General features: G+C 43.0%; 1 protein-coding gene across 1 annotated transcript; it reads right to left on the bottom strand.

The window, feature by feature from the left end:
- Window positions 1–52,373: 52,373 nt before the first annotated feature.
- Window positions 52,374–68,038, bottom strand: SCD (stearoyl-CoA desaturase). Its single transcript, XM_025917959.2, has 6 exons — window positions 67,649–68,038; window positions 66,849–67,131; window positions 62,813–62,943; window positions 61,155–61,360; window positions 59,450–59,682; window positions 52,374–56,456 (listed from the first exon to the last, which is right to left on the bottom strand). Exons 1-6 carry the CDS (start codon window positions 67,673–67,675, stop codon window positions 56,257–56,259), a joined length of 1,080 nt encoding a protein of 359 aa, XP_025773744.1. The 5' UTR covers window positions 67,676–68,038; the 3' UTR covers window positions 52,374–56,256.
- Between the last annotated feature and the right edge of the window lie 4,051 nt (window positions 68,039–72,089).

Below are 72,089 nucleotides of genomic sequence, written 5' to 3'. Positions count from 1 at the left end.
GATTGGAATTTATCAGATCTGTACATCAATTTGGGGAGAACTGGCATCTTCCCAACGCTGAGTCTTCTAGTCCACGACTGTGATAAAGCCCTCCATTTATTCGGGTCTTCTATAATGTTTTCAGTGAAGTCTTACAATATTTTCCATCAAGGTCATAGATGCATTTTGTTAGATTTATTCCTAAGTACTTCATATTTTTATGCTGTTGTAAGTGAAATCATTTTTTAAAGTTTCATTTTCTAACTGATGTTGTTGATATATAACAATTAAGCTAACTTTTATGCATTGGCTTTGTATTGAGAAACATTATTCACCTACTTCTCATGCTTTGTGGTATATATATATTTGCCTTTCCTATGTTGACCCATCTATATGATCTGCAAATAGTGACTTTTTCTTCCATTGGTTCCTTTTTCTTGTTTTTCTGTGTCAGCTAAGTCCTCTAGTCCACTGTTGAATAGAAGCAATGGTAATGGTAGGGGCGCCTGGGTGGTGCAGTCGGTTAAGTGTCCGACTTCAGCCAGGTCACGATCTCGTGGTCCGTGAGTTCGAGCCCCGCGTCGGGCTCTGGGCTGATGGCTCAGAGCCTGGAGCCTGTTTCCGATTCTGTGTCTCCCTCTCTCTCTGCCCCTCCCCCGTTCATGCTCTGTCTCTCTCTGTCCCAAAAATAAATAAACGTTGAAAAAAAAAAAAAAAAAAGAAGCAATGGTAATGGCAACCTTTTTCTTGTTCATGAACTTATAGGGGATAATTTGAATGTTTCACCATGAAATAAGATATTCAGCATGGTGTTGTGATAACCAGTCCCCAAGATCGCCCCCAAATGGTCTTTGTCTAATGATATTCACACTTCAACCCTGAATAGGGCTGGCCTGTGTCATAGGGTACTGAGGAAATGACAGTTTAACTTCTGAGACTAGGTTATAATAGATAGTGTTGTTTTCCTTTGCTCGTTTTTGGAAGCCAGATGCTGTGTTGGGAGCATTCTTAGGCAGTGCTATGGGAGGGTCAATGTGGCAGAGTGGTCTCCTGCGAGCATCTAGCACCAATTTGCCAACTCTGTGAGTAAGCCCCTTTGGAAGAGGCTTCTCCAGCTCCTGTCCTGCTTTCAGATGACTGCAGCTGGCCAATATTCTTAGTGTTTCTTATGAAACCCTAAACTAGAACCACCCAGCTAAGCTCCTCCAAATTTCTGACCTGCAGAAAGTGTGTGAGAACATAAGTGTTTATTATTGTGTTAAGTCATTAAGCTTTGGGGTAATTTGTCAGGCAGTGATGGATAAATGATATAGGGAGTTTTTGTAGAGGCTTTATCAAATAAAGGAAGTTCCCATTTATTCCTAGTTTTATAATTTTTTTTGATTATGCATTTTCTCCTATAGATTTTATCCATCTAGTGAATAAACACGCTTTCTTTAATATGAAAATACATGAATTATATTGGTTGCTTTCCTTTTTCTTCTCTTTTTGTTAATGTTTTATTTAAATTCCAGTTAGTTAACATAGAGTGTCATATTAGTTTCAGGTGTACAACACAGTGATTCAACACTTACATATAATGCCTGGTGCTCATCATGACAAGTGTATTCCTTAATCCCCATCACCGATCCCCCTACCCACCTCCCCTCTGCTAACCATCAGTTTGTTCTCTATAGTTGAGAGTCTGTTTCTTGGTTTGTCTCTCTTTCCCCCACTAAGTTCATTTGTTTTGTTTCTTAAATTCCACATGTGAGTGAAATCATATGATATTTGTCTTTCTCTAAGTTACTTTGCTTAGCATAATACTCTAGTTCCATCCGTGTCATTGCAAACGGCAAGATTTAATTCTTTTTATGGCTGAGTAATATATATCCACTGTATATATATACACCACCTCTTCTTTATCCATTTATCAATCGTTGGGCACTTGGGCTGTTTGCATAATTTGGCTATTGTAGATAATGTTGCTATAAACATTGGGGTGCATGTATCCCTTTGAAGTAGTATTTTTGTATTCTTTGGGTAAATACCTAGTAGTGTGATTGCTGGGTTGTAAGGTAGTTCTATTTTTAACTTTTTGAGGAACCTCCATACTGTTTTCCAAAGTGGCTATACCAGTTTGCATGCCCACCAGCAGTGCAAGAGGATTCCCTTTTTTCCTCATCCTGGTCCACACTTGTTGTCTCTTGTATTATTGATTTTAGCCATTCTGACAGGTGTGAGGTGGTATCTCATCCTGGTTTTGATTTGTATTTCCTGATGATAGTGATGTTGAGCATCTTTTTACGTGTCTGTTGGCCATCTGTATGTCTTTTTTGGAAAAATATCTATTCGTGTCTTCTGCCCATTTTTAATTGGGTTATTTGTTTTTTTGAGTGTTGAGTTTTATAAGTTCTTTATATATTTTGGATACTGACCCTTTATTAGATATTTCATTTGCAAATATCTACTCCCATTCCATAGGTTGCCTTTTAGTTTTATGGATTGTTTCCTTCACTGTATAGAAGCTTTTTCTTTTGATGTAGTCCTAGTACTTTATTTTTTATTTTGTTTCTCTTGTCTCAGGAGACATGTCTAGAAAGAATTTGTATACTACCCAAAGCAATCTATACATTTAATGCAATCCCTATTAAAATACCAACAGCCCCTTTCACAGAGCTAGAACAAATAATCCTAAAATTTTTATAGCACCACAAAAGCCCAAAGCAACCTTGAAAAAGAAAAACAAAGCTGGAGGCATCACAATTCCAGACTTCAAGTTATGTTACAAAACTGTAGTAATCAAAACAGTATGATACTGGCACGAAAATAGAAACATGGATCAATAGAACAGAATAGAAAACTCAGAAATGAACCCACAATTATATGGTCAATTAATCTTTGACAAAGCAGGGAAGAATATCCAATGGGAAAAAATAATGTCTAATCAACAAATGGTGTTGGTAAACTGGACAGCAACGTGCAAAAGAATGATACTGGACCATTTTCACACACCATACACAAAAATAAATTCAAAATGGATTAAAGACCTAAATGTGAGAACTGAAACCATAAAAATCCAAGAAGAGAACATAAGCAGTAACTTGTTCTTTTTCTTCTTCTTTTTCTTTTCTTTTCTTTTTCTTTCTTTCTTTCTTTTTTTTTCTTTCTTTAACAAAGACCTAATGGGGTATACATTTGGGAAGGCACCCCAAACTTGGTTCTACAGGTTCTTCCTGGGGGAGGCCAACTTTCAGCTGCCTGCTCCTTATGGGGTCCAAGCCCCAGGTCAAAGATGTGCTGGCATCCCAACTTTGGGCTGTGGGGTCACAACCTCAGTGCAGGCTGGGTTATTGAGACAGCCAAGGAAAGATAAAACAGGACCCTGCAGCCTAGGCTGGGGCATAGCCTGTACCAGGCTTTACCTGTCAGTTGGCAGTACTGGTCTTGCTGGTGCAAGTTGCACATGGGAACTTCTTTGTGCAGTCTGGGCCTTTCCTAGAACTCATGCCTGGTCCCTTGCTCAGGTGACAGCAATCCAAGCAACTGGTCCCGAAGAAGTCCTTACCATCTGTTGGCTCATGGAATTCATTTATTAAGGAGATTTCTAAAAATATTTTATCTAGCATATTTAGATGCTTTCAGTGGAATTGTTCAGTCTGCCATACTAACAGAACTGGAAGTTCTGGGTCAAGCTTCTTAATTGTATTATTCAAGTTTTTTGTCCTTCTATCTGTTTGTGTCTATCATTCCTTTAATTTTAAAATAGATTTTATTTTTTATTAAAAAAATTTTTCAAGCTTATTTATTTTAAGAGAGAGGGAGGGAAAGAGAGAGAGAGCACACATGCAGGGAAGGGGCAGAGAGACAGGGAGAGAGAGAATCCCAAGCAGGCTTTGCACTTACAGTGCGGAGCCTGATGTGGGACTTGAACACACCAACCCTGAGATCATGACCTGAGCTGAAACCGAGTCAGATGCCCAACCAAGTGAGCCACCTAGGTGCCCCTAAAAAAATATTTTTTTATTTTATTTTTTATTTTTTTAAGTTTATTTATTTATTTTTGACAGAGAACTTGAGCAGGGAGGGCCAGAGAGAGAGGGAGAGAGAGAGAATCCCAAGTAGGCTGCATGCTGATAGCTGATGAGGCTGATAGCATGGAGCCTCATGCCGGGCTCAAACCCACAAACCGTGAGATCATGACCTGAGCCGAAACCAAGAGTCAGATGCTCAACTGACTGACCCACCCAGGCACTCCCAGATTTTATATTTTAGAGCAGTTTTAGGTTTACAGAAAAAGTCCAAAGATAATACAGTTTTCCCTTAATATTACAACACCCAGTTTTCCCTGAATATTATAATTTTTCATGTAATAGTTGCTCAGGCTTTCCTGGTTTTTGATGACCTTGACAGTTTTGAGAAAACTGGTCAAGTATTTTGTAAGATGCCCCTCTGCTGCAATTTGTCTGATATTTTTCTGATGATTAGATACAGTTATGGTTTGAGGGAGGAAGACCAGAGAGGGTAAAGTGCCATTTTCATCACATATCTAGAATACATACTATCAACATGACAATCACTATTGATGTTGACCTTGATCACGTGGCTGAGATACTGTTTGTTAGTAGTATTTGTGTTCAGTGGTTTTTCCCCCATTTCCATACTGTAATCTTTGGAAAGAGGTCACTGTGTGCAGCCCACACTCAAGGAGTGGGGAGTTTTCATCCACCTCCTTGAGAGTGGAATGCATACATAAGTTACATGGAATTCTCCTAATTTTCTTAATGTTTATTTATTTATTTTTGAAAGGGAGAGAGAGAGGGGGGAATGGAGCGGGTGGGGCGGGGAGGGAATCCCAAGCAGGCTCCATCCACACTGTCAGTGCAGAGCCCAACATGGCGCTCGATCTCATGACTGTGACATCATGACCTGAGCCAAAATCAAGATTCAGACACTTAACTGACTGAGGCCCTACATGGAATTCTTCTACATGGGGGATGCATCTAATTTATTATTCACTCATTCATTCATTCATTTATTCAATCTTTTACTTACATTAGTAAGGACTCCTAAATATTTATTTTATACCTTGAATTATAACTAATTATTGCTTTATTTATTTTCCTGCTCTAGTTATTTCACATTTGGCCACTGGGAGCTCTTTCAGTTGGCTCTTGTGTCCCTTTGACATACCTCTGTCATTGTGAGTTTGTTGTTGTTGTTTGTCTTTTGTTTTTGAGCCCTTTCCTACTTTCTGGCACTATAGGAATCTCCAGGCTTATCTTGTATATTTCCTGGCCCAGTTTGAGAACAGCCATTTCCCCAAGGACCCTGGTTGTTTTTATTGGAGACTGGTATTAGAACCAAGATCTTGGCACTAGGTGTGCTCATTCCTACTAAGGTATCATTACCTCAAGGCCTTCTCAGCATATAAAGCAAGGAAATACATGCATGTATCCTAACCTGTGTGTGTATATATATCTATAAATATTTGTAAATGTATCCATCTGTATTTTATCTTAAGCTAAACATGAATTCATACTGCTCCTATGTGTTTTCAACTTACATAGTCTATACATTTCTTGAAGAAGTATATTTAAGTTTCTCATACTGATATTGTAATTTTTAATTTCTCCTTTATGTTTCTCATTTTTGTTTATAAATTCTAAAGCTGTGAGTTAGGTGCATAAAATTTTAAGATGGTCGTATCTTCTTAATGCTTTGAACTTTCATTAATGTGAAATATCCCTTTCTGTCCCATTTAAAAAGTTTTTAGCCTTGAAATCTCTTTTCATCTTATATGAATACATTTTAAGCTTCTCTCTATAATGCCTGCTGTATTTTTTCCTTTTTCCTTGTTCTCATTTTTGGTTTCATTTTGCTTTAGGCATGTACTTTGGAAACAGCACATGGCTCTGAATTAGTGTGGTTGTTTTTTTTTTTTTTTTTTTAAGTAGGCTCTACACCCAGTGTGGAGCCCACCACGGGGCTTGAACTCACAATCCTGACAACAAGCCTTGAGCTGAGATCAAGAATTGAACGCTTAACCAACTGAGCCACCGAGTCGCCCCTTAGAGTTTTTATTTTTATTTTTTATTTATTTTTATTTTTTAAACATTTATTTATTTTTGAGACAGAGAGAGACAGAGCATGAACGGGGGAGGGGCAGAGAGAGAGGGAGACACAGAATCGGAAACAGGCTCCAGGCTCTAAGCCATCAGCCCAAAGCCCGACGCGGGGCTCGAACTCACGGACCGCGAGATCGTGACCTGGCTGAAGTCGGACGCTTAACCGACTGCGCCACCCAGGCGCCCCAGAGTTTTTATTTTCAAATAAAAAGAGAGCCTGTTCTTTCAGGTGGAAATTTAATTCAATCAGTATTTTTTGTTATTACTGATATGTTTGGTTGTATCCACCTCTTATTTTATGTTATCCACTTAATGGATTCTTTTTGTGTCATGACTACTGTCATCATCATCTCCCTCATCATCATCATCATCATCATCATCACCATCACCATCACCATCATAAATACTCCTTTCATAAGTTGGTTCCCTATTTCTTCTCTAGCCATTTAGAAATTGTATATCTTTATCCTATTCTTTAGCGATTGACCTTAAATTTTAGAATACATATTTAATTTATATTTTTTTATTGACATCTCAGGTTAATCAGTGTCTCTGTCTTTTTCACAAACAAGATAATAACCTTTGAGTGTTTTTATTTCCCTTGCCACCTTATCCATCTCCGTGTGACTATCTTGGCTGCTTTTTATCTTTGCAAATCACCTTAACACTTCTCACAGAAGAGCGATGCTCTTTCTTGTTTCTTGATGCTGCTATGGATTTATTCTCTATTCCCACTCCCCATCACTTAATGAGATTTTACAAGTGTCAGCTTTGCTTCTTACAAGAAGCAAATACGTTGAGACTCAAGATCTATCTTTAGGTAAGTACCATTACTTCTCAGTAGACTACATGCCCAACCTTTTGTCTTGGTCTTATATGCTAGGCTTTACCTTTTTTGTCTTCTTATTTCCCAGTAGGATTGTCATTCTCCTATAGGCTGTGAGAAAATTGGTGAGCACATTCCAAGAGGTAATGATTTCTTTTTTTTTTTCTCATTATGACTTTTGTTCATCTTAGACGATATTCTCTGATATTTCTATATATAATTTGTCTACATTCACACAGAGACTTATCAGTATTCATTGGGCTGAATACTTTTGGTTTCCTTTTTCCCCATACACAAGTTTAGATGGTCCCAGAGGGCTATACAGCGTGGATGGCTGATGCCACCATCACATCACATGAGCACATCAGTGTGCTCCAATCTCCCTAACTATTCTGATTCAAGTATGAAAAAATCCTTTCTCTCTTTAGTTCAGCCAAGATGAGGTCCTTAGTTTTACTTTTTCCTCATCTCAACTTTGAGATTTACCCCCAAAGCCCACTTTTAACCTTCTCACTAAAGTATGTCTTCACGGTTATTCATTCAACTCTCTTCTGGATTGTTGGAATTTCAGACCTTGTGCCTATGACTTGCTTTGTGTGGAGTGGGCAAAATACAAGTGGGCCAGTCATGTTGAGAAGCTTTTCTATGATTTATGTCCTCTAGTTATTTTGCATCTTCTTATTTACACCTACAGATTCTTGAGAAGGTGCAACCACTTTCACAACAGACACTTATGAATTCATATGCAGACCCTGTAGAAAAGGAGGTCAAGGAAGAGGTGGGATGATGTAAGGACTACTCTTTTTTTTTTTTTTTAATGTGTGTGTGTGTGTGTGTGTGTGTGTGTGTGTGTGTATTTATTTATTTATTTATTTATTTATTTATTTATTTAGAGAGGGAGAAAGAGAGACCCAGAGACAGAGAAAGAGCACATGAGCAGGGGAGGGGCAGAGAGAGAGGGAGAGAATCCCAAGCAGGCTCTGTGCTGTCAGTGCAGAGTCTGATGTAGGGCTCAAATCCACAAACTGTGAGATCATGCCCTGAGCTGAAATCAAGAGTCAGGTACTTAACTGACTGAGCTACCCACGTGCCCCAGGACTACTCTTTTCAAGTTGAGATTTTCTTACATAGGCATTATTTCAAGCAGTAATATTTGTGTTCAGTGTTGGGATCACAAATGAAGCTTGAGACAGAGAACTTTGATAAGAACAGAAGAGAACAGTGTTAGAAAGTGTGAGAAGTAGCACTAGTGTTAGGAGGGCCAATAACAAACTTATTACTGACATAAAAAGGCAATTTAATGATTCCATTGAGAATCAAATGAGAAGAGACAGCAATTGCCTTAGGAAGGATTTAAGCTGGATATTAGGAGGACCTTTCTGACAACTAAAAGTTATTGGATGCTGGAATTCATTTTTCAGAAAGTGGTGGAATCTTCTCTGGAGATATTTAAGGAGAGAACAGGCTTCTCTCCTTTCAGATTGCTTGAAGGTAGTTCATTCATTCAACACATTTAATGAGTGCCTGTATTGTGCTAGAAACTGTTCCATGGACAGGGATACAGCTGTGAAGAAAACAGACCAACTCTTGTCATGGGGCTTTTATTACAGAGGTGGGAGGGAGATATAAAATGAACCAATGGCAAAATAATTTCAGATGATACGTATTATGAAACAAGGTAATTAATAGGAAATGACTAAAGGTCTATTTAAATTGTATGCTCATAGAAAGCATTTCTGAGGAGGCGATTTATGAGGTGAAATCTGAAAGATAAAAAGGAGCCATCTGGCGTAAATCCAGAAAAGAGCATTCTAGTGAAAAAAGTAAATGCAATGGGCCTAAAGGTAGGAACAAGCTGGGCAGGTGTCCAGAGCAAAAGGAAGAGCTGTATGGTTGAAGCATAGCAAGCAAAGAGGGGAGATAAAGTCAAAGAGGTAGAACAAACTAGATCAGAAAGAGCCTTCAAAGTGCTTGGGTTTTATTTTGAGGGCAATGGGAAACCATAGGAGGGCTTAAGCAGGGAAGCATCACGTATGGCTTATATTGTAGGAGAATGTATTCTGTTTGCTGTGTGAAGAATGGTTTAGAGGGGTGTAGAATAGAAGCAGGGAGAACAATTTAGGAGGCTACTGTGATAGTCCAGGTGAGAGATGGTGGATTTTGGCCAAGGGTGGTAGCAATGGATGTAAAGAGAAGTGGACAGATCAGAAGATTTTTTTCAGTACTTTGGTTCCACGATTTTCCAGAGGAGTTATACTTCTGTTACTTCCAAAAGAAAATAATGCAGACATTCAAGAAGCAAGAACATTTTACTTCTATTGCCTGTGATTTCACAATGGTGTGTACTCTTATGTCGTTTGGGGTTGGAAAGGCATTCTTTGAGATGCAAAAACTAATGAAACCAGGCTCATAGTACTGTTATGGGGTGGTATTGGAGATGCATTCTCTACTTTGTACATTGAAAATGGCTCTTTTCTTCTTGTTAATACCCTGAAATCACACCATGCTTGTTGGATATGAGGCTAAAAAGATAAGTTATGGCACATTATGCAGAACCTCGTATGATAGGCTAAGGACACCATATTTTATTTTGTAGGGGGAGTCACTGACATGTTTTCTGAACAGAGGAATAACATGATGAAAAACTTTTATAAAAAATGTTAATTTGGGTTTTAAAAAATGGCTCCAGGGGAGAGATCCTGGAAATAAGAGAATCACTTATAAAACTCTTACAATTATTACCTTGGAAAGGGGGGACTGATGACGTGAGAAACATCTTTCTTGGAGGCTGACTCAGCCACCAGAACTTACAGGTGGAGCTGAATGGAGTTAATAAGTGGAACAGAAGTACTCAGAGGTTGTTGGTTGTTTCTGAGATTTTGAATCTGAGTGACATGGATGCTGTCGAGAGAAAGCAGAGTACAAAAAAGGAGATCGTTTGGGGCAAGAGGAAAGAGAATAGATCTATTTCACAAAAATGTGGATATACCTAACACTACTGAACTGTATCCTCAAAAGTATTTAAGGTGGTGAATACTGTGTTATGTATTTTGTACCACAATAGAAAAAATAGAAAATAAGATAAAGGAAAAAATAAAAGCAAGCTATTCCATGTCAGCAGCGGCACTCTGCTAAAGGACATTCTGTAAAAGGCAAAACTATGGAGATGAAGATCAATGGTTGCCAAGTATTGGTGGGGAGGGATGAATAGGTGGAGGACCAAGATTTTTACATCAGTGAAACTACTCTGCATGATATCATAATAACAGATAGATGCCATTGCACATTTGTACAAATCCATAGAATGTGCAGCCCCCAGAGTAGACCCTAATGTCAACTATGGACTTTAGATAATTATGATGTATCAGTGTATGTTCTCAGTTATAAAGGTACCACTCTGGTGGGTGATGTGGATAATGGGGGAGACTGTGCATGTGTGGGGATAGGGGTATATGGAAAATCTCTGCGCTTTGCTCATAATTTTGCTGTGAACCTCAAACTCCTCTAGAAAAGTAAAGTCTTTTTGAAAAAAATCATGTAAAAAAAGCTAGAGGAGAGCCTATTCTGGTATTAGAAGTAAGCGTGGGCAGAGATGGACCTCCAAGACTAAATTAGGGCCCCTTGAACTGCCATGTTTTTGTAAAATTTACAAAAATAAGGCATTTTTTTGTCCTTTTTCTTAAAGAAGTCTCCCCACATTGTATAACTTCCAGGAACCATAAAATCTGGATCAGTCCAAGATGTAAGGATCCTGACTTGTATTACTGTCTTCACCTGAGTGATCTTTTTTGTAACTAGCTAGAGGATAGCTTCCCTAGAAAAGGAGATTGGGATTCTAATTAGTGAAACAGCTTCAATTGCATCAAGTGAACTTTTAATCTTTTTTTTTTTTAGTTTAAATTTTAACTAAAAAGTTAAAAATTCCTAAACATTTATGTTCCCAATATAGTTGGAGTCTCTCACAACAATAATTGTATAGATCATTATCTCTCCATTGGATGTTCTTATTTTTATCTTCAGTATTTGTTGCTTTCTCTTTAATGTTTTACTTCTTTCTGGTTTTTAAACTTCCCTCCTTTGTTACTGTTTACTTATCCAAAGGCATTATCTGTTGTATTTTTCACTGTGATGTTCCTCGTCATTTAATCTTTATTTCTGAAATTTTTTCTTTTATTTCTAATTCTTCCATGAGTTTTATCACTTAATTCATGAGTTTTTCTATTTTTTATTTCAACTCTTCTTTTATGTCTTGTATTATTTTTAATTGGTTTTCTGTTTGTTTGGAAGCAGAGTATAATAGTTTTAGTCTTTCTGGCATTATCTGTACAAATGTTCTGCTTCTTTTTTTCCCTTTCTGTATAATATCTTCTTTTATTGGATTTAAACCTCATACTTTTCTGTTGTTGTTTTTTAATTTTTTTAATGTTTATTTTTGAGAGAGAGAGAGCAAGCACAAGACGGGGAGGAGCAGAGAGAGAGAGAGGGAGACACAGAATCCAAAGCAGGCTCCAGGCTCTGAGCTGTCAGCACAGAGCCTGACGCGGGGCTCGAACTCATGGACTGTGACATCACGACCTGAGCCGAAGTCGGATGCTTAACCGACTGAGCCACCCAGGCGCCCCCTGTTGTTGTTGTTCTTTAACGTGCTGTTGGTTTTCCTAAAATTTTAGGAGATATGAGTATAGTTTAAAAGTATGGTGCCTTGATTACTGCAGCTTCCTGACATTGTTCCCTCCCCCACTTGATCTGGACCTTGTCTTTCCTTGACTCTATTATCCCAATCCTACTCAATTTTGATTCTACACCCAGAAGTTTCTCTCAGTGTGTGGCCATGTCCCAGAATGGAGCCCTGGTTGGTCAGTTTCAAGAGTTTCTAAGGGGTTAGATTGCTCTAACCCCTTCAGGTTTTACCATGGGCCCCATGCTCTCAGCCACTAATAGGATTAGGCCAAACTCTCCGTTTAATCTCATGTTTTCAAATTGACTCACCTCCCTTTCCTCTTGGCTATTTTGGGGTTTTCCAGTTTGGGGGTCTGTCAGATGTCTTGTTGCTTCCTCTGCTTTCTTGCACAGATGCTGAAATTATGCAAATGTTGTGGCTGTTGTTGAATTGCTCTCTCCTGCTTGGCGTAGATTTTGGTCTTACTCTCTGTTGCTCTCTTGGTTTCTGGGTTGTTTTTTTTGGGGGGGGGTTGCTCTTGGTTATTATGTGGGGATTTAGAGAGATTAAATAACTATGCTGTCATCACTGCTGTTTATCTAGTATTTGTATTTGATTTTTGAAAAGATGTACAAAAATGAGACATTCTAGTTGTTTTTTTAAAAATTTAGAGATATATAAAATAAAAAGGGAATACTTTCCTCATATATATATATATATATATATGAAGAAATATATATATGTGTGTGTGTGTGTGTGTGTGTGTATTCCCACTGCTTTACAATCTATATTTTTATTGCAATTTGGGTTTTAAACTTAATGATATGTTTGGGACATCTGTAAGGACTAATATAATCTAATAGTTTTTGTTATTGATCACCATTACCAGGTGGATAGCTCTCTCAAGAAGGATAAAACTGCTTTGGTTGCTTTGAAAAATAAACTTTTAGGGGCGCGTCGGTGGCTTGGTCGGTTGAGCCACTGACTTCAGCTCCGGTCACGATCTCTCAGTTTGTGAGTTCGAGCCCTGCGTCAGGTCTGTGCTGACAGCTCAGAGCCTGGAGCCTGCTTTGGATTCTGTGTCTCCCCCTCTGTCTCCCCCTCCCCTGCTCACGCTCTGTGTCTCTCTGTCTCAATAGTAAATAAATGTTAAAAAAAAAAAGAAAGAAAAAGAAATATTTAAATAGTGTGAAGATCTGTCACAAAATAATTGATGGTATTTGTCTGCAGTTTGACAGATCTCGGCACTTGGGGCCCCAGGGAAAAGTCTTCCTCCATGAATTCTTACTGCTTTTCTCTAAGAAAATTCTGTTTGGGGAAATAGTCCAGGCTAGAGTAATCCTGAGCTGGACTTTCCAAATGCTATTTTTCCTTTTCTCCAGCTGGCTATGATATTTAGTCTTGGGCCAAAGAAGAAGGAGACTATTGAGTCCACTTGTGAAACAACATGGCATAGGAACCAGGGTATTCACAAAGTGAGGCTCTGGGCCCACCTCTACCACTACAAGTAACATTGAGCAAGTCATTTTATCTTTCCTGGCTTAACAACAGATTTTATTTGTTTAGAAGATTATTTCAATTAGTACATTATAACTTAATTTTTAAAAAGAAAGATATGCAGGGCATGTACTTTCCAGTTCTGTTTGGTAAACATTGTCCTTACACTCTGCTCCTTCATCCAGGTGCATGATCTGCTTGGCCTCCAAGAGCTTTTCAGTTCGCTACCCTGGGACTAGGTAACTCCCCCTGCCCCAAGAGCTTTATTGAGATATAATTGGCATATAAGATTGTATATGTTTGGGGCGCCTGGGTGGCGCAGTCGGTTAAGCGTCCGACTTCAGCCAGGTCACGATCTCACGGTCCGGGAGTTCGAGCCCCGCGTCAGGCTCTGGGCTGATGGCTCAGAGCCTGGAGCCTGTTTCCGATTCTGTGTCTCCCTCTCTCTCTGCCCCTCCCCCGTTCATGCTCTGTCTCTCTCTGTCGCAAAAATAAATAAATGTTGAAAAAAAAATTAAAAAAAAAAAAAAGATTGTATATGTTTAAGGTGTACCACACAATGATCAGAATCCTGCCCATCGTTTCTCAGCATTTTGCTTAAAATCAAGTGCAGAATCCCGCCAAGTAGCCTAGGAAACTGCACTTTGTATATGTGCTCCTGATTATCCTATTGCTTACGAAAGTCTGAAAATTCCCACTCAGGTAAATTCCAACAAAATCATTCTAAATTACAGATAGAGGCATGGGAAAGGGAATTAGGATGGAGAAATATAGTTATTACATTTACCTGTGACGATTCTGGGGCGGGAAGCACACTTTCCTTTCTTTATAGGTTATAGAGGCAAGGTCAGTAGTTCTCCTCCAAACAGGGCATTAGGGCATGGAAAACTGTGAACATAGAGGGTCAATGGATGACACGTACTTAGACGAGGTCTAGAGATCAAGGTGGCAGGCTACTACTACTATTAATAAATGATAGCTATTAAACACCATGCACCAGGCAGGTTGCTGAGAACTTTAAATGATCTCATTTGAATCTTGTAACAGACTTTAGAGGCAGGTATGACTATCTCCTGTTATAAATAAAGGTTCAGAAAGATTAGATATCTAAAAGATTAGATAACTTTTTAGATAACTATGTCCCATAGTTGATGACTTATCAAGTCAGGATTCAAACTCAGTTCTGAATGATGTCAAAGATAGCCGGATCACCCTTGTTCCCTAACTGGGATGATGGTACGTAAAAGGGAGACAGTGCGGTCTGGTACTAGGGAATTATGAATCTGTTGTTTCACAGAGTTTTTGCCAAAAATGGGCAAGAGAAAACACTGAACAGAGGTCTCCTTAGTAAGCTCCTAAAAGACATCGACGAATTTACTCAACAAATTGTGCTCTTATTTCATAGAGAACTCACCGGTACAGAAAAGATTCTCACTGCATTCGCTGTTATTGACTTGAGAAATGGAAGCTCTATTTGCAGAGTCCTGCAAGAACTGATTCCTCTTAAACTATTTTTTCCCTTCCAAATCTTATGTAGACGAACCACCAATGATCTTCAGGAGAACTTTTTGAAGACAGATGACTGGGCCCCTCCTCAAATTTACGAATCAGACTTTCTTGGGGTTGAATAGAATCTAGGAACTGGTAACTTTTTTTTTTAAGATGAAATTTATTGTCAAATTGGTTTCCATACAACACCCAGTGCTCATCCCAACAGGTGCCCTCCTCAATGCCCATCACCCACTTTCCGCTCCCTCCCACCCCCCATCAACCCTCAGTTTATTCTCAGTTTTTAAGAGTCTCTTATGGTTTGCATGCCTCCCTCGCTAACTTTTTTTTTCCCCTTCCCCTCCCCCATGGTCTTCTGTTAAGTGTCTCAAGATCCACATACGAGTGAAAACATATGGTATCTGTCTTTCTCTGTGTGACTTATTTCACTTAGCATAACACTCTGCAGTTAGGAACTGGTATCTTTAAAAACGTCCCCCCGGTGATTCTGTTGGCCAGCCGGGTTGAGAACTGTTGGATTACATGATCCAAAATGAATTACTTGGGTTAGGGGATTACTTTACTTATTGCAGTGGATCTGACTTGAAGTGCTAGGGAAGCTCTATCAGGCAGAAAAACTGGCTTTCTTCCTTACCTTCTTCCTTAACCTCTCCTTCCTCCTAATCCCTTGTAACCCCACCCTGTACTGTCTCCTCTCTCTCCTCCTTGTCCCCTCCTCCTACCTGCCTCGGAAGCTGGCTGAAAAATGACACTGAGAACAGCAGCGCCACATTGTGGAGAGAGGTAATCTAGTGCAGATCACCCTCCTAAAAAAAAAAAAAAAAAAAAAAAAAAAAAAAAATCACCAGGGCTGCAGTTTCCACTTTGTCCTGCAGAGGGCACCACTTTCTTATATTTTTAGGTGATGAAGTTCCTTTTCCTTACCTGACAGTTGACCTGAAGTAAACATCCCCTAGAAGGCATGGGGTGGAACATCCCTCCCAGACCAGAAATCAAGCACCTCCACCTTGTGAAACTAGAATAAACTGGGGAAAGACTAAGTGCATAGGTATGCACACGCCTTCAGCTGAGGTTAAACGTCAATCTCTGTGACAGTCATAGTCAGGGGGAGACTATGGTAATCCCAAATCCATGTGTGACTTCATGTCTATCCAGGGTAGTACCTGCTGTAAGATGTGTCTTGTAGTTATTTTTTATATGGTACACATAAGACAGGACTTAATTAAGAGATCAGGCCTACTATCTGGTGATATTTCCACCCAATGATATGTGGGTTTATGTTGGTGGAACAGGTTGGATCACTAATCATGCATCTTTTGACCGATTCCCACCAGGCTAAATCTCTGTTTCTTTGTCTCTATCTGTGTCTCTGTCTTTGTCTCTGTCTCTATCTCTCTGTCTCTGTCTCCCCGCCCTCCCCCCCCCACACACACAAATACTTTTCTGATACTTGTACCTGGACAATGGCTTAATCATGTTTAGTGACAATCAGCTAAATTAATAAAGTCAGAAAGGAGATGTGTTCAAGTTTATATAAATCCACCATCTACCTAGTTACAGTCACTGTTTGTTTTCTAATCGCTGTACATAGGCTCCAAGTTCAGAGGCAGCACTGAGAAGACTTCACACCTCTGCAGATTTGCATAAGCTTTCCGGGCAGATGGTGTCATGGGTTTGTTTCTCTACTTTTGAGCCTTCAGCTGCTTGGTTTTCTCAACCAGGAGTTTCTAGAGTTACACCAGCAGCTAGGATCGCATGGCTTAGTGTAATGGTTTCCTCATGGTTTTGTTTCCTCTGATGTGTTTGCTGTCTCCCTAACTAGAAGGTCAGCCTTTGACTGCAGGCTCCATGCCTGGATCTCTGATATCCCTCAAATTCTCACCTCACGCATTGTTAGGTGTGCACTACTCACTCAATCTAGATGTGTAGGTTGACAGATTGAATAAGGAGGAAAGTTGTGTTGAAACAGTAAGAAGTAAAGGAGAATCAGGAGAGAGAAAGAGATAAAAAATAATATTTCTGGGGGCGCCTGGGTGGTGCAGTCGGTTAAGCGTCCGACTTCAGGCAGGTCACGATCTCGCGGTCCGTGAGTTCGAGCCCCGCGTCAGGCTCTGGGCTGATGGCTCGGAGCCTGGAGCCTGTTTCTGATTCTGTGTCTCCCTCTCTCTCTGCCCCTCCCCCGTTCATGCTCTGTCTCTCTCTGTCGCAAAAATAAATAAACGTTAAAAAAAAAAAAAAATTTCTGAAAGACTGACTTAACTGACCAGTGAAAGGAAGTAGTTGAAGAAAGGAAAATGGTCGAGAAGTTCTAATCAAAGGCAGTATAAAGACAGGAAATTAGAGTCTTGGTTTTTTGAAAAGTGGAAATGTGATTTTGGACAATAATAATTGACGAGGAGATGTTCATGGTCAATATAAAAATAAAATTTCCTCACTGATTGAAGACAAAACTGAACGCTACAAGGGATATCCTGTAAAAGAAAGTTGTAATTTTGGAATGAGTTCAGAGTGATGAATGAATCTGAAGACTTAATAGGCCAAGCTTAAAATTCTCCCTGAATGTTACAATCAAAAATTGAATACCAAAATCATTTTATAATCTTGCCTTATTATTCTGTAGAGTTGAGTCAGGTTAGTGTCCACTAAGATTTCAAAGAATTCTGCTTTAGCTTTATCTTCTTAAATATAGTGAATAAAAGAGAAATGACCTAGGGGTGCCTGGCTTGTTCAGTCAGTAGAGCATCTGATCTTGGGGTCTTGAGTTCAAGACCTGTGTTGGGCATAGCACTTACTTTAAAAAAAAAAAAAAAGCAAAGCAAAGACACACACACAAAAGAGAAGTAGCCTTTCGACAGTCTCATCAGTGACTTACATTTTCCACAGACCCCGATTTAGCATATTTAAAATTTTTTTTTCAACGTTTATTTATTTTTGGGACAGAGAGAGACAGAGCATGAACGGGGGAGGGGCAGAGAGAGAGGGAGACACAGAATCAGAAACAGGCTCCAGGCTCCGAGCCATCAGCCCAGAGCCTGACGCGGGGCTCGAACTCACGGACCGCGAGATCGTGACCTGCCTGAAGTCGGACGCTTAACCGATTGCGCCACCCAGGCGCCCCGTGCATATTTTAAAACTTACAGGGTTTTGGAATTCAGAAAAGATTAAGATTTGTTGAAATAGAAGCATATTTGGAAAATAGTTGCTTTATTTACTTATTTCTTTTTCTTGTTTTTTAATTGCACATATACCCTATAGAGTACATCTGGAGTGTTCTAAAGCAAAACTCAGAATTGTATCACTTTATTCATCTCTATTTCTTGTTTAAATAATTGCTTTTTCTGTCTCTGAGGTGATTATTTTGGTAGCTTTTTCTATTGTTTGAGGGAGGAATAATCCATTGATTTCAGTAGTATAAATGTGAAATGGCTAAGATTTGGATCAGTGATTTGGTCATGGATGTAAAGAAAAATAAATAAGTCTAAAAACAGTAAAATCTTGGAATAGAGGATACTGGTTAATTGGGTTTCTGACTAACTATGGATTAATGAGAGGACACTTATTGTTTGAAATGTCCCTAAATTGTCTCGGTGCATTTTCTTGTTTTAATAAGTAGTCTAATGAACATAATGAACTCTTCTCTTACTGATTCGGCATCCTGCAATGTCTCAGGATCATTACTCTGAACATAATATATAATTCTACACTGTACTGTAGCTACAGAATGAATAAGAGTTTAAGATGACTCTTGGATATTGCTATACTTAAAACAAAATCTCTGCGATCTGTGCAAATCACTCTATATCACTTTACCTTAAGTAAAATGCATGTTACCTATTGTAGAATAATAGGCTATTCAATCCAGAAGAGACTTTTGAGATTATGAAATTCACTGCCATTATTTAAGAAATGAGAAAGCTAAGACCCGGAAAATAACAAAGAGGATTACTACAGCTAGGCTACAATCAATGTCTCCTGACTGCAAATCCGGTGACCCTTTGACTCCACCAGGCTGTAACTTTCAAATGCTTTGGGATTCCTGTCATTTATCTCCCATGCCCCTAAAAGTGTGGAGGCCATTCTCAAAATTGGTTGTTTAGGAGTTTGGTTAGGGGTGCCTGAGTGGCTCAGTCGGTAAGCATCCGACTCTTGATTTCAGCTCAGGTCATGATCTCAAGGTTCCTGTCAGCTCTGTGCTGACAGCTTGGAGCCTGGAGCCTGCTTCGGATTCTGTGTCTCCCTTTCTCTCTGCCCCTCGCCCACTCATGCTCTGTCTCTGTGTCTCTCAAAAATAAATAGACATTTAAAAAATAAATAAATAAATTGTAAAAACACGTTTCAAATAGTCAAATTGGTTAACAAAATAGAGAGTATCACAACTCAGCTCTGCAAAGCTGTTTGTTAAATATGAATTCTACATAATAATTCAACATATCTCTCACACGAGGCAAACCAAGCCATCAAAGCTAGGGAGAAGATAGTGAGGCCGCAGGGGCAGTAGCTGCCGTCTGAGCCTCGCCATGGCCATGCCGCCCAAGGACAAGAACAGAGATGCCGGAAAGTCGGACAAGAACAGAGATGCCAGAATGTCAGCCAAGAAAAACAAAGACCTGGTGAACAAATCTGGAAGCAAGGCCAAAAAGAGGTGGTCCAAAGGCAAAGTTCAAGACAAGCTCAGTAACTTGGTCTTGTTTGACAAAGCAGACATATGACAAACTTTGTAAGGAAGTTCCCGACTATAAGCTTATAACCCTGGCTGTTATCATAGAGACAGTAGATTCGTGGTTCCCCTGCCAGGGCAGCCTTTCAAAAGCTCTTTTTTAATATAATCTTATTTTGATGTCTTTCTCTCCCTTTTTTTTCTAATCTTATTTATTTATATTTAGAGAGAACGCATATGGGCTTAAGAGGGGGAGGGGCAGAGAGGCAGAGAGAGAATCACAAGCAGGCTCCGGGCTGTCAGTGAGGAGCCTGACGTGAGGCTCAAACCCACCAACCATGAGATCACAACCTGATCCGAGATCACGAGTTGGACGCTTAACCTACTTAGCCACCCACGCATCCCCAGAAGCTCCTTAGTAAAGACTTTTTAAACGGATTTCAAAGCACAGGACCCAAGTCATTTACACTAGAATCCTCAAGGATGGAGAGACGCTAGCTGCCGGTGAAGATCCATGAACAGATCCCACCAACTGCACATTTTGAAAAATAAAACTTGATTAATTTTTTTTTTTTAAAAAGGAACTAGGGAAAAGAAAATATCCGTGGACACCAAACACCATTCTTATTATCAGATATGCCCTTTGACCCTCAAAATTGGTGGGTATGCTTGAAACTTCTGACATCAGTATTAAGAAATACCTCAGAGACAAACCCAGGAATGAATGAATTGCAAAAGCCCTGTACTTAAGGACCAGTTTAAATTTAACAGTGTAAACATCTAAGGTTATATGCATACACAGGTGTATTTAGACTTGGAGCCATGGTTTCAATAATACAAAATCAGAAGATGTACTTAGCTATAAAGGAGATCCAGGTGTTATCACCTTTATAGTCCGGAAAATGCTTTAGGTCACCATAAATCTTTGAATTCCTTTTATTCTTTTTTTTTTTTTTTAATTTTTTTTTTCAACGTTTATTCATTTTTGGGACAGAGAGAGACAGAGCATGAACGGGGGAGGGGCAGAGAGAGAGGGAGACACAGAATCGGAAACAGGCTCCAGGCTCCGAGCCATCAGCCCAGAGCCCGACGCGGGGCTCGAACTCCCGGACCGCGAGATCGTGACCTGGCTGAAGTCGGACGCTTAACCGACTGCGCCACCCAGGCGCCCCTGAATTCCTTTTATTCTTGAATCACCCCTGAATCAGAAGTTCCTTGAAGTTGAGGATCAATTCCAATTCACAGTTGTAACCTCAGTACTTGGCACAATGGTGAAAAGTAAAAGGCACCTAAGTCTGTGTTGAAGGAATGGATTTTAGGGACAGATGTAAGGGCCCTTTTCTAAATTGTAATGATAGAGGGAAACAATAATAGGAAGGAGTTTGTGGTATCCAGGAAAACTTAACTGGAGAAAAAGAGGTGGGTAAAGATTAAAGGAAATGAAGGCCTGTGTTTTTGGAGCTCCCATCTTGGGTATTTTTGAGTTTGCTTATTATCACTTAGTGTGCGCTGAGGACAGAGCTTTGTGAGAAACGCATACACACAAAAAACATGTTTGCTGTTACCAAAGTACAATGAAAGGCCAGCTTTCCTACAACTTCTTTTTTCCCAAATTTGCCTAGTTTCTGAATTAACCTGCCTATTAATAACAGTCTTATATGTGCCATGGAGATATTGCTTTCTAGGTAGAAATTTGACTTTCTGCACTGTCTACACTCAGATTTCTATTCAAATCAACTTTAACCTCCTCTGAACAAGAAGCTCTATGGCAGGAGAGATTAAGGTGGTGAAATGATTGGATAGGGAACACAGGGAAGAGAAGATTCGTCCCAACCGCTTAAGCTAGGAAGATACAGCCTTGAGGGAGCGGAGAACTGAGGACTGGCTAGCCAGGCAGAGTAGGTGGAGTGTGTTTACCTCTAACCAAAGTGCTGTAAGGATCCAAGGTCACCTGGGGGGCCACAGAGGTCAGGGCTGAGGCTAGGGTCTGGTTTCCGTACTTAAGGATTAGGAAGGCATTTTTCATGCCAACTTTCCCTGACCTTATGATCCTAGAAATTTCAAAATCTGAGACAGAATCTATACTTTATCTTTCCATTTTTCTAGTTAGCGATTGGACTAAATGTATAAACCCCCAGGAATAAATGGTACTTTAGGCTAATGCTAAATTTATTACCTCTAGGAAAGGAAGTGTCACCTAGTATTTTTATCACTGACTTTGTTTTAAGTATTTCACACAGATGATTTTAGTAGTTCTGTTAACATCCCTATAACTAGATAAGGGGCAAGAATGATGACACACAAAAAAATCAAATCCCTGAACCAAAAGTTAGGTAAATATTAATCCCAGTTTCTTAGCTAAGAGAGGTTTTTGTTGTTGCTGTTTTTAAATATTTTTTGCTTTCCACTGGATAGCTTCTTTGCAGAGAACAGGTTGAAAAGCTTCAAGAAATGCCCTAAAATTTCTCAACAGAACTTTATCTTCTTGGATTTGAGTGAGGGCCTTAACGAAATCTGTCTGTGAGAGGTGGAGCTCCATTGGCTAAATCCTGTCAGTAAATCCTTTGACATTCTTTGAAGGTAAGGATTAGGGCTGACCTAAGGCAAAATGATGAAATAATCAGTTATCTATCCTACTCTCCTCCCACTTACAGGCACTCATCCTGGAGATCTCCTCATTCCCCCTGAACCTCCGTGTTATTGCCTCATCACGGACTCGAGCCCACTCCCACTCCGTGCTCTCTTTTTTAAAAATTCACGTTCTGCGTTTTATCCTCTCTGGAGCATAATTGTTTTGAAAGATGACAACTAACCAGCTAAATAAGTTACTGGGCCGGTTGCATTGGCTAAATCTGTTTTCTCTCCACACTTTCACCTTACATCACTCTGGCTTTCGTCCACCACTGTATTGAAGCTGGTTATCAAGTACTCCCCACGCTGAGTTCTCGAAAACATTGGACACTGTTGACTCTTCCTTCTTTCCTGAACGCTCTTCCCTTAAACCTCAGACTCTGTTTGCTCCCGGGTTTCCTCCTACCTCTGGCCACCAGAACACTCTGGCCACCTCTCAAACTCCTTTGTTGGCTGTTCCTCCTCTGCACGACCCTTAAATATTACTTCTGTGTGCTCTCTTGGGGTTTCCTTTTCTTATTCCAAATCTGCTAATTAGGTTATCTCATCTACTCCATGGCTTTGATTGCCTTCCCTATGCTCATGACTACCATAGCTGTCCAGCCCATCTCTCTCTCTCCTGAGGTTTAGACTCATATTTCCAATTGCGTACAGGACGTTTCCCCTTGGAATTTCACAGGTACTCAGCATGGTCAAAATTCACCCTCTAAACTGCTCCTTCATGCTCCATGTCCCTATCTCAGTGAATGATACCACCAGAAACCCATCTGCTTATACCTAAAAATATCATTTAACCAACAAATAGCTTTTAAGCACGGTTATGTGCCACAAACCACACTAGAGCATGCACGCAAGGAATAAGGTGTGGAACAAGATTGTGTTTGGGTGGCGTATAATCCCGTGGGGAAGGCAGACATTAAATAAACAATGGCACAAATAACTCATTGGCCGTAATCATTGCAAACACTACCAAGGAAAAGACCAAGAATCAATCATCTTTGACTCTTCCTCCTTTGTGCATTGTATCAATTCTATGTGTCCTACCAATTCAAACTCCTAAATATATCTTCAGTTTGTCCTCTTCTCTCCGTGCCACCACAAGCAATGTCTCTCATTTGGACTACTAAAATAGCTTCCTAAGGGGTTCCCTGTATCTAGCCTTATGCCCAAAGTCTATTCACTACACTATATTCACAGAGGTCTTTTAAAAATGCAAAGCTGCATATCATTTCCCTGTTTAAAACCCTTCAATGGAATTCAGTCTATATGTCTTACCATGGCCCTCTATGCCTGGTCCTTCCTTCCCTGCTTATAAAGTTACCTTATCTCTGGCCGCCCTTCCTTTTTGTTGTCTACTCTCATAATACTCTACTTTGTGAGCATTAACACATTCCTTCCCCTCTGCCCAGAGCAGTCTGCTGCCCCTTCTCCCTTCTCCCCCTATCCTTTCACTTAACTAATTCCTATTTTCTTCAAGTTGCCAGGAAGTTTATCCAGGTTAGCTCTTCATGGTATGCCCTCTGCAAGCTCCCTGTGGTTTCTGTTTTTGTGACATTCATCGTATTTGTAGCGTGGTGCTCCCTGAGGCAGGGACCATATCTGTCTCATTCATTACCAAATCCATATAGGTACCTGGCCCAAGAGGTGTATATTCAATAGGTATTTGTTGAGCTGAACTTGTTACATACACCACTAATAGGGTGTTTAAAGGATTTTCTCTCTCTCTCTTTCTTTAAACTTATGTATTTATTTCGAGAGAGAGAGAGAGGGAGCACAAACAGGGGAGGGTCAGAGAGATGGGGAGACAGAATCCCAAGCAGGCTCCACACCATCAGAGCAGAGCCCGATGTGGGGCTGGAACTCACAGTGAGATCATGACCTGAGCCGAAATGAAGAGTCAGACGCTTCACTGACTGCACCACCCAGGCGCCCTAAAGGACCTCTCTTTAAAGCCTGCTGTCTTTCAGGCAATAAATGTACATTTAAACAAAGACTTCCTGAAGGCTGTCTCCCAATTTTTTTTTAACTTCCCCAAATGTGTGACAAATCATGTGAATTTCAGAGTCCATAGAAAAGAGAATGGAGCTATGACAGATCAATGGGAACACTTTTCCCCAGCAGATATTTGGGACCTCACGGTATTCCTCAAGACACAGTGTATAGGCACTAACTCTACCTATACTTTGTAAACAAAAGGCAGGAGCTAGCCAGGTGAAATCATAGAGATGAGGTGGTGATACACTTGACCCCGCAAGTTTTTTGTTTTAGTTTAGCCAATCATTTGCCATGTGACCTAGAGATATCTTTTTCTTAGTTTTTCTACTTAAATAAATATCACAGTATGATTTTGTCTTGCCAGTGAGGAAAGAGAATAATAATCAAAGGTTAGTGTAAGCGGTAGGCCCTTATTTTCAGATGCAAGAGTTTTCTAATGTTGAATTATCATTACTTCAGATTATTTCCATATTCTCCTCAATGAGAGTAAATCAGAATTGTTCTTTTTCTTCCCTTTCCTCTACCTTTCCCCTCCTTTTCCTTTCTTTGTATTCCCTTTCCTTCCCGTCCTTCCCTTCATGAACATTTCAGTCCAAAGCCACTAGGAAAGCAAGGTGGATGTCTTCATGGTAGGATTGGTTGAGGCAGGCAATGGTGCCTGGGGTTCAGAGCTGGAGTCTAAGGAAGTGAGGGGGCCGTGAAGGGCCACCTGACACTGGATGTTAGACTTCAAGTGTGGTGAGGAGGGTGTCCATTTGCTGAGAAACAGGATATTGAAATAGTCTCAAAAAAGTATTTCTCCACAGAACAATTATTATTTAAAAAAAATTTTTTTTTAATGTTTATTTATTCTTGAGACAGACAGAAACAGAGTGTGAACAGGGGAGGGGCAGAGAGGAAGACACAGAATCTGAAGCAGGCTCCAGGCTCTGAGCTGTCAGCACAGAGCCCGACACAGGGCTCAAACCCACAAACTGTGAGATCATGACCTGAGCCGAAGTCGGACGCTTAACCTACTGAGCCACCCAGGCACCCCATCTCCACAGAATAATTATGAAATAGTACCCTTCCTTCACCACCTTAATCAAATGAACAAAATCAATATCCCTTATAATGAGACACAGCTAAGTAATGTGCCACCTGGGAGGATGCCAATGAGAACACAGCATGTGCACTCACGTGATACTCAAGGTCCATAACCTGAATGTGATCATGAGAAAATATTAGACAAACTCAAACTGAGGGACATTCAAAAAAAAAAAAAAAAAAAAGGTGACCTTTAATCTTCAAAAGAGTTAAGATCGTGAAAATCAAAAGACTATTCTAGATTGAAGGAAACTATAGAGACATGCTAACTATTTGCAATGCATGATTCCTGATTGGATTATTTTGCTGAAAAGGCCATTGTTGAGGGGACACCTGGGTGGCTCAGTCAGTTAAGTGGCTGACTTCGGCTCAGGTCATGATCTCATGGCTCATGGATTCAAGCCCCGTGTCAGGCTCTGTGCTGACAGCTCAGAGCTCGGAGCCTGCTTCGGATTCTCAATCTCTCTCTCCCTCTCTCTCTCTCTCTCTCTCTGCCCCTCCCCTACTCACACTCTTTCTCTCAAAAAATAAATAAAACATTTAAAATTAAAAAAAAAAAAAGGACATTGTTGGGAACCGAATGAGGTTGGAGGATTGATGATTGTAATGTGGTTATATTGGAAAATACCCTCGCTTATTGGAAATACTAACAAAAATACAAGGCTGATGGGGATCATATTGGCAACTTACTTATAAATGGTTCAGTAACAAAAAAAGTTCTTTGTGATGTACTTGCAACTTTTGTGGAGTTTAAGGTTGCTTATGTAAAAACAATAATGTCTACAGTTGATAAATTAATAGGTAGAAGTGAGAATGTAATCTAGGGTTATTGAGAGAAATGCTAGAAGACCTGGTGGTTCCAAGAGGTTGTCTCTGAAGTGTGGCAGCAGGGAAGGGAGAGAGAGTTGACACCCATTATAAACTAGTCTTTACTATTTGATCTGCTTAGTGTACAAGTATTACTTTAATAAAAATAACTTTATTACTTTAATCAAAGTAAATAAAAAAATTTGAAAGTTGGTATGTACTTGGACCCAGGCAAGAGGAGCCCCTGCCCTGAGTCCCAGGTTTTGGGGTCCCATTTGATGCTCTTTTCAGCAAGTGGAGGCATCCATGGGACCAAGGGGATGTGTCCACCACGAATCTGTGTTCTCCTCTTTCAGACCAAGCTCTGAGCACCTAGAACCCCAGCATTCCTTCCCAAATAGACCCAAGCCATGGGCCTCTTGCCTGCGTCTTTCCTCTAAGGGTGAACCGCAGCCCCAGTGCGCACACTGCCAGACCCCAGGGGTGGCTGTTTGAAGCTTGTGTGACTGGAACTGAATCATGTTAGTTACCGGGTTCACCTGAACGAGCAGAAAGGCCCTCCAGTGTGGGATGGGGCTGGCATAGGGACAGAGGGGCACCAGAGGCTGGGGACTGGGGACCAGTTCTTCCCACACCATCGCTTCCTCGTGTGGAACTCCAAGGCGTTTGAGAATTCTAAACCCAAATCTAGCCTTCTAGAACATGAAGGCATGTGTGTCAAGGTAAAAGGAGAGACTATCTCTTTATCCTATTTTATTTAAGTTGGCTAGCTTGATCTATGCATGCTAAATGTTTAAATACAGTATGTGGGCCTTTGTTTCTCTCACAGGTAGCTCTGCAAAGGTTAGAGGCAAACCTGTTGAAAATCCTCCTGGTAACCTTTGTTTCTTACCTATTCACTTAAAAAAAGACAGAAAAGAAAAGAAAGAAAAGAAAAGAAAAGAAAAGAGAAGAGAAAAGAAAAGAAAAGAAAAGAAAAGAAAAGAAAAAAATTAGGAAAACGTGATTTAAAAGCCCTCCGGACCTTTTTGTGTCTTTCGTCATGATGATTTAAACTGCTTGTAGACATTTCACAAGCCAAGTTGGCAGAGAAATAATTCAGCTATGGGAAAAGCCAATACGTGCCAAGCTGCCACTCTAGAGAACAGAAGAGCAGAAAGGTCAGTGACTGGAGATAGCACGACCCGGTTAGACGAGCCATAGCTGCCTCTGACATTTTAGGATGAGCCATGTCTCTGTCTCCACTTGATTCAGCTCGAACCTCACTGCTCTTGCTGTATGTGACCTTCCAAGCGATTCACCTTATTTGACAAAAACAGAGCTATCATGTTCACCTTAGTGAAGGCTCTTATTTTCAAACTGGCCCAAGTTTGTAGTTTTTGCAAAAAGTTTACGTCTGAAATTGCTCAGGCTCTCTCTCTCCTTTCCTTCCCTCTTTCCTTCTGCCGTTTCTTCTCTCACTGTCTATCATGAGGCTCTTTTTTTCTCTCCTGACACTGCTATATTTAAAATTGTTGTTGTTGTTGTTTCCTATCTGCTCATCCCATTGGGCTCTGCGCTCTGTGAAAGCAGGGACTGTATTGTATTTACTGTGTACCCAGTGCCCACCATTGTAATAGGCATCAATAAGTATTGATAGCTTTTCATTTAAAAATCAGAGGCGGGGATTTCTTTTGTCCTGGAAAGTAGATAAGTTAGTCTGCTCTCTTCCCTATAAAAAGCTTATCGACCAGAATTTAGGACTTTGATTTTTCATCGCATTTCTAAGTGGGTTCCATCATGTGCTCTTAAGCAAATGCTATAGCTTTTTCATGCACCTTTTGCTTGATCTCTGGCTACCCAGAGCTGGCACTTCTCTCCAACCGCCTAGGAGTAAGTGGCTATCTGCATCGACTGAATAAGGAGAGAAAAGCGCAAAATGTCACGTGAATATGTTTTATTCATGAGAAACAGTATGAAAGCAGAGTACAGTGAAGAAAGAACTATTGGTCACAGAGGGTATTTTTTTTTCCAGCCACACCCACGTACTGACAACAATCTCAGCCAGTTGTTTTCCTCCGATTACAAAGAGGTAACAGACCAAAAAAAAAAAAAAAAAAAAAAAGAAAAACCAACTCTGGTTCACTGTGGCCCTACTTCACATAAAAGGACATTTTTGGAGGAAAGACTCACGGGGACCAAGACTAAGGGGTAATCACAAGGACAAAGGTCCCTTCCAGTTCTAGGATTCTGGAATTAATTTTGTTGAGAGTTTGGGAGCAGGGATGCTTAGCTGAACCAGAGAAGCACTCCACTCTTCTATGTGAGTGTCAAAATTCTGGCCTAGCCCGGTCTGTCTGAGGTTGGATTTGACACTTTATCTTAATCTGAGTTTACGTCAGTTGTAGCCTCACAAATACAGGATCTTAAAAAATTTATTAGCTTTGCTGGGTGAATACAAAAGATAAGAAGGTATACCTTTTACTGGCAACGAAAAAAGCCTGACCGATTCCTTTTCCTTTTATTGCATCACTCATTTAATTACCAGGCTGGGGAGAAAGAAGTATAGATTTCCAAGGCCAGAGATCATTGAAAGTAAACCTTCAGTGTTATATTAAGAACAGGGCTATGAGGGGCCAGTGTCTATTTCTTCCAGACAGAGGGAGGAGTGGGATGAATACACAGAAAAGTGTATGCTCACAAAATTGAAAGGAAGAAGTACTGACAGAAGGAGGAGCGAAGGCTCCCATTCATTCCTGCCCTAAGCAATCATTCTGCCCTTTGGCCGGCACCAGCCTATCACCACTGTATCTTAGAGCCTATACCTGGCTGGGGAGACTCACCAACCTCTTTATCCCACGCTACATCCTTATAAGGTCCCTTACTGCATAATTGTGAAGAGGTTCACTTTCTTCACATAAGTCTAGTAACTGATAGAAGTGTTATATTCATCTTGAAGTTTGGAAACATTCATAGATGGTGTATCCTGGTCCTCCATCACCAGAGTGAAACCAGCAAGTTCCTGTTTGTTTCCTCCTGATTCTTGTGGTAACTAAATCATTGCAAAAATAGCCTTTTGTGTAAAATGTTTTAAGCAAATAAAAAGAATTGCAATTGCTATTGAAAATGTCTTCGTGAAAAGAATTTTTTCTCCCTCCCTCCCCCACCCCCCAGAATCTCCTGTCTTGGTCCTAAGACAAGATGCAAAAGGCATTTCCCTTCTGAAGGAAATCTAAAGATCCTCACTATGATAGGCGAGTACTTGCCTCTTATCTTTCTTAATGAATGATTTCCTGTTGCAATTCTTTGTGTTTTTTTTTTTTTAATTTTTGTTTAATGTTTATTTATTTTTGAGACAGACAGACACAGAATGCGAGTGGGTTGGGGCAGAGAGAGAGGGAGGCACAGAATCCGAAGCAGGCTCCAGGTCCCGAGCTGTCAGCACAGAGCCCGAAGCGGGGCTCAAACTCACAAGCTGTGAGATCATGACCTGAGCCGAAGTCAGACGCTCAACCGACTGAGCCACCCAGGCGCCCCATCCTGTTGCAATTCTTTGTAAGGGTACACCTGTTAGTAGATTTTGCTTTCAAGCCATGTCCAAATGGCCCCAGTGACAACAGAGAATCTAAGGGATATCTTTGGTGTTTGCTCTTTGGTGTCTCTCTGGCAACCTAAAATCTTGGAAGGTTGCAGGCTAATTTTGTTGCTGTTGGTTTTAATTTTCATTCCGGTATGATTAACATACTGTGTTATATTAGTTTCAGGTGTACAATATAGTGATTCAACAATTCCATACATTAGTCTGCAGGTTGGTTTTTAACATAGAGGATTTATAAGCCAATATAATTTTTTACCTATTCACAAATATTTTCACCTATGTTTTCAGAGCTTTCTGGTTTCACCTGTAGAGATAGTATCATAGGGTGGCCATGTGTAAAAAGCTATGGAGTAAAAAACTATTTCATACTGATCTGTTAGATTATAGCTCGTATGTATTTCTCACAAAATCCTGGAGCACAATCAAACTCCCTGTTTCATTATGGAATAGGAGTGCAGTTTGGAAAAGAAAAGAGGGAAACTCATAATACAGAGTATAAAAGCCACTAGCTCTCAAGTCCTGAATTGCTTCTGACCTCTTTTCCTTTGCTATACCAAAGAGATATGCAAATATTTTCCATTCTGCTGATGAGTACAGTGGTAATGAATTAATGTTGGCAAGATCTTTTGAAAGGAGAACGTAGAGTTTATTAAGGAAGCAAGAAAGAGAAGACCGGAGAAAGCGCTCTTGGTTGGCTAGATTTTATAATGTTACATAACATGTTTTTTGCACCATGGAATAGGGTAGATGACCTTAAAAAGAATTTGTTCGTTTTCTTGTTTGTTTTGAAGTCTTCCTGTTACTTGACAATAGCAAAAAGCAGTCTGACTTAGCAATCACTTAAAATGTCTGAAGGGTCAAGCATCTGGGAGAATGGGAGCCAAATGATGTAACCCCCACTACTTTGTGTTCATCTTTCATTCAGTAAACATTTACTGAATACACGGTGGGTGTCAGCAACCTTCTAGACTGTATGGGAGATACAAAGATGCCTAAGAGGTCAATACCTTTCACTGAGGAGTTGATAATTTAGTAGAGGAGGTAAACTATACGTATACTAATATCTGCAATGCTAGACGATGTAATGTTTGGGACGTTTTGTGGGGAGCTGGCCTTTAAGCGAGCAATGTACAGGATGAGATCTTCCAGGTAGGGGTAGGCCTTGGTAAAAACGTGGCCAAACCACTTCCTCTGTGAAGGTTTCTCCGACCTTCTTCCCTCCCGGGCCCCAAACAGAAGTAGACTTGTGTGCCCCTTCTGCCTTACGGCATACTGTAATTTGTACCGACTTTCATTGTGACAATTATATTCTAGTTGTTGTTTACGAGTCTGTCTCTCCAGGAAACTAGAAAAAGTCCTTTAGGGCAGGAGCCATGTCTTTTCATGTTTGTTTTCCTAACATTTAGCAGGGTTTCTGATACAGGATACCTACTGAGTAGCTATTTGAGGGAGAAGGGAAATAAATTACAGAATACGTTCAGGGGTGTGAACAGTGAGTGGGTGAGTACTACAATTTGGCTGGAATCGAAGACGCATGAAAGAGAGCAGTGAGAGTTAAAGCTACAAAACTAGGTTGGAAAGTGGGTCCCACACTATCAAGTGTTGGTGAGTAAGTGGAACAGTGGAAAGTCTTCTGTGCTGCTGCTTAGGCTGTAAGTTGGTGCAACCATTCTGGGGAACAATTTATCAACATCTAATAAAGTCAAAGATGCTCATATTTTGTGACCCAGAAATTCTAATTCTAGAGAAACGTTTTTTCCTGTATACAAAGAGACAGATATAGATTATTCATTGCTAAAAGTTGGAAACAAACTCAATGTCCGTCAGCAGGAGAATGGATAACTATAGATCTATCAATAATGAATAACTATAATTTTAGCTACATATGTTATATTAATATTAGTTACATATAATGAATAACTACAGCTATATCAATATGGGTGAGTATTACAAATGTAATATTGAGTGGAGAAGAAACCCAAGGCTGCAGGAGAATTTCTTTTTTTTTTTTTTTTTTTTAATTTTTTTTTTCAACGTTTTTATTTATTTTTGGGACAGAGAGAGACAGAGCATGAATGGGGGAGGGGCAGAGAGAGAGGGAGACACAGAATCGGAAACAGGCTCCAGGCTCTGAGCCATCAGCCCAGAGCCTGACGCGGGGCTCGAACTCCCGGACCGCGAGATCGTGACCTGGCTGAAGTCGGACGCTTAACCGACTGCGCCACCCAGGCGCCCCTGCAGGAGAATTTGTATGTTATCTTTTATGTAAAGAGTAAAATAGCATTAAAATGCCTGGGAAGAATGAATAGTAAATTCAGGAAGTCAGGGAAGGAGATGTAATCCACGGAGTTTATATAAAGGGCCTTGACTCTGTTGAGGTAGAGTCTGTGTATTCATAATTCATGTAGCACTCACATGTTAAACCAATAGGCAAAACAAATTTAATTACATTTATTTGAAATCTAGGAATGTAAGGAACTTGGAGGGTCTAAGTTAAAATTATATTATATTATTTGTTTTAATATGTCAGTAAGTAAAATGAAAATCCTTGGAATCGAAAATATTATTTTGACAGCACTCAAAATGATAGGAAGAGATCTGGATTATCCTCAGCCCCCCTAACCTCATCCTAGGTACTCTTAGTAGATATTTATGCTTTTGCCAATGAATTTCTCAAACCATTTAAAAATATGTAAAAAGAACAAAGAACACACAGTATTCAACAGATACATCAATGCAACAAATAAAGTATTTACACTATGGGGGCACCTGGGTGGATCAGTCGGTCAGGTATTCAACTCTTGATTTTGGCTCAGGTCATGATCTTGCAGTTGTGATATCGAACCCTGCGTTGGGCTCCATGCTGAGTATGGAGTCTTCTTAAGATTCATCTGTCCCTTTCCCCCACTCACTCTCCCCCCCGTCCGTCTCATTCTAAAATTAAAAAAAAAAAAAAAAGCATTTACACGTATTAAAAAAGTATTTACTATGTATTAAAAGAACATTCTTATTTCTCTTCCACTAGCTTCTCTTAGAGAAATGAATTTTCTGAATTTATTACCTACCATACTAGCTAATTTTGTGTCAACTCGATTGGGCCGTAGGATGCCCAGATATATGGTTAAACATTATTCTGAGTGTCTCTGTGAGGATTTGTTTTAATGAGATTAACATTTGGCTCAGTAAACTGAGTAAGAAAGAATGCCCTCTCCAGTGTGGGTGGGCCTCCATCCAATCTGCTAAAAGCCTAAATAGAATAAAAGGCTGAGTAAGAAAGAATTCTTTCTTTCTTCCTGACTGTCTTCAAGCTAGGGCATGGGTCTTCGCCCTCCTTTGGACTCTGACTCAGACTTGGACCGGAACTATACCATCAACTCTCCTGGGTCTTTAGCTCCCTGACTGCAGCTCTTGACTTTTGTAGATCTTGGCTTTTCAGCCTCCATAATCACGTGAGCCAATTCCTTATAGTAAATCTATCTATCCATTGACAGACAGACAGACAGACAGATAAAAGATAAAGATGGATAGCCCATTGGTTCTTTCTCTGGAGAACCCATACTAAAACACTTACTATATAAAAGAGGATTTTACTTTACTTTCGTAAGCTTAGTTTGCTGCATTTCAAAACTCTTCAATTTAGTGTCTGCATTTGGTGAATCACAAAGTGTTCTGAAATGCAATTCAGACCCTGTCCTAAGAAGGCAGTGTAGTGTGCAGAAAGGGCTCATGCTTGGGAATCAGACTGACATGGGTTGAATTCTGGTTGTGCCATTTATTAGCAGTGTGACTTTAGACAAGTTATTTACTCTCCTGAGATTCATGTTCCTTATTTGAAAATAGGGCCAGTAGCTTATGTCTCACCAGGCTGTTATGAGTATCAATAGCACCAGCATAGTGCCAGGCCTGTAAATACTCAAAGTTAGTTCCTTATAATGTGATGCTGAACAGAAGGACATTGCTTGGCCATCTGATCAACAAGCCAGCTTGTAAGAATGTGGATTGGGGCTTGAGGGGTGGGTTGAAGGGGAATGGTAAAGTCAAACCAGCTTACCTCAATATACCTCAATGTAAAGCTGATGTCCAGGCTAAGTTGAATATTTTCTCCCTGCCCCCCCCCCAAAAAAATGTGGATTATCACCCATTCATCATTAAAGATGTCATTATAATACCTCTATTTTCATTGTACTTTTCCTTTATAAATCTTAGAAGCTCATGGATACTAGCTTCGAGGAAGAGGATGAGGTCTAGCAGTTGACTGTTATTCCACATACAAATGAAGAAATTGAGATTCAGGTCTTTTTTTACCTAAAAGAATATGGTAAGTCAGGCCCTAAGTTCAAATATCTCTCCAGGCCCTTAGGGAGCCAGTGATGTCGGGTCCTTTGTAAAATTATATGCAAGGTGCAGTGAGGGTGAAAAATGAAGAGAAGATACTGGTCTACCCTCAGCCTAAGAATAAAGAGAGGATAAAACTTGTGGAAAATATGTACAAACATATACTATTAGGAATATACGTATTTATTTGTTTGTTTGTTGGGAGGTGGAGAGGGTTAGACGGGGGGGGGGGGGTGGTGGAGAGAGAGAGAGAGAGAGAAAGAGAGAGAGAGAGAGCGAATCTCAAGTAAGCTCCAGGTTCAGAGTGGAGCCCAATGTGGGCTCATTCCCATGACCCTAGGATCATGACCTGAGCTGAAATCAAGAGTCAGATGCTCAACTGACTAAGCTATTCAGGCGTCCCAAGATTATACATATTTATGATTGTAATTCCTTCAAGTCTTTGCTCAAATCTTACTTTCTCAGTGCCACCTACCTTGATCACTGTAAATACTGCAGCCTACCCGCCTGCCCATTACTTTTGATTTTCCATTTCTTGATGCACTTTTTTGTAAACGTGTATATATATACATACATCTTTCTTGAGAGTGAGACAGAGAGAGAGAGTGTGGGGAGGGGGGCAGAGAGAGAAGGGGACAGAGGATGCAAAGCGGGCTCTGTGCTGACAGCAGAGAGCCCTATGCGGGGCTTGAACTCATGAACCATGAGATCATGACCTAAGCTGAAGTTGGATGCTTAACAAACTGAGTCACTCAGGCACCCCTCTTGATGTACTTTTTACCTCACCTATATAATCACTATTATATAATATATATATTTACATTTAATTTTTATTATTTCTCCATCCACACACACACTAGTGTGTAAACTCCGCAAGTGCAAGGATATTCTGTTTTGTTCACTGATGTAACCCAAGTGTTTAAACAGTACCTAACGTATATGAGGCACTCAATAAATATGTGTGGGATAAATAGGCTCTGAGAAACTGTAGGAGTTTCAAGATAAGGAAGACGTTTTAAACACTTGCCTTTGCTCCCTCCCCAACTCTAGTAAAACAACAGTAAGGAGGGTTTTTGTTTTGTTTTGTTTTTTAAGGCATAATCCCAGAAGGTCAAAAAGAACAGAAAAAAGGACCACAGTAAGACTTGGGAAGCTGGAAAGCAGGTGGATGAATAATTACTGTCTTAGTAGAACCTAGAAAGCTGAAGCGTAAGCAGGCAGTGAGGATATCCAAGAAGCAATGTGATTTACACTAAAGAACCCAAAAAGGTTCAAGATTTGGTGGTACCAGCTACGTTTGGAAGTGGGGGGGGGGGAGGAGGAGATGGTGTGAAGGGATGGCTAAGTACAGGGTAATTGTTCTGTGGTGAGAAGATCCCCCAACTCCAGGCAAAACACTGGAGGCATATTCATTGGTAGGAATGTAATCAAGGATCTCTTGACAGGGGAACACCAGATTCATTTAAAAGCAGCGTTATTGTATCTGTTCAGATCCAACCAGGAGACAGAAACTACGCAGTATCATACAAAAAAGTAGGGGTTAAGAAGAATATACACTGAAGCTTAGATACCTCATTCTCTTCTCTTCTTTCAGCTTCTAATATGCTGGCAGCCAGGCTGAACTACTCAGACAGGAGATTGAAGGAAGCCTCTTTGCAAACTCTGACAGCTTAAAGGAAAAACATAGGATATAGCATTGGGAATGACTCAAAGAAGCAGTCCGATCAGGAACACAAAGATTTGCTTGCATTGAATGTGCTCTATCACACGCTCAGAGCCTCTGATTGGGTTTTTGGTGCTCCACTATGTACACAAATACATCACGAAAGATCATCAGTTATTTGCTGAAACAGATTTGCCAAAACAAAAAATAGGGGGAAAAAAAGCTGGAGGACAAGAGACTATGCAGGGAGAAGAAAAATATTCCTGAAAACTATCATTAATATTCTCAAAGAAAACAGAGAAAAGATTGCATCCATGGAACAAGACAAGATGCAATAAAAAGGAGAATTCCAAAAGAACTTGTGCCAATTAAAGTATGATAGCAGATCCTAAAAACGCAATACAAGGTTTGTAAGATGAAATTGAGGAAACCTCCTGGAAAACTAAGCAAGAGAAAAAGACATGGAAAGTAAAAGAGAAAGATTAAAAAAAAATAGAGCATAAATTCTGAAGATTCAAGAGAGAGAGAGAGAGAACAGAGAAGGTCATAATTAATCAAAAAATTTCTCAGGACAGAAGGACAAGCATTTCTAGATTGAAAGAGTCCACCAAGTCCTTGACCCTGAATGAAAATGGATCCATACCAAGGCACATCATCATGAAATTTTGGAAAATGGAAGACAAAGAGAATACTTAAGAACAGTCTTTTTCATGAGACTAATAGGGAAGGGGCTTCTCCAAAGTAAGAAGAAACCAAGAAAGAGAAACACAAAGGATCCAGGAGCAGGGAATCCTAAGTAGGAGAGCAGAAAAGGGACTCTAGAATGATGCTGAAGAGAATTCACCAAACAAGAGCTAGGCAGCAGGCTTGGAGAGCAGCCAGTCCAGGCTGGAGCAGGTGAGAAGGTTCCAGGAGGGATCTCTTTAATAAGATGAAATTGATAGAATGCCCAAGTAACCAAATATATTTAGAACAGATATAGACAACTGGTGGGGAGTTTGGGCTGAATTAATGATAAGTGCCTAGAAAACTAAAAGAAAAAAAAAAAGACAATCATTAGGTTCAGAGAAAACAGAGTTGTGCAGGAGAGAAATCCTGGATGTATTGCATGGCTCATGTGTGAACAATATTTCCATAGTCATGGTAATATCAATACTGAATATTGATATAGCCAAAAATTAAAACACAACTGTACTGGGAGAACAGGAAAAGTGAAGCATGCACATGCCCATGTGACCGAATGGGTATATGGTGGTGGGAGTAGCTGTGATGGTGAAGAAGGTGAAATTCTCATCTTCCATGGTGGGAGTCAATAAATAACACACAAAAAAGTTTTAAAATCAATAAGTAGCCATATAAGCATGGTAAGAAGAGGTGGATGAGGTATTGTTATTTTCAAAATAAGCCTTATGGGGTGCCTGGGTGGCTTGGTTGGCTGAGCTTCTGACTCTTGATTTCAGCTCAGGTCGTGATCCCAGGGTCATGGGATAGAGCCCCGCATCAGGCTCTGGGCTGAGCATGAAGCCTGTTGAAGATTCTCTCTCTCTCCCTCTCTGCCCCTCTCCCTTGCTTGCGTGCTGTCTCTTTCTCTCTCCCAAAATAAAATAAAAGTAAAAAATAAAAAAATTCAAAATAAGCCTTATAAAACTATTTGACTCTTTATGTATAAGCACACCTTACACATAAAGTAAAAACAAAACGCAAAGAAACTCTTGAGACTTTTTAAGTGAACAGAGCCCATTAGAACATTCCTCCCTCCTACCACCACCAACTCTACCATCACAACATTGTCTTATCTCATATGTCACCAACCTCCCCCCAATTCTGCTACCACCTCAACACCCAAACCAGCACACTAAGAGAGGAAAGGGAGACACTGGTTGAGTCTAGGATCTGCTTTGCCAAGATCTTGTTAGGGGCCCTGGGTCGTTTTTAACCTGTTAGTATTATATAACTTTAGGCAACTTAAAGGTTTTCTACTGAAGTTACAAAGATCGAAACTAGATTGTTCCTCCAAATATATTTCATCTTCCTTACATTTCACTGCGTAACCTGATTTCAAAACCCTTGAACTCTAAATGCACCCTCTATTCTTTCCTTCTCTAGGTTTTCCTCCTTTAGAGGCAAGAATGACCTCAGGGTCCATCTGCTCTTGGCAAATGCACTTACCAAGTCTTTAACACTTGTGGAACAGACTATTTTTGTCACCCTTTCACCTCACGTTGTTGCCTTCACCCTGGATACAAGGTAGAGGTACTATTAGCTATAGTTATTTTTTTGTACAGAATATTACCCATTACCTACCAAATTCTAAAGTATGTTCCCTCTCTCTTTCACGGAGTATTCTCCTGGCTCTGATTCTAAATCTGGTAGCTGACATAAATAAGGGAACTGTTCAGAGGACACAGTCAGGGTGACCCTGGTAGATCAGGTGAGCCCATCCGTTCACTGTATAGTACTCGAAGGAGAAGAATATCTCATTTTAGATTAGTTGAAAACAAAACAAAACCTTTCACACTGTCCTTGGCTCTGACTTAGACAACACTCTTATCTGCAGCAGGGAAAGCGTGCTTATCCTATTTTCTTTAAAAAAAAAAATTTTTTTTTAATCTTTATTTTTAAGAGAGAGAGAGACAGAGTGTGAACGGGGGAGGAACAGAGAGAGAGGAAGACACAGAATCCGATTTAAAAAAATTTTTTTAATCTTTAGCTTATCCTATTTTCAATTAAAGCTTGAACAGATATTTAATATCTGGGGAGAAAGAATTAGGATTTGAAAAGCTCTCAATAGGTCCCAAAGTTAGGATTAACAAATAAACCAGAAACAATTTTAAAGTCCCATATGTATGTTCAAAAAACTAATTTCACATGCATAGCATTGGAAGATTTAGCTTAACAGTTCAAATAAAAAAGACTAGGAACTAGTTGCAAGCTTAACCATCTGACAGCAGGAAGTGGCTGAGGAATGAATGCCAAAAAAGTAAATTCTTGGGGCACCTGGGTGGCTCAGTTGCTTAAGCGTCCGACTTTGGCTCAGGTCATGATCTCGCAGTTTGTGGGTTTGAGCCCCACGTCAGGCTCTGTGCTGACAGCTCAAAGCCTGGAGTCTGCTTCAGATTCTGTGTCTCCCTTTGTCACTCTGCCCTTCCCTGGCTCATGCTCTCTCTCTCTTTCTCTCAAGAATAAATGAACATTAAAAAAAAAAAAATGTAAAAGAAAATGTAAAAAAAAAAAAAAGTAAATTCTTCCCTTTCTACTTCCCTGAGAACGCAGGTGAGATTGTTTATACTATAGCAGCCCATTCACCAATAAATATTACTGACGATCTGCCATATGGTAGTGTGAGGAAAGTGCTGTGACAGGTAAAGAACAAGAGGAAGGACTCAAGGATCTTTCCATAGGCTGACAGATAACATATACAAAAGAAGTGATGGCAGTAATGATGGCCTATATTTGAAGAGTGCTTTAGTTTATCATATCCAACCATTTATATCCTTTCCTTTGAAACTTAGAGTTGCATTATGAGGTGGTAAGTCAAATACGATCAGCATTTTAAAGATGAGAGACTGAAGCTCAGAGAAGTAAATCACTGAATCTCAAACATGTTGCTCTCAGGACCTGTTTATGCTCTTAAAATTATCGAGATATCTCAGACCATATACAAAGATTAAATCAACATGGATCAAAGATCTAAATGTAAGAGCTAAAACTCTAAAACTCTTAGAAGAAAAGTTATGGGTAAATCCTTGTGACCTTGGATCAGGCAACGATTTTGTAGATATGACATCAAAAGTACAAGTAACAAAAGAAAAAAAGGAAGTTGGATGTCATCAAAATTTTAAAATCTGTGCTTCAAAAGATACCATCTAGAAAGTGAAAATACAACCCACAAGATGAGAGGAATATTTGCATATTATATATCCGATAAGAGACTAGTATCCAGAATATATAAAGAACTCTTATAATTCAATAATTTTTTTAAAAATAAGACTCCAGTTTTAAAATGGGCAAAGAGTGTGAATAGACATTTCTCCAAAGATACACAAATGGCCAATAAACATATGAAAAGATGCTCAATATCATAAGTCATTAGGAAAATGCCAGTCAAAACCAATGTGAGATACCACTTCAAACTCATTAGGACCGTTATAATCAAAAAGACAGACAATAACAAGTGTTGGTAAGGATGCAGAGAAATTGGAACACTCATACCCTGCTGGTGGGAATGTAAAATGGTGCTGCTGCTTTGAAAAACTATCTGGCAGTCCCTCAGGGTTAAACATAGAGCTGCCATATGAGCCAGCAATTCCCCTAGATATATGTCCAAAAGAATCGAACACATATGTACGCACAAAACTTTATTCATGACTGTTCACAGCAGTATTATTCATAATAGCCCAAAAAGTAGAAAAACCCAATATCCATTGACTGATGAATGGACAACCAAAATGTATGGTATAACCATAAAATGGAATATTATTCAGTGGTAAAAACAATGACGTACTGATACAACATGGATGAACCTTGAAAACGTTATGCTACGTGAAAGAAGCCAGACACAAAGGACTGCATAGTGTATGATCCTGTTCATACGAAATATCCAGAATAGGGAAATCTATAGAGACAGAAAGTAAAATAGAGAGCAGTTGTCCAAAACTATAGTGTGGGAGTCATTGGAGGATATGAGGAATGACTGCTAGTGGGTTCCTTTAGGATAATGGAAGTATTCTAAAATTGATTATGATGATGATTGCACAACTCTGTGAATATACTAAAAACCATTGAACTATATACTTTAAATGGGTGAATATTATGGTATATGGATTATATCTCAGTAAAGCCATTATAAAAAAATTGAGGATCCTCAAGAGTTTTTGTTTATGAAGTTTATATCTATTAAACATTCCCTCTATTAGAAATTAAAACATAATCATTTAAAATATTTTTTTTTGGAATAACAATATACCTGTTACATGTGAACATAAATAACAAATTTTTATGAAAAATAGCTCTATTTTCCAAAACAAAAATAATTTAGTGAGAATAGTGTTACTGTTTTACATTTTTATTAGTCTCTGTAATGTCTGACTTAATAATGTATAGCTAGATTCTCAAATCAGTTGCCATATGTTTGGTTGAAGTATATGAAGAAAATCTAACCTCACAGATATGTAACTGAAAAAGGGAGGAGTATTTTAATAGCTTTTTAAAAGATCATTGTTGATATTCTTTGATACTACACTAAAACTCAACAAGTGAGAGTTTCTTAAAAGTTAGTTGTAAGCTAGAATCTGAAACCATATGAATGAACTTCGTTTTCTGTTATGTAAGAATCTACTGGTCTCTCTCACATTTTGAATGCATCTTTTATCCATGCATGATTTTATAACATTATGCTTTGGTCATTTGCTAAATATGCATTCCCCGAGTTATGCCAATCTTCCAAAATATTCACAAATTTTATTCTATAATATCAAAAAAATCACACTTGTTAATATCACCACTGATTTCATCAAATGAGTCTTTAATTATTGGGAAGCTGTCAAACTCAGTGCCACATGCAAGTTTTCCAAGACTCTAATTTTTTTCTTGAAAGCTCAGATTCTACCATTGGAACGAATATTGTGAGTTCTGGAAGTAACGAATTCAATTTACTAATGTTCAAGAAAATGTCTGCTAAATACTCAAGTCTGAACATCCATAGTTTGTCCGTCATTCTTTCAAGTAAAACTGATGTTATAATGAATAGTGGTTAATTCAGCTCACAACTAAAATGATTACAGTAATGCTTTTCATCAAGACAACACTGGTTTGGTTTTTTTTTCAATGTTTATTTATTTATTTTGAGAGAGAAAGAGAGAGTGAGCACACGTGCACATGGGCAAGCAGGGGAAGGGGCAGAGAGAAAGGAGAGAGAGAATCCTAAGTAGGCTCCTCACTGTCAGTGTGGAGCCCAGTGAGAAGCTCGATCTCATGAACTGTGAAATCATGACCTGAGCCGAAATCAGGAGTCACCACGCTTAACCAACTGAGCCACCCAGGCACCCCGCAACCGCTGTTCTTTGATACGCAGCAGAAGTGTTTGATGTGTACTTTCTGTCTTGTGACACAGAATTTTTAAAAGACATGTTCTCAATGGTCAAGATTTAATACAAGTAACAATTTTTACTCTTGTCGAAAACGCTTTTTTTAAAAGTAGGCTTCAGGGGCGCCTGGGTGGCGCAGTCGGTTAAGCGTCCGACTTCAGCCAGGTCATGATCTCGCGGTCCGGGAGTTCGAGCCCCGCGTCAGGCTCTGGGCTGATGGCTCAGAGCCTGGAGCCTGTTTCCGATTCTGTGTCTCCCTCTCTCTCTGCCCCTCCCCCGTTCATGCTCTGTCTCTCTCTGTCCCAAAAATAAATAAATGTTGAAAAAAAATTAAAAAAAAAATAAAAATAAAAAATAAAAGTAGGCTTCACACCCAATGTGGAGTACAATGCTGAGCCCGAACCCACGGCCCCAAGATCAAGACCTAATCTGAGATCAAGAGTCAGATGCTCAACCGACTTGAGCCACCCAGGTGCCTCTTAAAACACTTTTAAATGAAACTTAACTCCCCCCAAGTGCATGGCAGTGGGGAAAGCAATGACCATTAGTAGGATGTGGAGCTACTGCCTTTATTCCTATCAAGGTGCAAAGAGTTTACCCACCATTGGGTACAAATGTCAACATGATGGTGACAAAAGGCAAATGAAGTCTTAATATTATCATTTTGGTCTCACAGATCCCACTGCAAGTTTCTCGGGGGATCTTCAGAGATCCATGGATCACATGTTGAGAACCTCTGTGTCAAATGCTTCTTCCGCTTATGCATATAGTAAGTAGTGAAACCAATACGTGAAACTAGGACCCATGGACTCCTCATCTGAGAGTGTCTCCATTATTAGAATGTCGAAGTGAGTGACACCAATATGAAGTATAATGTGAACTCATATAACAAATACAGTTGATCAAATACAGTGGTGATCAAATACAGTGGTGATCAAATACAGTTGACCATTGAAAAATATGGCTTTGAACTGTCCAGGTGCACTTATATGCAGCTTTTTTTTTAAATACATAAATACAGTACAGAACTAGAAATATATTTTCTCTTCCTTGTGATTTTCCCAGTAACATTTTCTTTTTCCTAGCTTACCTGATTATAAGAATACAGTATGGAATACATATAACATACAAAATATGTGTGAATCAACGTTTATGTTATCATTAAGGCTTCTGATCAACAGTAGTCTATAATTAGTTAACTTTTGGGGGAGTCAAAAGTTATAGCAGATTTTCTACTGCATGGGGCTGGATGCCCCTAACCCCTACATTGTTCAAAGGTCAACTTTAATTAAACTGCTACCAGAGATCTAGTTAAAAACGCAATTAGTAGTTATCAGCCATATATGGTCACTTTAAACTCATCTAGTCCAGGTCATAAAGGTAGCTTAAATAGAGGTGCTTAAGATCATGAAGAGAAGGGATATGGCTAAGCAGTTAAAAAGAGACAAGGTTGACATCCATTCCACAGACTAAAAATAACAAAATTTAACTCCTATCATCTTTGGAAAGGGCTTTCATGTACTTGAAATCATAGAGTCAAAAACTAGGTGGAACCTAAGAGGTCATCCATACAGGAACCTCCTCACAGCATCTCCCTCTGACAGGGCAAACAAATCCGGTGAGGGGTGGCTTCCTTCTCCTTAGACCTCATAACCGTTCAAGTTACTTTTACTTAAAATTGGCCCCACCCCCTGGCCCCCACAAACCTCACTCTCATTCCCACATAGTTTCACTCCTTTATCCCACCCTCCAGAACAATAAGCAATAGGTCTGTTTCCTCTTTTGCGACATATTTTAAGTTAGGTACCAAGTCCCTTCTTCTATACCAAGTACCCTCTTCCATTTTTTCAGTCTGAAAGTACTCCTAAAAGCACTCAGTTTCTTCCACTTTCTTTTTCGTCTGGACCCATGCCAGAGTGTGTATTTGTTGATGGAGGGTTCTGTTTTGGAGGGCCTAGTGTGGTCTCATCCTTCTAGGCCTTGTTTCCAGTATCTCCTCCTCCATGCAATGGTCCTGGGTTACCCTGCTCTTCTCTCCTAACTGAGCCTTTCTGGTATTCCAGGCACTGTGCCATTTAATTCCCAGAGCAACCCCATGAACGGTACCATCAATGGTTCCCACTCCCACCCCTCCTTTTTAAGGCATTACAGTTTGAGAATTTTCGTAATTGTGCACAGCTGTGTAACTACCACCCGGGTCAAGATCCAGAACAGCCCCATCACCCTAAAAGTGCCCTCATGCCCTTTTGTAGTCACATATGTATTTTTTTTTAATTTTTTAAAATGTTTATTTATTTTTGAGAGAGAGAGAGAGAGACAAAGAGCATGAGCAGAGGAGGGGCAGAGAGAGAGGGAGACACAGAATTCGAAGCAGGCTCCAGGCTCTGAGCTGTCAGCACAGAGCCTGACATGGGGCTCAAACTCAAGAACCATGTGATCATGACCTAGGCCAAAGTTGGATGCTTAACCGACTGAGCCACCCAGGCTCCCCCACATATGTACTTTTCTAATGGGATAATTTTGTATGTACTATTTGTTAATTTGAATGTTTCTCTTAACAAGATGTATTAAACATATTCTGACGGCAATTCATATAGTTTTAAAATGTAATTTTAATGTCTGCATCATAGTCCAATAAATTGTTTCATAATTTATTTAACCAATGTCCTTTTGTCAGATACCTAGTTTTTACAATGTCCTACTCCCTCTTCCTGGAATTATTTCTTTCATAGCTGATATTCCTTAGTCTGTTTCGCTAACTCTGTGTCCTCTTTCTACCTGTTAAGTGTTGGTGCTTCCCAAGATTCTGTCGTTGAATCTTCGTACCTGTAATCCCTTCCTAGGTGATCAATTTCCTTTCTAGTTTCACCATACACTCTTTGGATCTCCTCTTTTTTTCTGAACTCCAAGACCCTTCTTCCCTACTGTCTGCTGGGTATTATTTTCAGGTGGATATTCTTCTCGTAACTCAAGCTATACACGTCAAAAATTGAACTCCTATTCCCTTTCCCAAATCTGCTTCTTTCTCTCCCTTTCTCCCCCTCTGCCCTCTGAGTGGAGGTGCTAACCTTTGCAGTCACTGAGGAGAGGAACCTGAAAGTCATCTTTGACTCTCTCTTATCTCACATTTCCAATCAATTAAATGCTATTGATGCGACTCCAAAATGCTTCTCAGCTTGTGCCCTTCCTATCCATTTCCACTAGGACTATCCTGGTTTTTAGGTTCCGTGACCTGCTAACTAATCCTCCAGCCCCTAATCTGATCCTCCTTTGATCTGCTCTTTATGGTTACCACCAGTTAACTTTCCGAAACATGGAGATTAATTTCCTCTCCCGCCTGAAAACACCTGATGGCTGCCTATCGCTTACAGAAGCAAGCCTAAACTTTCCAGGCCGGATATCAAGCCCTCCTTTCCATGGTTCCTTCCCACTCTCCCACCCCTCCTTTATGCTCGGGTTACATCACCCCTGAGCTGTTCCGGAACACGCGCTTCTGCTCTACTCTACCCGGTAACTACCCAATATTTAGTCTGTTTCGCTGTTTCTTTGCTCCCTGCCGCCTCGTACGCGACAGGTGTTTGCACTATTGCAAATGAGATCAAAACGAGCTCTGCCCACAGACCTTTCCGGGTTAGCAAAGGCTCACATCACCTCAAAGGCAAGCCCTAGATTAAGAGCCCATCAGGACAGCCCTGAGGTAGGGAGGGGCTGGCAGGGAGGAAGGGGAAAATCTCTCTTTACGTCTCCTCGCAGCCGAGATGCATTGGATCTGTGCTGGTAAGGAACAGTGTTCTCCATCCCTCTGTAAAACTCTCCTCGACTTCTAAAGTGCAAGATGTCTTGCCAACTGAACGGTATTTTCGGTATTTTTCCCCATTCCTGAGAAGGGCAGACTGAGGTCTACGAGAGCAGGGCTCTGAGTCAGGCTCCCCTCCCTAAAAAAGGAGACAGCCGGCCTGCAATTCAAAGAGAGAGAGGCTGTAAGGATAGCACCTCCTGATTGGAGCAGACGGAGTCAGACAAGCTTGGGGGCTGCTGATTGGCTCCGGCTTGATCAGGCGCTGTTGGGCTGTTGTAAATGTAAATAGCTCTGTGACCGGCAGTAACCCCGAGGGGGAGGTGGGTGGAGAGGGAGGCTCTTCCTCTCTCCATTCATGTCTGCTACCAGCCAGGCCCAGACAGGCAGGCTCTTTAGTAGAGGGGGCTGGGCAGGACAAGCCTAGGGGCTGTGTCTTCGGAGATCGTAAGCTAGAGCTAAGAGTTAAGACCAGCCCGCGGGTCTGATCCAGGGCTGACAGCTTCCACACAGAGATGCTTCTTTTCCGCACTCAGCTTTGACTGTTTAAGAGGGTTTAATGGAATGTTCCGTGCGAGGCCGAAGGTGTTGGAGGGCGCTGAAGGGTGGTTTTATGGGGGTAGCCTAAATGGCTGTAGTGGGTGTGCCTCAGGGAGATGGGAGCCTGCCCTTGCCTGTTTCTGTTCACAGTCCTATTTGTGGAAAAGGCAAGAGTGGGGGCACAGCTTCAGGCCAGAGAAGCTCCTGATGCTCAGTGTTCCTGGATGATAGCCTTTCCACTGGAAGTGCAGTTTTTCTCCCACCATCTCTCTACTCCAGGGGGAAAGCGAAGTCTGTGGGGACTGGCTTTCTGGGAAGTAGGGAAGAGGAAAGGAACAGACGGGCACATGGTAAGAATAGAGGGCGACCTTCACACATTGCTGATGGAAATGTCAAATGCTGCAGCCACTGTGGGAGACAGTGTGGTGCTTCCACAAAAAGTTCAACACAGAATTGCCCTGTGGCCCAACAACTCCACTCCTGGGTACATACACAAATGAATGGAAAACAGGTACTCCAGTACTTAACAGCCAAAAGGTGGAAACCACTCTAATGTTCATCAACATATGAAGGGAGAAACCAACTGTGCTGTCTGCACACAATGGAATATTATTTGGCAGTGAAGAGGGATGAGGTCCTGATGCAGGCTACAATGTGCATTGTGCTAAGAGAAGGAAGCCAGACACAGAAGGTCCTGTATTGTAGGATTCCCTTTATGTGAAATATCCTGAATAGGTAAGTTGATAGACACAGAAGGCAGATTGGTGGTTCCAGGGGCTGGGGGGAGGGGAGAAGATGGAGACCGTTTAACAAGTACAAAGCCTTCTTTTGCCGTGGTGAAAAGGTTTTGGAAATAGTTACAGGTGGTGGTTGCACAACATGGTGAATGGGCTAAATACCACTGAATTGTTCCATTTATAACTCATTGTAGGGTCTGATCCCTGGAGGGTCTTGTTTTTGTTTTTGTTTTTAATGTTTATTTTTGAGAGAGAGACGGAGCACAAGCTGGGGAGGGGCAGAGAGAGCAGGAGACATAGAATCTGAAGCAGGCTCCAGGCTCCGATCTGTCAGCACAGAGTCCGACTGGGTGGGAGGCTCCAACTCACGAACCCTGAGATCATGACCTGAACTGAAGTCAGATGCTCAACCGAACGAGCCACCCAGGCGCCCCTGAATTGTTACCTTTAAAATGGTTAATTTTATGGCCTGTGAATTTTACTTCAATTTAAAAACATATACAGCACAAAACCGACAAACTTTCAGAAAGACTACAGGGTGAATGCTTACTGCTGTCTGGAGTGCTCTAAGAAAGGAATAGGACTATTAATGAGCAATTTGGCGCCCTCCCCCACCTTTCACTTTCACTTTCCTCTCATTGCTCATTTCCTCCGGTTTGTCACACAGTTTTTTAAAGCTTGACACGGTCCTGGCTACTCTCTGCTCCTGTGGGAAATGGCCGGGAGGGAGAGGGCCCCTTTGGGCCCTCTGAGACCATCCCCGCCTGGCCAGAGAACCACCGTGAGTCAGCACAGCAGACACTTGGCCTTTGTGAGCCATCTGTGGCTTGGGTGTAGCAGGCAGGGGAGGGCCAGGCCCCCTCCCGAAAAGGGGAGGGCTCTGCCTCCAGCAACCCCAGTATAGCATCTCAGTTCCCTGGAGCCTGCAATTAAGGCCTGTGGTATTTGCCCCCGAAGTTGGTGAACAAGAATCAGCACTTTGCCTGCCGGCCCTCGGAACACAAAGTTAACTACGGGTCACAATACAGCTCAGGCTCCCTGTGACATAGCAACGGTTCGTGGCAGAGGCAGAATTTAAAACAAGACATGTAACCTTTCGATAATTTTATCAACCAGACATTCTCAAAGAAGAAGATGCCCTCGAGGATCTCAAAACCTGACAGGAGGGGGGAGTATGGTTTGGAAACGCGTAGATGCAATGTCACATATGTGTCCAATGTTTGGGAGCGCTTCACTCAGGTGTAGTTGAAATGGGTCATGAGGTGGAGTGAGAATCTTCTGGAACAGAAGACCCATCTGCAGTTTGACTTCGCATCAGTTAAGCTCCCTGCCATTCTAACTAGGCTTTGCCTCTGAGTATAACTGAATATCACGGGGCATATACGTGAATATATGCGATTGATGCACATGGGCTTTGGTGTATCATCTACTCCACACCCAATATAGAGTAGTTAATGACCTCCAGTTCTGGAGCTGGATCACAGAACCATTAATCACTCTCTTACAGCTCAACTTCTCTCCAAGTGATTCCAATGACCTTGTCAGTAAAATTGGGGCAGTGATAGCACCTGCTTCTGATACAGGGCGATGACGCATTATCAAGCCCTCGGTACGACGCCTGGTTGTGTGGTAAGTGTTGTTGTTTCTATCCTTGTGTGCATAGGTCTGGTGGACTCAGAGCTTAGGTTTCCCGCATCAAAATGTTGTTAGATGTGTACTTATGCACTGGCCTCAATCCCTTTACCGAATGTGGAACGTGGTGCATGGCATATGGATTTTTCCAAGGGCTTTGGTTTAGCAAGAATATCATCCTAGTCTGCTTAGTTTATAGCAGCTGCCTTTTCTCACGTGACTGGTGTCCTGTCTCCCTGTAGTTTGAGAACAGAGATCATATCATTCTATAATTAAGAAAATGTAGAGTGTTTCTTTTCGTTACACTTGAGTTTGAATCTCAGCTTTTTACAACTAATGGTAAAAACATTAAAACACAATTTTTTCTTAGACTTTTTTATTGAGATATAATTCATCTACCATAAAAACTGCCCTTTAAAGTGCATGATTCAGTGGTTCCCTGCATATTCACAGAGTTGTGCAACCACCACGACAATCTAACTCTCGATCATTTCATCATCCCCCTCCCTCCAAAAAAAAAAAAGAAAAAAAAACCCCATGCCTACTAGCAGTCACCTGAATTTCCTACCCCAGCCTCTGGCAACCACCAGTCTGTTTTTGTCTCTGGAGTTGCCCGTGCTGCGTTTCACACAGATGGGATTGTATGGGGCATGGTCTTTTGTGTCCGGCTACTTTTCCTCAGACTAATGTTTTCAGAGTTTATCCGTGTTGCAGAGGCATTGGTAATTCTTTTTGGGGGGCTGAACACTATCTCACCATATGGCCGTACCACCTTGTGCTTATTCATCTCTCGGACATTTGAGTTGTTTCTATCTTTTGGCGATTGTGTAGTATGTAATGCTGATATGAACTTTCAAGTACAAGCTTTTGTGTGGACATATGTTTTCAATACTCGTGGGTACAGACGCCTAAGCATAAAGTTGCTGGATCATACAGTAGCTATGTTGTAACCTTTTGAGGGACTGCCAAACTGTTTTCCACAGCAGCTGCATAATTTTAGATTTCCCCCAGCAATAAGTGAAGATTCCAATTTTTCTGTGTCCTCATCAGCACTTGCTATTAACTGTCTATTTCATGATAGCCACCCTAGGGAGTGTGAATATATCTTTTTGTGGTTCTGATTGGCCTTTCTTGAGAGCTAATACTGAACATCTTTTTGTGCATTTATTGGTCATCCATGTATCTCCTTTGCAGAAACGTCTGTTCAAATACTTGGCCTATTTTAAAATTGGGTTGTCTTTTTATTGTTAAGTTGCAAGAGGTTTGTTTGTTTTTAAGTAAGCTCCACGCCCAACGTGGAACTCAGACCCACAACCCCAAGATCAAGAGGTACATGCTCCACCGACTGAGCCAGCCAGGCGCTTCAAAGCACAGATATTTATTTATTTATTTATTTATTTATTTATTTATTTATAAAAAATTTTTTTAAATGTTTATTTATTTTTGAGACAAAGAGAAACAGAGCATGAACAGGGGAGGGTCAGTGAGAGAGGGAGACACAGAATCTGAAGCAGGCTCCAGGCTCCGAGCTGTCGGTACAGAGCCCGATGCGGGGCTCGAACTCACTGACTGTGAGATCGTGACCTGAGCCAAAGTCGGAAGCTCAACCGACTGAGCCACCCAGGCGCCCCCAAAGCACAGATTTTTAAATTTTGATGAAGTCCAATTTAGTTTTTTATTGTTATTTAGGCTTTTGGTATCATATCTAAGAAACCATTGCCTAATTCAAGGTTATAGAGATTTACACTTTTGTTTTCTCTTAAGAGTTTTATAGTTTTAGCTGATCCATTTTGAATTAATATTTATACATGATGTGAGGTAGTAGGTCAACCACATTCTTTTGCATGTAGATAGCCAGCTGTCCCAACACCATTTGTTGAAAAAACTATTCTTTCTCATTGAATTGTCTAAGCATCTTTGTCAAAAGTCAGTTGACTATAAATATATGGGTTTATTTCTATACTCTCAATTCTATTCTATTGATGTCCTTATGCCAGCACTAACACTGTCTTGTTTGGACTATTCTGGGTCCCTTGAATTTCCATATGAATTTTAGGATAAGCTTGTCAATTTCTGTTTAAAAAGGCAATTGGAATTTTGATAAGAATTGCATTGACTCTGCAGATAAATTTGGGGAGTATTACTAACTTACATCTTCCATTTCATGAACATGAGAGATTTCTCTCCATTTATTTAGGTCTTCTTTAATTTCTGTCTTTCTTATTTCTTTCTTTCTTTCCTTCTTTCTTTCTTTCAAGATTTTGTTTCTAAGTAATCTCTGCACCCAACGTGGGGCTCAAACTCACAACCCCGAGATCAAGAGTCACATGCTCTTCAGGCTGAGCCAGTTGGGCTTCTCTTCTTTAATTTCTCTCAATAACATTTTGTAGTTAACACTGTACCATTCTTATGTGTGTGCTTCGTTAGATTTATTTCTATTTATCTTATTCTTTTTGACGCTGTTATAAGTGGAATTCTTTTCTTGTGTATTATTCTTTGCTAGTTTATAGAAATACAATTGATTTTTGTGTATCAATCTAGTATTCCGCAACCTTGAATTTGTTTTTTAGTTCTAATAGTTTTTTTCTGTGTGGATTCTTTAGGACTTCTTTTATATACAAAATCAAAATCCTGTCATTTCCATACAGAGATGGATTTACTTCTTCCTTTCCAATCTGGATAATTTTCTTTCTTTTTGTGCCCCGGTGAATAATTTTAGGGACTGTCTTGGTTCTTCCTCTAGAGAAGAGAGAGAAAATTCTTGTTCATTGGACACCAGGAGCCTTATTTCCATGTTCTTCTCCATTATTATTTTATCCTTCGTCCCATGGTTAAATCTGGGTTATTAACTAGAGCCTTAACCTCTTAACATGTCAAGAAGAAGAGTTCATTACCTTGCCCCCTAGGAGCTCATTATTTACAACTCACCCTTACAGTTAAGTTCATTACTTACTCCTTTTCTCTCTCAATCTTGAATTCAGTTCTCTCAACTGAACATATTGATCAAGCTCCAAGAGCTCTCTCCTTTCTTTCTTTTCTTCCTTCTTGGAACTTTCGCAGATAGGAATCAGAAAACTGCCACAGGGTGAAATAGCAAACACACAAAATACAGATTGCCTGGAGGAAGCATAGTAGCTCGTTCAATTAGGACAACCAGATAGAAGAGAGGAGGAAAGGAAGAGAAGGTAGCAGAGCTTACTGAGGACAAACTTTTTTAATTGGACGCCAGTTAATGGGAAACAAAGCCAATACTTAGAAGGAACAGAACAATTATAGAACAACCGAAATAATAGTCCAGCCTAAACATTTTAAAGGGAAAGGGGTGGAAAGCCAGATATGGTGAAGAAAATGCCACTATCCACTTAAGTTATTAAGGTCTGGCAAGGTCTCAGTGAATATAGACTTGATTTTGCCTGCTCAGAATTACTCTGAGAGAATCTTGCTTCCCGTCCTAAGTAAGGGTAACCCTGTCCTAAGGGCTTGCCATCCTAAGCAACTTACGGTAACAAGCAAGGGGAGCTGGTTCTGGGGAACTCGTAGAAGCCTGGGTGTTGTCAAGGTGGCTCCTATGGGAAGACGGAGCTTCTTCAAACTGCGGGAAAGTCCACATTCTCTTTTCCATGAGGATTCTCAGACAAGTGGTAAAGGCTAAAGGCTTTTCCACCTTAAGATCACAGAGCCCTATTCTGGGAGTTTCCTAACCTTGCCTTGGATTGTTTTTCCTTTCTTCCTGCTGCCGTTAATCAGCATGTTCAGGAAGCCACTTAATTCCCAGGAGGGCCACATTTCCTCACCTTTCTTGGAGGAATGACCCAGACTGCCCGGCCTAGGTTGCAAGGTGAAAAACAGCTTTCCCAGAGATGCTTCTCCTGTCGTTCTCTTCCTCTCTGAGTATCTCTGTCTTGGGTCCGTGTGACCGTGTGACACGCAAGAGACCTGGCATTTCCCCAGGCCAAAGTACCAGCTGGTGTAAATGTGTTTGACTTAATGGCAACAGACTCCTGGTTTCTTGCTGCCAAGGCCGAGTTTAACCTAAAGTTACCCTTAGGAAGGGCAGGGCGGGTTACTGGGGTGAGTCAACCAGTGTAGCGTCTACTTCTTTTTTACTCTTAAAGGTACAGGGACAGGGTATAGGCAGCGTGGTAAACAATCAATTAAAACTACCCAAGCGATAAGTGTACGGGTCAGCAGGTCTAAACTAAAGTCCCAGGAAACTTTGAATCACAGCCAAAAATCACCCAGACACAGTACAATCAGATTCACTTCACTTTTATTATGAACAAACACAATTTCAGATCAGTACAACTAAGCTTCAGAGTTGATATTAATAGAAATTATTCCAAAATTATTCTTAGGTCACAAATAACTACTATCCCACATAAAAAGGGGGAAATCCCACCCAATCAAGGAAAAGGTATCCTGTGTATTGTTTCCATGGCAATGAGTTTATGCATTCTCAAATGTTGTCTGGCTAGTTATCCACCACTTATCCAATGGATTTACTCAATCTCCCAGAGAGAACCATATCGATTAATGATAGCATCCAGGACCCACGGTTCATGGTGGACACAAGTTCATGGTGGATACTGCTACTATAAAAATACTCAGGACTTAAAAGAATTCCTCTGCTGAAGGATCCCAAAATGCTTTAAAAAAAGCATTAGTCACACCTCAAAACTGCCCTTTGAGGTAGGTCAGTATTATTATCCCATTTTAACAGAAGGAAAACTGAGGCACATTATAGTTAAGTGACTTGCCTAGGGTCACGTAGCAAGTCAGTGGCACAGTGGTAGGAGAGGCCCTGGCCTTAGCCACCCGCGAAACATTGACATCTTGTTTTCTTTAACCTTTCACGCTGACCCATTTGAGCTAGACTTACAGAGAATACACTCAGGATACTAGCAAACCGAGGAGGAAAAGTTTCCATTTTAAATGCTACAACCATCTTTTCATCTAAAAAAAAAAAATTATAAATCAAATACATTCAAATTACTTCCACCCTCCATCAAATGTGGGCACTTAATACAAATAGCCCTAAGAAAAGATTCCAAAATAAAGCCCAGAAGGGAATCCTGCAAACAACTATACTGATAATTCTCCAGCCAGGCCCCCTTTTCTACCAGCCACTTTTGCAGGCTCTCAGGTGCAAAGGAACTCCACAGAGGAAGTGAGAGCGGGGCTCATATGCAACACTGATTAGAAAAGATGTAAGGCACCCAAATAAGTTGTCAGCACACCCACAAAGCGAGGACTGTTAGAAATTCAGACTTGAGTTTCTGGGACATTAATGTGTCAATTGAACTCAGCTTTAGAATCTTGAAAAAAGTGTTCCTTACTCAGCAGACACCCTTCTACCTACACATTCTCCTATACACCGGGGCCCTCAGCTTGAGGACCCTGTCCAGCCTTGTGTAGGTCATGCTATGGATCAGATCCCTGCGACATAATTAGAATAGAAAGATAAACTTGTTTTTGATCAGAATTTATAAAGCAGGCATCTGATAACCTGTGGAATTAAAACTACCCAAGGGATAAGTACACAGGTCAGCAGATCTAAACTACGGTGATCTTCCAGTAGATTCTTTTCTACTGAGAGGAAGAGCTCAAAAGACAAGGATGCCTTTAGTCCAGGTTAACCCCTGTAGCCTCTGTCTATTTGATGAATACAGGAAGAAAGGCCCTCTTCCCTTCCACTATTAGGGCTCAACAGTGCACAGAACATTTGGTATCGTACATTTCCAATCTCTCCCAGAGTGAGTACAGCCAGGCTTTTGCATTGATGACTTAGGTACAGGGACAGAAATAGTCCAAGGTTCTCAAAACACCGATGATTTTTTTCAGACCTCTCCTATACTACTGTTTGCCCTAGGCTGTGTGGTGGGGAATGCTGGTTAGTTTACTGAACAGAGACGCTGTTCAGCCAAGTTCATGGCATCTCAGATCCCAAGTCTCGGCTTTGCAGTACACCCTGGCTCCAGGGAACGGGGCCTCCTTTTGAGTGAGGCACTTTGGAACTTCCCTTTGCTTCTTGTGCTTCCCAGTGAAGACTAGGCTCCCTCCCACTTCTACAAGCATTGCACTGTCCACTGGGAGCAGACTCGGGCTGGGCAGGCTTACTGAGAGGGCAGGGGGCAGCTAGCATGCTCTCTCGTGTTCTGATCCAGACAGAGGATAAAAACAAACCCTTTTTTGCCCTATGGCTGACTCACTGGTACCACATGAGCATTTGGCCTAGCTGTGCCTGAGCCAGGGATGTTTCTGGTAAGGTTTGCCAGCTTTGTCTTGAGTCATCAGTGTGGCAGGGGAGCCCAGAGGTGTAGATGGAGAGACTCTGGAGGCCAAGTGAGAGTGGCAGCTAGCTCAACTTTATAAAGAGAAACAGTGGTTCAGTGACCCTGAGCATTCTGTCGGCAGGAAGGGGAGCTTCCTGGTGAGCAATAGCCATCACTGCCTCTGAGTATCTACAAAAGAGGCTTCCTGCCCAGAGAAAGAAGAAAACAGCAGGGAGGAGATAGAACCTGTAGGAGAAAATGGACAGCTGGGGTAGAGCCAGGAATCAATAACCACAGTAGTTAAGAGATTCCTACCTCGCCTTCCCCCGGCCCAGGCAGTCCTATACTTTAGACTAAAATTTTAACAGAGAAGGAATGGATGAAATGGTTCAACACCGAGGGGAGAAGCCTTCTAGTTTTTATTCGTTCCAAGGAGAAACTGGCATTCATGAACGAACCTAAAATTTAACTTGTTTGTATAACCACCTTCCAAATTAGGACATCCAATGACTTACTCAGTAACCTTCTGAATCCCCTGGCAAGGTGTTCTCAGAGCCCTTCTTTTGTAAAGTTATCTCTTAGGAACTGCCAACAGACCTTGCCCCGGAACCTCTCCATCTCCTGTCCAGCAGTGAGAGGAAAGCAGACAACCCACCTCATTTCTCCTCTTTTTCAAGCATCCCTCTTGCAGAGGGAGACACTCTAAGTGAATTACTTTAACATTCCAAGCAAAGGATGTATGTATGTATATTTTTATGTTGGACCCAACCCCACCTCTTAAAATCCTTCCTTTCGTGGAAGGTGGCTGTGCTCACCACTAGGCCACAAACATGTTCCTCTTTTGGATGTCTGGAAACGCTTGAGCCACCTTATTACTATGATGGGAGCTGACCAATGTCCCGGAGATGGCAGAGCAGAAAGATGAAAGAATTTCGATGATTCCGTGATCCGCTAGATTCACCGATTCTGGACACAAGCAACCTCAAGATTTCTTGTCATATGGAATAAGAAATCTTGTCGTTATTAAAAAAAAAAAAAAAAAAATCCTTCCCCAGCAGAGACCACTTTTACTACAAACTAAATGCTTCTTTATCCTCAGACTAAACTACAGTGGGACATTGAGATTTGCTTTTGCGTTGCCAAGCTCTAGGCCCATTCCCCATTCAGAGTCAGGAGAGAGAGGAGGCATGCCATCTGGTGGGGCTCCAAGTCCCCACCAGGCAAGCGACTGTGTGTCCAATCACAGCAGGAGCTTCTTGCCTTGATTCCCACCTCACCCCATCTTTACTTTTCTCAATCATACCATACACGCTAACTCTCTCCCCTGACAATTTACCTGCTTTAGAAGCTTTGTGCCCAATAAAGTTATTTTCCATTCCAACTCGCAAAAGCCTGGGCTGAAGACAATTAACGGGGGCCTTCCCAGAAGATTTTATCCTAGCTCTAGCATGAGCCACCCATCCTGAGTCTCAGGACAGCTCAAGGAAAGAGTTATGTGGGGCAAAGCCCACAAGCTCTGGGCTACAGAACGGTTGTCTAGGCTTTGGAAGTTGGACACCCACCAATGAATGACGAGCTGCTTGCCTGGGAGGCAACGAGCGAGGAGAGGAAGGGAAGTGATACGAACAAAGCAAAGAAAATGACGATGGACTAGAAGAGAGGGAAGAGAAGAGCAAAAATAAGAATATCAGCTTAGTGTCGTGAAGGCAGAGTTGTTGGCTTTCAATTTTAAAAGAATACTGTACTGGAGTGGGTTAATGTCATCCTCTTTAGCATCCTGGTAGCATTATTCAGTAGTTAATAAACAGAACATTAAACCTCTGCCCGGCTGGCTTTCGGAAAAGGAACCCGAGGGACCCAAAACTCAGCCACTCTTGTAGCTTCCGTCTCCAGTTCTTTTAACCCTGGCCAGGATGGCGGCCTTGGATACTTTCTTCCGGTCGTAAGCCAGGCCGAGGAAAGCCATGCAGTCGATGAAGAATGTGGTGAAGTTGATGTGCCAGCGGTACTCACTGGCAGAGTAGTCATAGGGAAAGGAGTGGTGGTAGTTGTGGAAGCCCTCCCCTGGAACAGAAGCAATGAGAGTTATGGGGCCACGCTGGGAGCTGCAGTCTTCGTGGTCTCCGCGCGCTGGTTGCCTAGCAGAGGGCCTCAAACGCCTCAGAAACTTGCTATTGCTGAATGAACCAACGAACCCAGGCTCTTCGCCTCTGAACCCAATTGTTTCCCTCAGAGGCGCTGGGGAGCCCTGATCCCCCAAGCCTTTCTAGGAGCCTTTGTCAGAGAAGGACCGGCAATTTCTCCCAGAGGATAAGCTAACTAGAGAGAAACTGCTATGGCTGGGAATGGATTTCAGATTGGAAGATTCCAGAGCCTCGCTAAATATTGGTCTGAGCCGCTACAGGCTCTTTGTGGACATGTGCATGTGTCAGCGTGGGGAGGGGACAGGGTCGAGAATGAAGGACTTTTGCTGTGCTTCTTACAGAGATGAGCAAAGGACCACACCTTTCGCCACGGCATTAGCGCCACCTCGAAGGGGGGAAGATATTGACAGAATTGGGCAGTAACAGCCCAAAGGCAGAAGAAAAAAGGCCCAGTGCAGGGGCCCGAATTTCCTCAGTCACTACTGGTTTACAATGGACTGTTCCGGCTTCTAGTACTTTGAGCTTTGACCCTGGTGTAGGGTGATGCTGATAAAACAGAATCTCTCTGAGGGAGTAAGAATTAAAATGCTTATGGGGCACCCGGGTGGCTCAGTCGGTTAAGCAACCGACTCTTGGCTTTGGCTCAGGTCAGGATCTCACCGTTGGTGGGATCAGGCCCTGTGTCGGGCTCTGCGTTGACAGTGAGGAGCCTGTGTGGAACTCTCTCTCTCTGTTTCTCTCCTTCTCTCTCCCTCTCTCTCTGCTCCTCCCCTGCTCTCTCTCTCTCTCCCTCTCTCAAAATATATAAATAAACTTAAAAAGAAAAAGACTTAAAATGCTTAGATATTCCCTCTAATCTCTGAGATTCTGAGATGAGCAGGTCACTTTGCTGGACAGAAGAAAAACAAAGCAATTCCGGTTTTAGGAGAATTTCGGGAACAGGTAAAGCTTTGGAAACTCCGCAGAGAGTGAGCCCTCCAACCTCTGGCAGGACTCTTCCTTCCGGATCGATCGTATTCAACAGTAACAATACTGACCCTTAGAAAGCTGGGAAAGACTGGCTAATAAAAGAGCACACTCTGAGCCCTTTGAAGATAAAAGAACCCTAGTAGAGCAGTAATGATATTAATAACAAGCAAGTGAAGGAAGTCCTGCTAAGTAAATGACACCATCCAGGGCAAGTCAAGGTATGTCCTCTCTCTGTGACACCTGATTATCCACAGTGTGAACTGAGTAGGAGGCTGGGCTCGCCACAAGGCCGAACGTACCGACAAGATTACCAATTTCCATAAATGGTTTTGTACCAAGGCTCTGTACAAGCACCAACCAGGCCTCCGGTTATCAGATTTAAAACTAAACCAGATACACACATAGCCAAGAGGCCAAGAAACCGAGGAAGGCCCATGGATGGAACAGGGAGAGGACTCTACAACTGGGGCAGCAAGACAGAGCCCAAGCAAGGCTCAAGGGAGGAGGGCAGCTTTGGCAGAGAGAAAAAGAGCATGTGACTGTGGGGGAGGTAACTCAAGAAGAAAAAGGTTAGAATGGCAGAAAATAAGCCCCAGGAGAACAAAGGCCAGAGGTGAAAAGGGAGGAGTGCAACAGGTTGGAGAAACGAACGAGAGCCAAGACAAAGTAAGATACTGGCAGCCACTCTGAAGTCGTGCTCAGCAAGAGGCTGCAGTTGGGGAAGCTCGCCATAGACCCAGCACCAGGAGAGGACAAGTGTCATTCCAGAAACTTCCATTTCTGTGAAAGTCTCGGACTTGCATCGCCTAGGTGACTGATTTCAAGCATGGTTCAGAGTATGAGCGGGCGCACTGGTAGACGGTGCCTGCGAGGCGCGGGAGGCACATGAAAGTTCCGAAGAGATGGGAAAAAAACGCCCTAGTACGGATAGTAAAGATGATGAGGATTGAGAATCTAATGGGAGGTTTTAAAAGCGAAAAAGTGAAGGTTAGGCCACAGTGGGCACAAATACGTGGAACGGTGAAGTTGCCTAGATATACCGGATGACCAATAGCACTGATCATTGGTGAGGAAGAGGTCACGGGGTCTGCTTCAGGAAAATAAATTCCAGGCCTCGGTCAAGGTCTATATTTAGTTGAAAACAGTGACGGGGGAAAAAAAGCGGGGGGAGTCAGATGGTTAGAAGCCTGTTGTCTTAGCCTCTGGCTATTGACTGGAAGGATAGAAATAAATTCATGAATAGTCAGCATTAGATCAGTGAGCAGGTACTTGTGATCAAACTAACCACTTTACTCATGGTTCCCTAAGCCACGTTGTGGTGAAGGTGTGTTCCTAGCACAGAGGAGAAGCAGGAGAGAGAAAGATAAAGGGCAAGAGATAGGACTGATGAGTGGTGGCAAAGGGTCACCAACAATTGCTTTGATGCCCTTCATGTTGGCATCACCAAAGAATAAGGCGTGGCACATGCTTCAGATGTGGCCTCCCTGAATACAGCAAGAAGATAAAATAGAAGTTGGTGCAATTAAATTACAAGGACTTAGTCTACATTGTATACAGCACGTTTACATATAACACCCTAGGCTTACCGCCCACCCAAATGATCCTGTTGGCCCGTTTATGCATTCCCTGCCCCAAGCAAGACCTGCAATCCAGCCCAGAGGTGACTGGAAAAAGGAAAACCCAAAGGGGCTCATTATACATAGCATTTGGGAATGTTCTGGAATGTGAAATCAAGTGCATTGTTGTTTTTTTACCCTTTTCTTCCCACAGAAAATCTGTTGCCTGACTCTGAAAAGTTGTCTAATATATTGACCCTTAGTTTTGCAGTGGGATCCCAGACAGAAAGAAGTCCTAAAACAGGTTACTCTGGTTTTTCTGGCTCCTAGCCTAACACCCTAACCGGCGGACCACTAGAAGGGGTCTTGCTTCGGACTGCTGACTTACCTACAGCTCCCAGGGAAACCAGGATATTCTCTCGGGGGCTAATGGTGGTGTCATAAGGGCGATATCCGTAGAGGTGGGCAGCGCTGTTCACCAGCCAGGTGGCATTGAGCACAATGGCGTAACGCAAGAAAGTGGCAACGCACAAGCTGTGTATAAAAGTTTCACCCCAGAAATACCAGGGCACAAGAGTGGGCAGGATGAAGCACATCAACAGGATGCCGGGTTTGTAGTACCTACATTGAGAGACCATACGCTGAGTCAGAGGGGAGAGGACTCCTAGATCTGCCTGATTTTCCCACTGTCACCGGTGGGGCTCTTTCCTTCTATGGGGTACAACATAGCAGAAGTCAAAGCAAGAGGGAACGGGGTGGGGAAATGTTCTGAGAATGTCTCCGGGGTTAGAAAATGAGGTAATGACAGGTGAACTGACTTTTCTAGGATCACACCAGTAGGAACCGGTGGAGCAAGGATTGGAATGCTTGTCTCCAGCGTCTGCATCCAATGTTCTTTTTGACTGTAGCCTAATATCACCTTGGTAAGACAGGTGAGGTCCCAATTACCAACTTAATAAACTCAGTCCTCCTTCCCAGGCTGTTTTTCCATCCTGCCTTGTAGGCTCCTTTCTCTTTCCTGTCCATGGTTTCTGAGAGTCTGTGCTCTGTGTCTTGCCTCCACGTCCTGCTGGCCACCCCTCTAATCATTCCTCTCCTTCCTGAGCCAGGCACAGAGCGTCCTTGACGCCCGCAGGCCCTCTGGAGGCTCCGTGCCATTCTTCACTCTCTCCAATGTAGGCTACGCCATTGACATTTCTAGGGAACTGGTTTCCTGCTTCTCTTCAGTGGCCAGTGTTCTCTACTCTCCTATCATTAGTATTCCCTGCATCAAACTTTGCATTCCTGCCATGTTAACTGGCTCCCTGTTAACTCCTTACTCGTGGTCCTGCTTCTCAGCTCTCTGACTCAATGGTTTTTTTTTTTTTCGACCATCCGGAGACTGACCTTTCTAAAGAACACCTCCGGTCATGCCACATTGCTGTTCAAAAAACTTGTAATGGTTTCCCGTTGCCTATTGAATTAAGTCCTACTTTTGCTTTTAAGGCTCTACAAGAATAGCGTCAGCCTCTCTTTCTAGTCTTATTGCCACCACACCCCGTGCTTCAAGCAAAAGGACTTTGTGGCTGGAATGTGCTTTCATGCTTTAGCTCCTTCTCTTCTTTGTGTGTGTACTTTCCCTTCCCACACACACCTGTGAAAATCTCTATCCATCAGGGGATTCCAAAGCTATCTTCTGCATTAACCCTTCCCCCATGCCCCCCACTACACAACCTCCCTCCCCTTTGGGCCCCTCATTGGTATAGAAAACATCTTGCATGTGTCATGGCTGCCCAGATCTTTGGCTCTCCCTCCACTTCCCAACAGGCTACAAACTCCTTGAAGGCAGGGATTGTGACACAGTCATCGTTGTATCTGTGAATGTCCTAGGCCAATAAGTATTTGTTCAATCTAATTGGTTTAATTAAGAGAGCTCTGAGAGAAAGAACAACAGTCCATGGGCAGGGGCCTGTGGGCCGTTAAGTATGAGGGTTTTAAGTTAAATTCGGAACGTGCAAACTCACTGAATTACTCAGCTTCGGTTTATAAGCCCTAGGGGAAAAAAGGGGGTTCCCCAAACACTAGATGCCCAGCCCCGTTATCCCCTCACTCACCTTCTCTGGAACATCACCAGCTTCTCAGCTTTTAGGTCAGACAAGTCTAGCAAACCACCCTTCTCTTTGACGGCTGGGTGTTTGCGTACGAGCAGCCAACCCACATGAGAGAAGAAAAAGCCACGCCGGGAATTGTGAGGATCAGCATCTGTTTCTGAAAACTTGTGGTGAGCACGGTGATCTCGGGCCCATTCAAACACGTCATTCTGGAGGGACAGAGAAGAGGAACGTAGGCCTGATGAGAAATACCCTCTTAGAGGAATTCCACTGGATAGGCAACTTTAAGAGCCCATGGCTCTCAGCTCCACCTCACAAAATGCCCAGGGGTTGGGGTGTCAAAGGGGTCATGGAGTTGCCTCCTCTTGTCCCCCAGCTTGCCCATGAAGCTTCAGTGGAAGGGCAATTTAAAGTCCCCGGACCACAAACAGGACTAGCTTCTTCTTGAAGGTTATATGGTGGACAGAACGGAGGCAGATCACACAGAGCTCAGAGAGTTTCATTCGAAAAGCACATTGCAATTCTTCAAGCAAGAAAAATGCTGGAAAAGGTCCTCACGGGGCGCCAAACCCCTGGGCATGGAGATCACGAGGGAGGCAGCCTTGCATCCCAGGTCCCGGTCGGTGGATGAAGCTTCAGAGAGCTCCGTTCTGACGCCTTGCCATATAGACGATGGCCAGGCAAAGAAATCACGATCTTGACTCCATTTCCAAATGACCTGTGGGCTCCCCTAGGATTCTTTTCATCCCTTAAAGAATGTGCCAGAATCTCTTCCTTTGCCCCACAAAGACAACATCAGGAACCTTCAGTGCTGTGACAGAGATGATTATACAACTGTGGCAAGTACCTGGGATGCTGCCATGAAGGAGAGGATCAGTTTGCTTTCTTTCCTTTTTCCTCTTGCTCCAAGCGAAGTCCCGCACCACAGGCTATCTTTTGTCCATTGCTTCCACTTAATAACTGGGAGTTCCCTTTCCCTAGTTCCCTGTATTCTATCTCTGCCATGAACTCTTTGCCTCAACAAACTTCAATATTTGACTTAGCCAGACTGGCAGCCCAAGATAGAACCAAAATGTTGGTCTACCTAACTTGTCAGTGACACCATTTCCTCATCTGTAAGAGGGGGGTAATCACACCGACCTTCTAAGATCGTTGTGAGGGTTTCATGAGGTAATCCACGTCAAGGGCGTAGAATAGTCAGGCACATAATCAGTGCTACAAAGTGTTTGCTCATATACCCGAGAACACAGAGTCCAAGAGTCTATGAAATATCAGCTTCAATCCCATTATGGTGGAATCCTAAAATATTCGCCTAAAATGGCGAATTCATTGTCCAGTGTCTGCCCAGGAACACAGGGTCAGCTCCTTATGCACTGCGGCCCCTTATGATAAGGCCCCCAACAGCTAAGACTGTGTGACAACAGAGGGACCTTAGGATCGAAAATAATCCCATGATGCTGAGACTATTTCCTATGTAGCTCCTACTCCCTTTTCCAATGTGGACTTAGGGACTGGGCCTGCACTGGAGGTGACCCTAAAGGGGAGAGGAAATTGAGGTGCTGTCCAGGTGCAGCTCCTCTCCAGGCACTGAGCTCCTCCGTTCTGTCCCTGGACCATCAGAAGAGTGGAGGGAAAAGAGCTGAGCAGAGCCAGCTTCTTACCTGGAATGCCATCGTGTTGGCAATGATCAGGAAGAACCGCAGGGGCAGCCGAGCTTTGTAAGTCCGGTGACTCCATAGGCGATGAGCTCCCGCTGTTATGCCCAGGGCGCTGATCACATAGTAGAAGAACCCTGCCGGGAGAAGTTAGTGTGGGTAGTCACTAATCTGGGAAGACATTCACATGACGTTCTCCAGACTGGTCCGTGTGTTCTTTAGGCTTCGGGTGAGGATCTGTTTTGCCCTAGGCATCAGGGATGCCTTGGTCTCCCATGCCCCTTCCGTTTTACAAACTGAAAACTACCATCACCTCCCATCCTCTGGAACGAGCCAAATCCCAGGCACTTCAGAAAGGCCAGGCAGAGAAGAGGGCTCTTATCACCCAGCCACTTGTCATTCTCCATCATGAAGGACATTATCCCAGATCCCATTTCCTTTGACCTTCAGTTAAACTTTTCCAAAGTTTTAAGGACCACAGACGACTCCTGCAAAGTTTAGGACCTATAAGCAAGGGTAGTATTAAAATGTTTGACAGCCAGTATGGTCTATGCATTAACCAGTTCAAGGGACCCTGGATTCTAGAGGACACTCACAGGGCTCTGAACCGTGGCTATTTACCAACTAGTATAAAAACATTTCAATATTTTAGCAGGCAGTGGGGCCATATCGGGGGAAAACCCGCGCTGCACATAAGTCATATCTGCACAGTGTCTGAAGCTTTGCCAAGGCTTTGATGCTCTCTGATTCATCGGATACCTTGAATGGGATCTAATATCCTCACTTTGCAGTTACGTGTACTTTGCAGTACGCGGTGAGAGGCTGAGTGGGCTCGAAACCAAGTTGTCTGTCAACAAGCAGTTTGTGTCCCGGCTATACTGTACTCTCCACAGCCCCACGGTTCCTGTGTCCCTCCTTTGCCATGTGCCTCAGTCAGTCCCTGCTCCCTCTGGCAAGGCTAATTCTAGGTAGTGATGGGATGGCCTCCAAGCTACGGGCGGAATACCCCAACACTGTCCTGCCTCACCTTCCCGGAGGCCTGCAGGATATAACCTCTAGATTATACAGAGATATAATCTCCAACTGGGAAGTGGGTTTCTGCGTATAGCCATCTTCCGCCTTCCTGGAGGCCTGCAGGATATAATCTCTAGATTATACAGAGATATAATCTCGAGCTGAAAAGTGGGTTTCTGGGTATACCCATCTTCCTCTGCTCTAGGAGGCAGGGGCTGAGGCCTTGGTAGAGCGGTGACGGTTGACAATGTTTCATTCCTAGGAAAACTGCTAGAAACAATAGATCCTCAGTGGCCACGGAACTTCGTTGCAGTTGGAGACACTGCACATTGTAACAAATTGTCCTGTGTTCTCCTCCAGCCATAGATACCAGTTTCCTAAATAACCCCCTTCCTCCCCTATCCTATCTTCCTCCACCCTCTCCTGTTCCTCCTACAGGATCTGGAGGAGAGCCATGGGGCCAGAGTCTGTCCCAGTGAAAGCTCTACCCATAGTCTCTCTGAGCTGGGATTGGGGCTTCAGGTGATTTGCTGGCTTTAAGCCATGTGGTGAGTTCTTTCCAGATGTACAGTATCTGCCTGCAACTGCATCTGAAAAAGTGACAGTTGAGCCACAGCCGACCAGTCACCAGTGAGGAAGAAAAATGGCTCTGGGCATGAAAGCAAAAGCACTCAGCTCAGAACCAAGGAAGCTGCTAGGGCTTTTGCACGCCACAGAGGACCTGGCAAGTTGACTCAGAAAGCACATAAGATGCTAGTATTAACAGGGGCATTGGGAAAAGAGCCCATACACTCTGGTGCCTTTCTCTATCGGTATCTCTAAAGCCTATCTAATAGAAAGCCTTAAGTCCATTGGAGATTCATTTCTTCATGAATGTCCAACTCGTCGGCCTAAGGAAAGTCTCATAGCTTTGACTCTAAGAAAGATTTGAGAAGTTTTGCCCCTTGGCCAGTACTGCCGAGGTATCTCTTCAGCCCTAAGGGCTCTTCTGAGATGCTCTCAAAATCGCTCGGAACCATGAGAAATACTGGAATCACTACCAGTTGCTAATTTAACACTGTCCTTGGGGATAAAACAAAAGGAGAAGCCAAGCTCCTAAACTCTGAAGGTGGCCCTCTGACCCTCCCTTCACCCCTCTTGTTCCTTGAGACAGAGAAGTTCTGACTTCCTAGATACAGCTGGTCATCCCATCAACTAAGCCATCCACCACGTGGCCCGGGGGCGGGTGTGTGTGTGTGTAAATCACCATCCAGTCTCTGTGTGCCATGTTTCTCTGTCCAAAAGTACAGTACACACTCATGGGCAGAGCCCCCAAAAGGTAGCATTGTTCCCCCTGCACCAGCAGCCAAGGGCAAGGAGCAATCAGCAATTGTCTGGCCAAGCTCCGGGCCTCACGAGGCCTACAGGGAGTTCTGAGGTTGGAGGGGGCTAGGTGACAAAACTACCTGTGAAGATCCTCTACTGGGAAGAAGGAGCGGAGAGAAGAATCCATAGTCTCCCTGGGGGATCCTTAAACCTGCTCTTGACTTCTCACACTACAGCTGAAGTTCTGCTGGGTTCTCAGAGGGGTACAGAACACATGTCCCCTCCCCTCCCAAGCATAAGGGCCCTTCCTGGTCTGCAGATGAACTGATTTCCTGCACCCGGCCAGCCCCAGGAGTGACACACATGTAACCCAAAGAGCACTACCTTCCTAATCCCAAAAAAGTCCTGTTTGTCCCACTTTGTATCTGGAAAAATTGAGATCCCAAAGAGAGGGGATCTACCCAGTTGCATTTCTCTGTGGCACTGAGAAGATTTCCCAAGACAAAGCTTCAGGGACCAGATCCCACCACCTTTACACCAAGAGGTCCGTGGAGGGGAATCAGCTAAAACTTGGCCTACCAGCCCTTCGACACAACTCTCGGCCAAGAGTGCAGCTGTCGGCAGGCATCCCACACCCAAGACTGCTCTGGAAACCCTAAAGTTGTGTTTTGGAGGGGAGTTCTGGCTCACTACCCTCAGAGAGGGGCAACGTGGAGCCCCTGGGGCACTGGAGCCCTCTGCTCTCCCTTTCCCCTTCCCAGGTCAGGCTTTTGGTGGCAGAGGTGAAAATGCCTGCAAAGCACATGTGTGTATCCAGGGGGCAGGGCCCTGCCATCAGCCCATCCCCGTGGATCCCTGAAAAAGCTGAGCTAAGGGCAGGTTAGGGACAAACCGGAAACCATCTCCCTCACTGCAGCAGCCTCAAGGCTGGGGCTGCTCAGGGTTCTCTTTTCTGGACTGGCCTGGCTGTCCCTGGCAAGGAGGGACTTCCTGACATCAAGAGAGAGGGGCCAGAGCATGCCAGATGGGCAATGGACATGAAACATTTCCTCCGTCATATTTCGTTCTCAGAACATTTTCATTTGGTGGCATGCTCAGTTCCCTGCAGACGTCCATGGAGTCGCAGCAACATCTGTGTGACCTGCTTCATACAGGAGCTTTCTTCGTCTATTTAACAAAGAAGCCTGGTCGGGCCAAGGGCCAAGGCAAAATTATTTTGTAGATAACCTCTTCTCTGTTCCTCCCTCTTCTACTAACTCTTTTCCTGAGCGGGTTCTCTTGCTTTCCTAGGACTGTGCTCAGCATATTCCCTCTAAAGCTGCTGGTCTAGTCCCATGTTCCCATGCCTCCCAGGTTGTGGCCTTGATCCTTTTGTGGCCGGCAGGGCTAGGACAGGCAGCCAAGCAAATGACTTGAAACAGAAATGCTCCTTCAGGGAGAGCTGACTCTTTGGCCCAGGTCAACTCATTTCAAAGCCTGCAGCACCCGGTCTCAGGGCTCCCTCCCCAACCCCCATATTAAAGGACCCCCAGCATCGTCACTCCTGCATCCCGATCCCCCTAGGCTCCGTGCTCAGCCCACCATTCTTGAGTCACCAAGAGACATGGCTGGGAAAACCTGGGCCTGGAGGGGCTGTTGCCTCTGCTCTATGCAAGATCCTACCTTATTAGAGGAGTGGGGAGAAGCCAGGGTACTGGGTCAGAAGGACAAGGGAATCTCTTACCCCAGATCCAGGTGTAGACCTTGCAGGTGGGAACCAATATGATCCCATAGAGGGCTCCTAAGTGTAGCAGAGACATAAGGATGATGTTTCTCCAAACGTACTGAAGCTTGGGCCTTGGGCCCTCGGGATCTTTGTAGCTTGGGTCGTAGATGTCATCTTTCATTTCAGGGCGGATGTCTTCTTCCAAGTATGGGGAAGGCTTCTCCAACTTGCACCCTCCATTCTGCAGAATCCTGGAGGGAGGCGCTGTGATGGTGGTGGTAGTTGTGTAGGAGCTAGAGATCTGGAGGGGAGAGGAAGCAGAGTCAGGAGGGAGAAGAAGACACGTGCACGTAGCCCTTGCCACTTCACTCTAATCAAGGGGGGGGAGGGGAGGGAGGGAGGGTGGCGTAGGGACAGACCCTGCGCCCAAAGCCCACGTTAACTGAAGAGTCCGGAGTACCTCTGATGGAAGAGAGGGAAGCCCCCAGGACCTGTGCAGATAGATTGTGGAAGGTGGTGGAACCTCAAGGTGAAGATGCGATAGTAAGGAGGAGAAAAACACTCGCACCCTTAAGAACACACAAAGGAAAACCCGCATGCATATATAGACATCAAAGTACCGGCACGACCAGGTTTTTCTTCAAGGCTGAAGAAACAAAAGTTGGGGAACCAAGTCCTCAAATTACAATCCACATTCCCAACAAATTGAAGGCAGTACAACTCGCAAAAGATGACTATACAGTCCACGGAGATCTCAACGCTCTCGTCCACCCAGCGCCTGTGAACCCGCAGTGTGCGGGCAATTACTTGGAGCTCACCTCCTCTTGCAGCAAGTGGGCCGGCATCTGGGCTCTCTGATGCGGGGATCACTTTCCCGGGGCTGAGACTGCAGAGCGGAGTTCCGGACGGCCGGAACAGAGGGTAGACTTCGGTTCCCGAGCCCGCGTTTGCGTGGTGACCCGCGGCGCTGCGCCCCGAACCCCTCTCTGCGCGGTGCGCGCCGGATCGGTGTCGGGATCCGATCTGCAGTACGTGGCTCTACCCGGGATGGGTATTTAAAGGCTAGAGCTGGCAGTGGATGTCCCGTATTTCCTCAGACCCCTTTTATTCGCTGCCAAGAAGGGGCAAAGTGCGCGGAGTTGGCTCGCCGTGGGAGACCCGCCTGGGCGGGAGAGGGGAGGAGACAGGGCTGAGGCGTGCTGCGGGATGGAGACGCACAAACAGGATACTGCAGACACACCGCGGCTCCGCCGCTGCAGCCCAGGCCCCTGCCCCTGCCCCTGCCCCCGGGGAAATGCTAATGTGCTTCTGTAGAATCTGGCGCGTCATTGGCCGAAGGGAATTTGGTGCCACCTCGTCCAGCCGTTGCCATTGGCTGGGCGCAATCTGCTGTTCCCTCTGCCGCGAGCTACTCGCTCCCCCTCCCGTCTCTTTCTCCTTCTCGGCTCCTCTTCCCCGGCCGCTGGCCCGGTGCCCGGCACCCTGCGGGCTCGGAGGCGCTCGGGAGCTTTCCCTCCGCACGCGGGAGAGGACCCGGTCCGGGAGTGGGGGGTGGCTACCCGCCCGGGACTGGCCCCGACCGCGGGCGAACGCCTGGGCACCGGGGAAGTTTCCCTGGCAACAGTGGGGAAGCCCCGGGGCCGACCACTCCGCGCAGCTCGGTCCTGTCTTCGCGCGCCCAGAGACGCATGGGAGGCGGGCGAGACGTGGCTTCAGAGCTGGGGTCCCGGGCAAAGGGGGCCGGCGGGGTCCCGCGTGGCTCCCCGGCGGGCGCGGGGCCGGGGGCCGCTGCGGAACAATGGCCCTGCCCCGCCCACCAGCCCCGCCGCGCGAACCCGATCCTGCGGAACCCGCGGGGGCTCGGGGCTGGCGGCCGGCACACATGCCTGCACATCCACGTGTGTGTGTGTGTGTGTGTGTGTGTGTGTGCGCGCGCGTGCGTGTGCGTGTGTACCTGCACGCGCGCAGGGTGTTCCGCCTCGGGGCGCGCTCAGCAGGGGACAGTCACTGCCAGGCACCGCGGTGGAGGGTGGGGGTGGGGGGGGGGTTGGAATCCCATCCCTCTGTGCTGCGCACAGGCCTCTATGCCTCTGGGATGTTTTGGTGAGACTTGAGCCAGGTTGTAATTCGGGGTTCTCCTTCAAGGAAAAAGGCAGAGAGCGCACGCTTTCGCTTTCACACAGACACAGGCCAGAGGACTGGTGTGTGCAGCACGAGTAACCAACAGGTGTTGCATTATTACTGCAAGCCACTTCGCAAGGATCATTTTATGTCATCTTTACTGCGACTCCATGAGGCGCCTTGTGCGTTCAGCTGAGATAAGGGGAGGTTAAGTCGCTTGCCTCTGGTCACAGCAGCCAGGAGTTGAGCCTTTCAGAAGTGTGATGCTAGAGCCCAGAGTCTAAGTCCCTGCCCAGAATCCTGGGTCCCTGAGACGCTCTGACCTCCCTGCCCTGTCCCTCATGCCCCCTGTCTTTCTGGGCCTGTGGGAGGCTGACCATGAGAGCAAGCCCAGGACCAGGCAGGCCATGCATTCCTCCCAGCCTCCTTCCACAGCCAGGCCTCCCGGAATCCTGTCCCAGGATCCTTCCTCTGGGAAGAGGGGAGCACAAGGGGGGCTGGTGCCAGCCATTGGCTTCCCAGCAAGAGAGGCACGTGGGATTGCCTGGGAGGAGGACTGAGGAGCTCCCTTGTTGGCCACCGGTCTCGGGGTCAGGCCACCTCCCTGGCCAGTCACCGGCACCTCCATTCCAGTCGTGGCTCCCTGGCCGGTGCAGAAGTTTTGAATGAGACTGACTGGCTGCCTCCCTTAGGAGCAGCGGGTCTTGTCATGGCTGCGAAGTGCTGGGCGTGTAGAAGGGAAGTCTGTGCACATGCTGCTCCTCGGGCTTGCTCTGCACTGTCTACTCAATTCCTCTACCAACCACAGGGTCACTCTTCCAGGGAGAAGATCCAGAGTTCCTTTAGGGCTGTACCCTTCATTGTGCGTGAGGGTGGCTCTCTAACCTGGAGACCAATTTTCCTTCTCCTGAACTGCCTAAGTGTATTTGACCTTTCTTCCAGATCCTGGACTTCTGCTTGTATTACTTAGGCCAGGAACTAGATCATTCATTTTCTGCCAGAGAAAGAAAGGGAAGGCCTGCCAAGACAAAATTAGAACTGGGGTATTGTATTTCTCTCTAAAGATAAGATGCTGCCCTATGGGGGAACCTTTTGGGAATCTAGGGAAGGTCTAGATTAAGGAGAGAGTTTCAGGGAGAAATGGTCAGATCCCATGTCATTGTTGATGAATATAATAGAAAGGTGACCTCTGGTTCCCTAGCTTGGGCTTTTCCCTGAAGTTCATCTGGGGCGTGTCACATGGAATTGAGTGTGTCACCCCCAATTTTAAAACTCTGCCCACAAAATATGACCGCACAGTAGGAGTAATATGGGGAAATCTTGGGCCTTGTTGTTAAGAAGTATTAGTAGCAAGCAAATTGGAAGTCATATATAAGTATGTGATCAATCTTTGGATGCAGTAGAGTTTATGTATTGACTTAGATGATAGATATTTAGTATCTAAGAGAAAGCACAAGTAAGCTTGGGAGGTAGAGATTGGAGTTACAAATTTTCCTCACTGCAAAGGGGCACAAAGTACCATGGCAGTTTTAACATTTCACTTCGATTTTTCAACTCAAGGCAACAAGAAGAAACAGACCTCTGTAGTCATGTAGATAAATGTCAATCACAGGAAGCCACAGATAATGGTCTCCCTGTTCCTTCAGCCCTTCCCAAGTGTTCTGGCATCTGGTTCTTATAGGCATGGAATTGTTCATAATCAGGACCTGGTTAGGAATGCTATCTGTGTTTGCAGATGTCCTTGACTCACTCCCATTTCTCTGGGTATCCTGGTACTCTGAGCCTGGAAATCCTGAGGTTCTCTTATCCAGCACAGCCTGGTAATTATATGGACGGGCCCAGAGGAGTATTTCGTGCAACACCGTGCCACCAGTGTAATTGTCCTTCAGACACAGCCTTGGAAGATCGTCACCACTTTTGACATAAACCTGATGAGAACATGACTTAGAATCAAATGATATTTCTCTTTTTTTTTTAAGTTTATTTATTTATTTTGAGAGCCAGAACATGTGAGTGTGAGCTGGGGAGGGGCAGAGAGACAGGGAGAGGGAGAGAAACCCAGGCAGGCTCTGCACCATCAGCGCAGAGCCCGATGGCAGGCTTGAGCTCAAGAAGCTTGAGATCATGACCTCAGCCGAAATCAACAGTTGGTCTTTTAACCTACTGAGCCACCCAGGTGCCCCAGAATTAAACGATATGTGAAACCACCACTCCATTCTCCTTTGTCAGCATTAGAATTTAGAGGTGCTTGAACTGGAAAAAAAAAAAAAAAAAAAAAGCTAAAGTTAATCATCTGAGAATATTTTTAAAATATTTAAAAAAAATTTTTTTAAGTTTATTTATTTATTTTGAGAGAGAGAGAGAGAGAGCACAAGTGAGGTGGGGGCAGAGAGAGAGAATCCCAAGCAGGCTTCACACTGCCAGAGTGGAGCCCAATTTCAGGCTCACAAACCATGAGGTCATGACCTGAGCCGAAATCAAGAGCCTGACAGTTAACTTACTGAGCCACCAGGGGCCCCCATCTGAGAATATGTTTATTCTATTTCCCTAACTGGGATGTTGTTTCTCCTTTAAGCAGAGGGACTGGGTCTGCACTCCTGAGGGACTGGTCACAGTCTGGCTCTCAGATGACAGTGGTCAAACCAACACACTGACTTGTATTTTAAGCTTATTTCTTGGTCAAGGGGCTTTAGTCAGCAAAAGAAACAAATTGTCCCAACAGTTATGACAACAACAGCCTTTATATACAAAGGGCTCATACAGACTGATAAGCTTAGCTGAGACTCTAAATGGTAAAGGAGCAAAGGAATGGAGCAGGCATTTGATAAGGGAGGACAGACAGATGCAAACACTTTGAAACTGTTAAACTTCACTAACCATTCAACACAAAGTAATAATAATATGTATTCATCAGTACTAAAGACTTGAGAATATTCAATATTATTGGGGGGGATGAGATGAGATAAGTATTCTCTTAGATTGCTGGTAGGAGGATCAATCGATTCACACATATTCACCATAGTATTTTTTATAATATTTTATAAATGTTTTTAAATGTTTACTTTTTTGAGAGAGAAAGAGAAAGAGAGAGAGAGAGAGAGAGAGAATCCGAAGCAGGCTCCAGGCTCTGAGCTGTGA

The sequence above is a fragment of the Puma concolor genome, chromosome D2 (genome assembly GCF_028749965.1).
Source record: "Puma concolor isolate L17-30 chromosome D2, mPumCon1.1.hap2, whole genome shotgun sequence".
Taxonomy (NCBI): Eukaryota; Metazoa; Chordata; class Mammalia; order Carnivora; family Felidae; genus Puma; species Puma concolor.
Note: the sequence above shows the minus strand (reverse complement) of the source record. Positions and strands in the feature narration are given on the sequence as shown.

Coding starts and splice junctions, on each gene's coding strand:
- SCD (XM_025917959.2), bottom strand. CDS start 67,675: ATGCCGGCCCACTTGCTGCAAGAGGAG. Junction 67,132..67,648: donor CCCACTTGCTGCAAGAGGAG/GTGAGCTCCAAG, acceptor TCTCCCCTCCAG/ATCTCTAGCTCCTACACAAC. Junction 61,361..62,812: donor CCAACACGATGGCATTCCAG/GTAAGAAGCTGG, acceptor CTGTCCCTCCAG/AATGACGTGTTTGAATGGGC.